We start from the raw sequence: 72,089 nt of genomic DNA on the forward strand, positions 1-72,089 counted from the left end.
GGGTGACTTATATTCGAAGGATATTTATTTGGAAATGTTATGTTCGAAAGATATTCATCTTTAGTGAACTATTTCGGAAAAATATTTACTTAAAGGAAGTATAATTCGAAATGTTTTTTTCAGCTGAAAGACTTGACTAATTGATTGAAGTTGTTGGCTATGACCTAATGTGAAAGCTGCCGTAGTTGCTGAGTTATAACTTGTCCTTACTGTATTTGTGATTTCGAACTTGGGGTCGTATTTCTTGTTCAGTTTTTATGAGCTTTATTATGGTTTTCCACTGTTACTTGTTGTTTCCTTTTCTTATTGTAGTTACTACATTGTTTGCAATATCTCTTAGTTTTTATACAGATATCATGTTCGGTTGTTTCTATACTTATACTTGTTTTGCTTATTAGACCAGTGGGTGTCTTGACTGTTCCACGTCACTACCCCACCGAGGTTAGTCTTGATACTTACTGGGCACCACTGTGATGTGCTCATACTACACTTCTGCACATTTTTTTTATGTAGATCCGGGTATTGTTCGCTAGTAGCTGTGCGGATTCTTCCCGAGGAAACTCAAGGTAGCCCTGCTACTGCGTTCGCGGGCTTCAGAGTCACCTTCCTATTTTATATTCTCACTGCTGTACTTATTTCCATACGCTTGTATTTAGAAATGGTAGCGAAAACTCTGTAGAGCTTATGACTTGTACTACCGGGTTTTGGGAAGATGTTCATTGAATAAAGGATTTATTTCAGAAGAAATTTTAGATGTTATTATTTATTGTTATTATTCTGCAATTATTAGGCTTACCTAGTCCTTAAGACTAGGTGCCATCACGAAACCCAACGGAGGGGAAATTGGGTCGTGACAGGTTGGTATCAGAGCTCTAGGTTCATAGGTCCTACGAGTCATAAGCGAGTTTAGTAGAGTCTTTAGGATCAGTGCGGAGACGTCTGTACTTATCTTCGAGAGGCTACGGAACTATTAGGACAATCTCACTTCCTTCGTTCTTATCGTGCGAGCTTATTGATCTTGGAGTTTGAACTTTTATCCTTCCATTCTCTCACTAACGGTGAGGACACGAGCTGCGGTTAATGATGACGCTACTTCCGGAGCAGGTATCGCTAGAGGTAGAGGCCGACAAGGAGTACGTGTCGCAGCTAGACCACACTCAGAGCAGCAAGTTTCCGTTGGTCAGGTTCCAGGCGTCATGGCGACACAATTTGTGGTTCCAGTTCAACCCATGGTCAGGGCAGCAGCATCCGAGAGAGAACAACTTAGATTTGCAAGGGTCAAGAAAAATGTGACCCTCCTACATTCAGTGGGTTAGCTTAAGAGAGCACAATGGGTTTCATATAGGAGTGCCATCGCATTATCAGCACTATGGGTAATGCAGAGACGAGTGGGGTTGCTTTTACTACGTTCCAGCTGGCGGAGCGGCTTATCAGTGGTGGTGGACATATGAATTGGGTAATCGCCCGATGCGATTTCACTTACATGGGTTCAGTTTTTAGAGATGTTTTCAGAGAGATTGTACCTCAGTCACTTCGGTTCAGCATGGCTCGAGAGTTGGAGTCAGATGTTTCATTTCAGCAGATGATAGGGATCGCTCGCCGGTTAGAGGGCATATGGGACCGGGAGCGAGAGGATAGACGAGATCTGGAGAGAGAGAGTACAGGGAGGCGAGGAGGCCTCGTGGACTGGAGAGACCTGTTGGCCCTTATTCTGGAGGCAAGGTGTGACATGGTGGAGGTTTCATGGGTCAGCCAGTTCAGTTTGCGCTTCAGGATTTACACAGTGATTCAGGTGTTCATGGGTCTTAGAGTACCCGTACCGCACAGTTCCCACAGCCACGTCAGTAGAGGGGTTGCTTTGAGTGTGGAGATGCTAGCCACATGGTGAGAGATTTCCCCAGATTTCGGGCAGATGTGTCACAGCAAGGTATTCAGGTGAGTAGAGGGCACCCAAGAGGGGAGGCCTGGCCCGTTGATGTGCTTCATATGGTAGGCTTAAGGCCGTTGCGCCAGATGATGTCATTCAGGTATGATTTTGATTTGTTATGGAGGAACACCATCCGTAGTTCATTACAACTCTGCTTATCGGGGTGGGTTCCCCTATTTGTTGCTCCACGTATAGGTGCGTTTCATGATTTACACTTTGTTTATGTGTAACCCAGTTGGAAGGTTCTATGAGTGATAGCCGTGTCTATCATATATTTTTGTTTATTATCGAGAGTTATGAGACTAGTAGTAAATTTCTGTTGTCCTTCTCGGTAGGCTTGATGTGATTTATGAGTATTTTTGGCTACGAGCCGTGACTTTATGCTCCACCGGTGTGGGAGCCAGTAGTTGTTATAAATTGTGACAGAATTAATCTAGTGAGAGTTTCCAACTAATTTGATATGTACCCTACTTGAGATTCAGAGTTGAGGGCAGGACCCTCGTTGTTTCATGTGACTTGATGTGTTAAGACCGGGCTGTGTACCGCGGTGGGAGTTATATCAGTATGAGATCCTTGTGATTATTTTGTATGCTTTTAGTTCTTTCTTGTAGATTGTTTTGTAAATTAGTTTTGATAGAAAAATTTGTGCTTGACGGACTTGTTTGATAGTTCCTTTATGTGTTTCCTTTCCATATTCCATCATTTTCGTTCTATGCTTCTTGAGTTCTAGCTTGTGGGGTGTGTGCCCGTTGGTATTAGTTGTGAATTGGTGATTCGGGTGTTAGCTGTATGGTTTTCGTGGTTATTGTATCATCGTCAGTTTTGTGGAGGTTTGAAACGGGTTCCTATCGAATTTGAGGCTTATGGCCGATGCAGGATTTGATTCGGGCATGTATTGTGATCAGGAATGTTATTATAGGCCTATGCGTGGTGTGTATGTTATGTGGTTGTACTCTGTGGGTGTACGCATAACTGGTTGCAGCTAGTTGAAACTGATACCGGATATGGATTTAGAATCGAGTCTCTTGGAAATGAATGGGAGATGGGGATTTTGGCTCTAAGGCTTATTGGTATTGCTAGAAAGGATAAATTTCAGTCGAGAGGGTGTCGTTAGATTTATGAGGAGTGGGGTGATGTGGGATCACCCGCGGGTGTATGCTGGAAGTGTGCATTCAATGATTTGAGAACTTCGATGCGAATCTTGGCACGTTCGAGGACGAACGTTGGTTTTAAGAGGGGGAGGATGTAACGACCCGGCCGGTCATTTTAAGAATTTAAGCTCTGTTCAGCGGAGTAAGGTCTGGAACAGCTTCATAATATGTGCATCGACTTGCATGCATGGTTGAATTCAGTTAACGGATGATTCAGAATCAAATTGGAAGAAGGAAACTAGTTTTGGAAGTTTAAACAGTGAGAATTTGACCGGAATTGGACTTTTTAGTAAACGGCCGCGGAATGGGTTTTGGGTGATCTCACAACTTCATATGGTGATTTTGGACTTAGGCCTGCTTCCGGATTCGGATTTGGAGGTCCGTAGGGTAAATTGAGGCGTTGGCGAAAGTTGGAAAAGTTGAAGTTTGGAAAATGGAGAAGTTTGACCCATAGTTCACTTTTGCAATATCGGGGTCGGAATGCAATTCCGAGAGTTGGAAAAGCTCCGTTATGTCATTTTTTACTTGTCTGCAAAATTTGGCGTCCTTTCGGATCGATTTGATAGGTTTCAGCACGAGTTTAGAAATTTGAAGATTTGAAAGTTCATAAATTCGATTTATGGTTTGATTCGTTGTTTCGGCTTTGTTTAATGTGATTCGTAACCTCGAACGAGTCCGTGTTAGGTTATATGACTTGTTTGTGTGCTTAGACGGGGTCCCGGGGGCCTTCGGTGTGTTCCGGGTGGGCTACCGGTCATTTTTCCCATTTTTTGGACTGCTGTATTCTGCTTCTGGTGTTCCTTCTCTGCGGTCGCGAACAGCCTTACGCGTTCGCGATGTGTTGTTGCTGGTTGCCTCTTTTTCCTTCAACGCGTTCGCGTAGAAACTCCCGCGATCGCGAAGGTCTGCTTTCCTCTGCTTCGCGTTCGCATCCATTGCCCCGCGTTTGCCTAAGCTCCTGCCATTGTTCATCGCGTTCGCGTCCCGTCCCTTATTCTGCAATCGCCAAGGGTGTTTCTTGACAGCTTTGATTCTCTCCTCCGCGATCGCGACCCAATCTCCGCGATCGCGATGTATAAATCCCTGGGCAGAATAAATAGTACTCTATTCTGAGGGTTAGCCATTTTTAACATTTTTGGAGTTCTATAGCTCGATTTTGGGCGATTCCTTGTGGGGTTTTCAAGAAAAACGATTGGGTAAGGGTTCCTCACCAAGAATTTATTATATTCCACGAATTTGTCTTCATTTATATCATTTAATTTGTGATTCGGGTTGAAGAAAATGTTGGTTTTTGAAGAAAATTTTCAAAATGAAATTTCATGATTTGAGGGATGAAATGGTATCGAAATTTGGTAATTTTTGTATGGTTGAACTGTGATGACCCGACCCGTCGTCTCATGAGTTACTACCCTGTTCTTCCCATTTTCTGCTTTCTTATGTTTCATTATCGGTATTGGGTGCGTTAGAATTTATTTGGAATGATTTTGATAAGAAATGAGACACTTAGTCTCTTTTAAGAAGGCTTAAGTTGAAAAAGTCAACCGGATGTTGACTTGTGAGTTAGAAGGCTCGGAATTGAATTCTGATGATTCGGTTAGCTCCGAGTGATGATTTAAGGCTTAAGAGCGCAATTGGGAGTAATTTTGGAGGTCCGGTGAAGAAGTTAGCCTATTTTGGCGAAGGTAGTATTTTGGCGATTTCCGGTTGATAGGTGAAATTTTGATCCGGGAGTCGGAATGGAATTCCGAGATTTGCTATAGCTTCGTTATGTCATTTTGGACTTGTGTGCAAAATTTGAAGTCAATCGGACGTGATTTGATAGGTTTCGGAATCGGAAATAGAAGTTGGAAGTTCTAAAGTTCATAAAGCTTGGATTGGAGGTTGATTCATGATTTTAGCGTTGTTTGATGTGATTTGAGGCCTCGAGCAAGTCCGTAATATATTATGGGACTTGTTAGTATACTTTGTTGGGATCCCATGAGGCTCGGATAAATTTTGGAAGAGTTTTTGAAAGATTTTTGCCGTTTTGAGCATAAATGTAATGATCTAAAGGTTCATTTTTAGTTCTAGAGATCCAAATTTGATTCCGAGACTTCCGGAATTTTGATAATGAATTATAGGACTGATATGGAAATTTTTGTCTGATTTCATCAAGTTGCGATTGGGTTTTTGATGCGAAACATGAGTAATTGTTTAACGAGCGAAATGGATATCGCACTGGGCAAATGAGCTCCGAATTGAGTTTCGATTGAAGGGTTGTGTTCGTATTATTATTTGTGACTCATAGGAACAAGATCGTCTAATTCCGAGTTCGTACGAAGGAGTTAGAGCCTTTTTAGTGAAATTAAAGAGTGCTGGTGCATCAGGTCTGGTGTGGCACTTTTATCGACCAGATTAGCACCTTTAGCGACCAGATTTGGGTCTTTAGCGACCAGATTTGCTTATTAAAAGCTGCTGCGTTTCTGCTAGTTTTTTTTTACCTATTTTATTGCGAAATAACACGGCTTGGGGCGATTTTGAGCAAGAAATCATGGAAAATCTTGAGTTAAGTCACTTGTGATTATTTCTACTCCATAATATTGAATTATCATCGAATAATCCGACTAGATTACATGTTTTTGAGGTGTAAATTGGGGATTTTGGACCTAGGGTTTTGAAATAAGATTTGAAGATTTGAGAGGTCATTTGAGTTCCGATTTTGGTAAACTTTATATGTACGGACTCGTGGCGAGACGAGGAATCCGTTGGTGTGATTTTCGGAATTTTTCGAGAAGTGGGCCCGGAGCTCGGGTTTTACCAACTTCGTGAATTTTAGTACTTTTCGAGTATTTTTTATTGGGTTATGTTTCTTTAACCCATATTTATGTATTCGCTGTGATTTTGACTAGATTCGACGCGCGAGGAGGTCGATACAAAGGGAAAAGGCATTGCGGACCAGTCTACGGCCGGTTAGAGGTGAGTAGTTGGTGTATATGATGGCCTGAGGGTTTGAAACCCCGGCTTAGCACATTGTGACGCTATTGTAGGGCGTGACTCACACCCCGATGGCAGGTGCTGGATTAGTNAAGCTCTACAGAGTTACGCTACAACTTCTAAACACAACTGTATGGAAATAAGTGTAACAATGTGAATATAAAATAGGAAGGTGATTACGAAGCCTGCGAACGCAGTAGCAGGACTACCTTGAGTCTCCTCGTCAAGAATCCGCACAGCAACTAACGAACAATACCTGAATCTGCACAAAAAAATGTGCAGAAGTGTAGTATCAGCACACTACAGTGGTGCCCAGTAAGTATCAAGACTAACCTCGGTAGAGTAGTGACGAGGAACAGTCAAGACACCTACTGGTCTAATATCCAGAACATGATATATATAGAGAGAGAGATTATGTGATACGACTAACAACACAGTAATTGCGATAAGAAGAGAAAAATAGCAAGTATCGGCAGAACACCATAAGGAAAACACGGAAAGGTAAACGAGGAGACAGTCTGTAACGACCCGGCCGGTCGTTTTAAGAATTTAAGCTACGTTAAGCGGAGTAAGGTCTGGAACAGCTTCGTAATATGTGCATCGACTTGCGTGCATGGTTGAATTCAGTTAACGGATGATTTAGAATCAAATTGGAAGAAAGAAACTAGTTTTGGAAGTTTAAAGGGTGAGAATTTGACCGGAATTGGACTTTTGAGTAAGCGGCCCCGGAATAGGTTTTGGGTGATCTCAACAGCTTTGTATGGTGATTTTGGACTTAGGCGTGCGTCCGGATTTGGATTTGGAGGTCCGTAGGGTAATTTGAGGCGTTTTGGCGAAAGTTGGAAAAGTTGAAGTTTGGATAATGGAGAAGTTTGACCCATAGTTGACTATTGCGATATCGGGGTCGGAATGCAATTTCGAGAATTAGAACAGCTCTGTTATGTCATTTTGGACTTGTCTGCAAAATTTGGCGTCCTTTCGGATTGATTTGATAGGTTTCGGCACGAGTTTAGAAATTTGAAGATTTGAAAGTTCATAAATTCGATTTATGGTTTGATTCATTGTTTCGGCGTTGTTTAATGTGTTTTGTAACCTCTAACGAGTCCGTGTTAGGATATATAACTTGTTTGTGTGTTTAGATGAGGTCTCGGGGGCCTCGGGTGTGTTCCGGGTGGGCTACGGGTCATTTTTCCCATAATTTGGACTGCTGTATTCTGCTTCTGGTGTTTCTTCTCCGCGATCGCGAACAGCCTTACGCGTTTGCGATTTGTTGTTGCTGGTTGCCTCTTTTTCCTTCAACGCGTTCGCGTAGAAACTCCCACGATCGCGAAGGTCTGCTTTCCTCTGCTTCGCGTTCGCATACATTGCCCCGCGTTCGCGTAAGCTCCTGCCATTGTTCATCGCATTAAAGGTTGAGACTTTATGATCTGGAATAGCTTCTTATTTGTTTTGTTTGTGCTTTGAAGTTAATTTGGTTAGATTTGAGCCGTCCGAAGGACTTTTCACCCGAGAAGTGCATTTTTGAGTATCGGTTTGTCGTCTTTGAGGTAAGTATCTTGCCTAATCTTGTGTGGGCGACTTCCCCTTAGGATTTGAGTCTTCCATGCTAATAATAGTCCGTGCACGCGAGGTGACGAGTGTGCGCTCGGACTTATTTGTGAGAAAGTTGCCTTTAGGGTTCTTAGTTCCTTATGTTCATCATATGGGAAGTATTCTGTTATCATTGAGTTATCTAATTGCATAATTTACCCCTATATGCTCCATACGATGTTGTTAGTTTTCCTCTAACTCTTACCTGCTACTTGGCCTTAATTGCCTTAATTGAATTAGCTGTTTTTTTGTTCTTTTGTTAAGGTTATTGTGCTTCTTAGTTTCTCCGTAATTCTCTTGTTGCTATATAATCATACTCTCGGTGGTGGAACTTCCTTGTGATTGGATTGTTGGATTGTTCTTGATTCCCTTGCTGGGATGCATTGTTTACATTGTTGATTCCCTTGCCGGGATGTATTGTTTATATTGTTGATTCCCTTGTCGGGATGTATTGTTTATATTGCTGATTCCCTTACCGGGATGTATTATTTATATTGTTGATTCCCTTGCCGGGATGTATTGTTTATGTTGTTGATTCCCTTGCCGGGATGTTATTTGTTCATATTGTTGATTCCCTTGCCGGAATGTTATTGCTCATATTGTTGGCTCGGGATACCAAGAGATCCCCAGCACATATATTGAGGATACCATGAGATCCTCGCGATACCAAGAGATCCCTAGCACATATATTGAGGATACCAAGAGATCCTCGGGATACCAAGAGATCCCCAGCAAAGAGATCCTCGGGATACCAAGAGATCCCTATCTCATATACTGAGGATACTGAGAGATCCCCCAAGTACTTACGTTTGGGACTACGGGATGTAATCCCGGGAGATCCCCTGTCGATATTCTGTGAGTGTAAAAGCACGAAGGGTGATGCCGTGCATTTTCTGTTTGCAGTATTTATTTGTTGTTATCAATTCAAGTGTTTTAATGGGTTAGATTTCCTTACTGTTGTGACTCTTTGTGTTGGAACCCATAGTGTTGTCAACACCTCGCCGTATATATATATATATATATATATATATANATATATATATATATATATATATATATATATATATATATATATATATATATATATATATATATATGTCAAACTTCAATAACTTCTACATTTTTGACTCAATTAGTTTCTCAATTAAATTTTTCCTTAAATCGTCTGAGGTTGTATTCTACTTAAAAGGAATTTCTACTAAGTTATAAATTATTTAATCCCGTGGTAAAGGTAATAATTCATTCGATGTTGTATTCTAATAGAAAATGGTACTTTCTTTATTCAAATGAATTTCTAAAAATAACATCATCTTTTCTCGCTGGCTTTCCTAATTAGTTTAGAATTTGTAATTTACTTATATTAGGTAAACGCGACTTCTTGAACATCTTGAGTGCATTTGTACGGACATTATGTATTGTATAGCATGTGGATTTCTTTTGTTAAGAGTGAGATGAAAAATATGGGAGCACAAGGTGCCATGTGTGCTAAAGGTTCGGAAGTTGAGAATATGATATGAGAAATCGAGGATTGAGATGGTCGGGATTGTGTATTAGACATGATGTGAGTGATTGAGTTGGCATTGCCTTCTTTATTTGAATACATTCTTACTTGTCTCTGTTCCTGTTATGTTAGTGTTGATTTACTTGGTTATCTAATGTGCTCGGTTACCTGATTTACTTGTTTATCTGATTTACTTGGTATCGTTTGTTACTACCCGTGTTCTCCCTTTATTGTTCCCACTGTTTGCACTTTTATTTCTCCCCGCTGTTGATATTACCTCGTTATATTTATCTCAGTATTTTATTATCATATCCTATTCGTTTCATTTGACCAGTAGGTGTCTCGACTGTTCCTCGTCACTACTCCACCGAGGTTAGTCTTGATACTTACTGGGCACCGCTGTGGTGTGCTCATACTACACTTCTGCACATTTTTTTTGTGCAGATCCAGGTATTGTTCGCTAGTAGCTGTGCGGATTCTTTCCGAGGAGACTCAAGGTAGCCCTGCTACTGCGTTCGCAGGCTTCGGAGTCACTTCCTATTCTATATATTCTCACTGCTATACTTATTTCCATACGGTTGTGATTAGAAATGGTAGAGAAAACTCTATAGAGCTTATTACTTGTACTATCGGGTTTTAGGAAGATGTTATTGTATAAGGGATTTATTTCAGAAGAATTGTAGATGTTATTATTCATTGTTGTTATTCCGCAATTATTAGGCTTACCTAGTCCTTAAGACTAGGTGCCATCACGAAACCGAACGGAGGGGAAATTGGGTCGTGACACAGTTGAAATCTGAAATCATAAATACGATAAAGACAAGTCATAACCCAACCACTTTGATAATTCTCACCTTAAGTCTTAACCCGCAAGCATCAATCAAATAATCAACTCTTTTCAAGTGATAAAAATGGTTTGAAAAATACCGCCTTCAAATAAATGTTCTTTTCAAAAGAGTTCCTTTCAATATAATGCTTTCAAATATAATCTTTTCAAACAAATTGATAACCTTCGAGTATAAGTCACCCTGTGACACCTCATCTCATAATCTTACAATACGGGCCTCAATACCGGAACCCTAGCACTTGGCATCCTGTGCCCTCATCACACCTCATAAACATACTGACAACTCACGTGCCCAAAGAGTCATTCTCACATGGAAGGAAAATAAACGAGGGGTGCGTCTATACTCAAAAATCTTAAAGAGCCTCCTACCCGATAAGGGTGATTATCCACGTGTATGCTTGTGCAAGTGTCCTAACATAGTTCACGCCAACTAGTAAGTATAAGGAAGGTAACGGACAACACCTAAAATGTTTACACAAGGACAGGAAATGAAAACATAAGCTCAGAACACAATAATTTTAACAGGGGATCTCCCAGGCTATCATCCCGTAGCCCCCAACGTAAATATGTGTACTAGGGATCTCTTGGTATCCCGAGGATCTCTTGGTATCCTCAATACATGAGCTAGGGATCTCTTGGTATCCTTAATATATGTACTAAGGGATCTCTTGGTATCCCGAGGATCTCTTGGTATCCTCAATATATGTGCTAGGGATCTCTTGGTATCCCGATGATCTCTTGGTATCCTCAATATATGTGCTAGGGATCTCTTGGTATCCCGAGGATCTCTTGGTATCCTCAATATATGTGCTAGGGATCTCTTGGTATCCCGAGGATCTCTTGGTATCCTCAATATATGTGCAGGGGAACCTCCCGGGTGCAGTCCCGTAGTTCCAAAAGTAAATACGCAGCACAACCAACAGAAACAACAGTTACAGCACAACAGAGAACTCGTACATCACCAGAATACATATAACCACAACATGACAATAATACAAGGTAAGACAAGTAAATCAACTCAAGGACTATAAATTACGAGGAAACGGTAGAACCAGCTCACAAAGAATAACGACAGACAAGAATGCTGGCATAAAGGGAACAGTTTAACAACGGGAAAACTAACATGTAGCAACGATCCCACAATATACAAGTCAATAACAAGGAAATCAACACGAGCCCAGTAGTCCCAAATAAAGGCAAGTCAACAAGATATAAATTATCTAAACTCCTTTTTAGGTTGGACAATTTTGAGGATATTCGAAAATTCAATTAAGGGAAAATGATCTTAGCTTCACTTAAGATTAAACAATTTCAGGAGGGGTAATAAAAATTCTCAAATAAAATAAGCAACTATGAAAAGATAGCATGACAATAGGAGAGGCGAAATTCTTCAGTTAAATCAATTAGGAGTCAATTAGGCAATAAGAGTGAATTATGAAGCAATTAATTCCAATTAAGCATGTAGAGGTGAAACAAATAAATAGGAAACTCAGTCATGTCAAGAACACATTTCTACACAGTGAATATAAAGACCTAAGAACCCTAAGAGGCCAATTTTCCCACAAATAAGTCCGAGCACGCACTCGTCACCTCGTGTACACAAACTACAATCAACCTAGAAGACTCAATCCTAAGGGGAAGTCCCCCACACAAGGTTAGGAAAGATACTTACCTCAAAGATAACACACCGATACTCTAAAATGCACTTCTCGGGTGAAAAGATCTCCGGACGGCTCAAATCTAACCAAATTAACTTCAAAGCACAAATAAAACACATAAGAAGCTATTCCGAATCATAAAGTCTCAATCTTTAATAAAATCCAAAAATTGGTCCAAAAGTCGACCCCCGGGCCCGCACCTCGGATACCAACAAATTTTACAAAAACCGAATACCCATTCCGATACGAGTTCAACCATACAAAATTTATCAAATTCCGATACCATGTGGTCCCTCAAATCACAATTTTTCATTTTAGAAATTTTCTTCAAAAACCAACTCCTTCCCCAACCCAAAACACAATTTAAATGATAAAAATGAAGATAAAATCATGGAATACGTTAGATTCTAGGTGAAGAACACTTACCCAGTCGATTTGCTTGAAAAACCCCAAAAGAAGCTCCCAAATCCGAAGTTCAAAACTCAAAATATGAAGAAAACGGCTAACCCTCGACTTATATGATTCTGCCAGAACTTTCGCACCTGCGACCAACTAAACCGCTTCTGCGCAACCGCAGGTGCGCCTGACCAACCGCACCTGCGCTCATATTCGCCTCTGCGCCCAGGGATCCGCTTCTACGGCATCGCACGTGCGTTCCTAATCCTCCGCATCTGCGGAGACTGCCCAGACCAGCTCTTCTCGCACCTACACTTCATCCTTCGCACCTGCAGCGATCGCACCTGCGCCCAGGGCCCGCAGGTGAGTTTACACCAGAACTCAGCCTCCCCAAAACCATGGAAAATCACCCGCGACTCGTCTGAAACACACCCGGGGCCCTCGAGACCCCGTCCAAGCATACCAACAAGTCATATAACCTAACGCGGACTCGCTCAAGGTCTCAAATCACATCAAATAACGCTGAAACAACGAATCACACCATGAATCGAACTTAGGAATTTTCAAATCTTCCAACTTTGAAAACTCGAGCCGAAACCGATCAAATCAACTTGGAATGACGCCAAATTTTGTAGACAAGTCCAAAATGACATAACGGAGCTGTTCCAACTCTTGGAATCACATTCCGACCCCGATATCACAAAACTCAACTATGGGTCAAACTTCTCCATTTTCCAAACTTCAACTTTTCCATCTTTCGCCGAAATGACTCAATTTACCCTACGGACCTCCAAATATGAATCCGGACGTGTGCCTAAGTCCAAAGTCACCATACGAAGCTGTTGAGATCACCCAAAGCTCATTCCGGGGCCGTTTACTCAAAAGTCCAATTTCGATCAAATTCTCATTGTTCAAGCTTCCAAACTAGAACCCTTCTTCCAATTTGACTCTGAATCATCCGTTAATTGAATTCAACCATGCATGCAAGTCAATACTCATATTATGAAGCTGTTTCAGACCTTACGCTGCCAAACAGAGCTTAATTTCCCAAAACGACCAGCCAGGTCGTTACAATATTTAACTCGTTAAAGTGATTTACTTTTGCTAAAGTGTTGTGCTTTAGATTCTTGTTGGTTATTGTGGTACCTCCTTGCTGGAGTGTGAGTAACTAATTTATGAGTTGTGTATGGTGCCTATGAATGGCCTGTTATGGTATATTTGGTTGTTGTTGGTGTAGTTGTGGTATTTGTGATAGGGATATTTTTTTGGATAGTCCAATTTACAAGGGAAACTCTGCCGAAATTTTTGAAAATTTAGGAAGTTAGCCAAAATTTTGAGTCCCTTGGAAGAGTGAGTAGTGCTAAGAAAACGTAAGATGTTCAAGGACCTAAGGTTTGATTGTTAGCTTAAGACTAAGGCCCTAGCAATATTCGAGGACGAATGTTTTTAAGGAGGGAAGATTGTAACACTCCTCAAATCTATAAAAGTTTCAAGACACGCTAAATATAGAATTTATTTTTTTTTATCTTATATTATACTTCTATTACGGATTTAAACCCGCGTGATCAATTTTGAGTTACTTCTCTATTTATAAATAATTGGATATACAAATAGGGGAATATTAACAATTTTAATGTTATTAATTATTAAAGTAGATATAATTAAATATTAGTTAAGTCAAAAAAAACAAAAAAAAACAAAAGGAAAAAGGGCACGTGAGAGCCTTAAGCCCATAAAAGGCTTTTGGCAGACAAAGGCGTGAAAGCATAGAAGTCGACATTCTACTCAAGAAACAGAAACCTTTCCAGCGAAATACTCACGCAGGCAACGGAAATTTCTAGGGTTCTTTATAAATCACTAATTCTTGAACTCAGGTATATAAAATTCTCTATGGTCAATTACCCTACAGTAGTAATAAGTAAGGATTGAATAGTTGATTCCCTTCTATCTCTATATCAACAATAAATTCCATGTTTAGGTGTGAAACTCTAAAATTAATTAAAATGCACTGGTTGTTGTAGGATCGATTGTTTGACTGGTGTCAATTGGACTGGGGCCTACGTATTGGCTCGAGAAGTTTTGAGGTGATTTGATATAACCCTTTTCTAAAATGGTTTAACTCACAAAAGCACGCATACAAGGTGTTCGATGAATTGCTTAATAGAGTTTATATTTACTTAATTGGAGCGAGTGAGTACCTATTAACTTAAAATTGTTCTAGCAAAAGTTTAGATGATTTATTATGATATATGTGCATAAATTATCAGATTTTTGTATTATTCTTATATGCTATTTTCATGTTGAAAATTTATGAAGAAGCAAGAATCTTTAGAAATACTATTAGATGTTTATTTCATTTTTATGCCATGCTTTACATTTAAGGATACTAGTATGAGTATGTATTGGATGTTCAAGAAAAAATTTAGACCTGAAAAGTCACAAGAAGAAGTTTTAGAAAGAAAAGATTTTTGGGAGTATCCTTTATTCTGAGAAGGGGTCATCGTCCAGGCCGAGGGCCCTGACCAAGGCGTTGACTTCCTGAAACTACTTGTGCCAAAGTAGGGAGCACACGAGCCAAGGGTCTCATTGCTGAGAATTTACTTAGCTAAGCTAAGGTATGATACATGAGCGCTGAGAACCATGAAGCGAGTGGCACCTCGTGGATTGGGCCTATTCGATCAGGTTGGGATCGAACCCGTGCCGATCACACGGTGGCTAAGATAGAAACAGGTCAGGATAGTTGGAACTCCCAAAGTATAAAGTGAAGTATTTTTTTTAAAAGAAAAGAATTTCTTTTAGAATATCTGTAAAGTGCTATTAAGCAATTATTTTAGAATTCTTCTTAGAAGCTTTATGTTTCCCATGCATTTAGAATCTTTACTCGTAATGTATATTTTTTTTAAAGCTTCATCCCCAGTTGTTGAGACTCACTGAGTACAATGGATGGTACTGACGTTCTCTTTTGGGAACCTACATTGGTCTGTGGTACAATGTAGGAACCGGATTTTCAAGCTAACAGGCTACGGGTTAGGACTTCCCTCTCTTCCAGTGCTATTGGTGAGCTCCGCTTTTGTTCGTGGAGTATTCCTTAGAGTCTTCTTTGTCTAGTTATTTCTTTGTTTACTTGGAGAACTAGCCAGGCAATTTCATGTCCTGAGCAGTGCGTCAGTTTATCAGTAGAGGCTTCATAGACATAGTCGTTGGGTTAAGATTCAGATGTTTTTCATAACAACTTAGCAGTATTTCAGTGATTACTACGAATAAAGTTTTGGAGTTGGTTTATTTTAGATATTTAAATTAGTTAAAAGTATTTGGTTACAGTATTGCCTTATGGCATATAAAGTTTGAAGTTATAATAGATTTTATTAGCGCGGATGGTTCGCTCGGTCATGTTTAGTGATCGTGTGCCGGTCTCGACTTGTTTAGGTAAATGGGTCGTGACAAAATCCCTCTATCCCCGTAAATCTAAGCATAACCGAAACCCTGGGCGGCGCTCACCACCCCAAACTCCAAAACTTTTACACCACCGGTCTCCTCTCACTCTCCTCTTCTCTGTTCCATGCCCCAAAACTTTCAAAACCCCTCCAAATTCCGGCCAAAGTTCGGCTGAATTCTGGCCAACTACCTCCTGCCGCTACTGAGCCTCTTTCTATCATGAACACGACCTCGTGGCCTCTCTTTCTCTTTGCCACAGTGCTGGAATCAACTTTGTATTGCCAAAGTTTGTATTTTTCGGCATTTGACATCGAGAAAAGAGGCGTGGAGATCGATTCGCCGTCTAGTCGTGTTGTACTACTGGTTTGAAACCCGAGCGTTTAGCTAAAATCCTAATCCCTTGTTCATCAATTTTATGTCTTTCTTTGTTTTCCTTGTTCGTCTCTCGCTATTTATTCTGTCAACTACAAGTAGTCGCTTTATTGATTTACACTCGAATATATTAGTTTGAATTATTATTAGTTCAGGTTATTCAGATTGTGTTTTAGATTCAATTAGTTGATTAACATGTTATTTATATTGTCGTGGTCTTTGATAAGAATCCTCTGGTTCGTTTAGTGTTAGTAACTGTTAGTTATTTGATTCAATTAACTGCTAGATTGTGCTTTAGATTCAATTAGTTTATTAACATGTTGCTTATATTGTTATTGACATAAGAATTATCTGCTTGTTTATTGGCATAAGAATTATCTGCTTGTTTTCTTTTGTGGTGGCTCATGCCTTCTTCTATGAGCTCTTGTCCATTTACCCTTAGTCTAGAAAATAAGTATGTAGTTTCTATTTTGTGCAAAGATTACTCTGATAACTGCGACAAGGCTTTGTTTCAGTTAGTCTATATCATGGGTAAAATATTTTTGAAACTTGTAGTGTAAAACGAGTCATTGACATCTGTGTGATATTTGGTAAAAGGTGAAGTCTAACGTTAAATTGTTTCTAAGTAGAAAAATGTGTATTTATAAACTAAACAGGAAAGCATACCTCATAAATGGAATGGAACGCGGATATGGTTTTCACATGCTCTTTATATGTAGGACAAATTACTTTTAGTGTGTTGGAAATGTTTTGAATGTCAAATGTGAACTGTTTATCCAAAAGTTTAATCTGTTAAAGAGAACATATTTTTCTGTGCTGAATTATGTTTTTCCTCAAATCTCCTCGTACCTGTTATTTTTGCTCTTATTTAGCCAAGTTTGGGGCATTTATATGATGGAATAATCATTTCTTTCTTCTTTTTTTCTTGCTATTTGTTAGTGCTGCTATAAATTCAGAGACGCGTGAGGGAATTGCGATTAAGAAAATAGGAAATGCGTTTGATAATAGGATCGATGCAAAGAGGACATTGAGAGAAATTATGCTACTTAGGCACATGGATCACGAAAATGTAAGTGGATTGTGCTCGTATCTGGTGATTAGTATGTGAAAGAGTTTGATTTATTGCTTCATTAAGTTTGGTAAAAAAATGTCAGGTTATCGCGATCAAAGATATCATAAGACCGCCAAAGGAAGAGGCTTTCAACGATATGTACATAATTTATGAATTGATGGATATTGATCTTCATCAGATTATTCGGTCTGAACAGCCTTTGACGAATGATCATTGCCAGGTTTTTCTCTTCCTTGAAAATTCTTGTGTTGATCCAAAGGGTCATCTTTTGTTTTAGAATTCGATTCTGTATTCGAGGTCTTGATAACCTCATTTTATCTTTCCTCGATTTGTGTGTGCAGTCCGGGCGTGTATCCGAAAAGCCCTTAAGTGAAAAACTTAAGAATAGATGATTTTTGGCTTAAGAAGATGATTTTAGTTGACGTCGGTCAACATTCTGGGTAAACGAACCCGGACCCGTGTTCCAACAGTCCCGGAAGGTCCGTAGTAAAATATGGGACCTGGGCGTATGCCCGAAATCGAATTCCGAGGTCCCTAGTCCGAGAAATAAATTTTTGAAGAAAATTGATATGACTGAAAATGCAATAATTTAAGTACTTGATCTGTTGGTATCGGGCCCGTATTTGGTTCCGGAGCCCGGTACAGGTCTGTTATAATATTTAAACCTTATTTGTGAAATTTGGTGAAAAACGGAAGTGATTTGACATGAATCAGACCTTTGGTTGAGAAAATAGGAAGTTTGAAACTATCTTGAAAATTTCACGTGTTTTGGTGTTTAAGTCATAGTTCTAGATGTTATTTTGGCGATTTGATCGCGCGAGCAAGTTCGTATGATGTTTTAAGACTCGTGTGCATGTTTGGTTTGGAGCCCCGAAGGCTCGGGAGAGTTTTGGATAGGCTACGGAGTGATTTTGGAACTTAGAGAATTGCTGGTGTAACTGGAATCTGTTGCAGGCCCCTAATCTCGCAATTGCGAGATCAGGCTTCGCAATTGCGAGCAAAACATGCATGGCAATTGCGAGGTCTTCATCGCAATTGCGAAGAAGGCCTGGGCCAGCATGGTTCGCAAATGCAAACATATCTTCGCAATTGCGTAGAGAGTCTGGGAAGAGGTGTGATCGCAAATGCAATCTTCTTGTCGCATTTGCGGAGGTCCCTGATCGCAATTGCAATCATTACCTTCGCAATTGCAAAGGCAGCGGAGGTGTGGGGAACTTTGCATTTGCGATAGTTCTTCGCATTTGCGAGGTTCGCATTTGGAAAGCTCTGGTCGCAAATGTGACATCTGCAGCTGTTCAAAACATAACTTAGATGGGATTTTTGATTCATTTCTCAAATTTTCAAACCCTAAACTTCAAGAGGCGATTTTCCAAAGACCATTTCTTTCCCAAATCATAGGTAAATGATTCTTAACTCATTTCTTTCAATCTATTTCATCTTTTTACAATATTTCATCTTAGAATTTAGGGTTTTTCATGGTGGAATTGGTTGTTTTTGGGTAGAACTTAGGAATTTCGAAATTTGGGGATTTAGACCTCAAATTGAGGTCGGATTCCAAAACCAATTGTATATCCGGGCTCGGAGGTGAATGGGTAATCGGGTTTTGGTCCGAATTTCGAGTTTTGACCAAGCGGGCCCGGGTCAATTTTTGACTTTTTGGGGAAAATGTGTGGAAATCTATAATTATGCATTGGAATTGGTTTCTTTAGCATTAATTGATGTTAATAAGTTAATTATAAATAGATACGAGTGGATTGGAAGTGGAAACTAAGGGAAAGGCGGTATTTGAGGCTTGATTTTGGCCGTGGAATCGAGGTAAGTGTTGTCGCTAACCTTAGCTTGAGGGATTAGGTATTGTTGCCTTATTTGCTACATGTTTAGTTGTTAAGTACGACGTATAGGTGAGGTGACGAGTATCTATACGTTATTGTCGGGTCGTAGCATGCGAGTGAGTCTTATACTTGTGACCGTTGTGTTTCTTTATACGTACTATTCCTGCTTAAACTGGTTATTACTCATGTTAAACAAGTCTTATTATGCCTTCCTTGTTTTGGATATTGGTTGAGTATTGGCTCAAGTTGAGATTTGTGTTGTGAAGTTAAATGATGAAACAAAGTTGTTTAATTTTGATGCCCTTGCCGGGTTGTTATTGTTTCTGTTGTTTCTTATAGTGAGGAAGAGTGATAAAGCACGAAGGGTGATGCCGTGCACGTTTTTATTACTTATGTGGTGAGGAAGAGTGATAAAGCACGAAGGGTGATGCCGTGCACATTTCTATTATTCATATGGTGAGGGTGAGTGGTAAAGCACAAAGGGTGATGTCGTGCACGTTTCTATTATTGATTATCTGGTGAGGTTGAGTGGTAAAGTACGAAGAGTGATGTCGTGCACGTTTCTATTATTGATTACCTGGTGAGGTTGAGAGTAAAAGCACGAAGGGTGATACCGTGCATTTTCCGTTTGCTGTGTTTACTTGTTATTACCGGTTCAGAGTGTACTAGCTGTTTAAATTCCTCTACTGCTGTGATTCTTTATTTTGATACCCCCATAGCATGTTGCCCCCTTCCTGTTAATTTATGCTTAGCTTTTATTAATTATTATTCTGTTAGCATATTATTTAACTGCATAGGTTTATGTTATTTGTCGTGTCCTAGCCTCGTCTCTACTTCGTCGAGGTTAGGCTCGGCACTTACCAGTACATGGGGTCGGTTGTACTGATACTGCACTCTGCACTGTCTGTGCAGATCCCGGTACTAGACCATACTAATCAGAGTTTGGGTTGCTGTCTTCAGTCCACAGGAGACCCAAGGTAGATCTGCCGGCGTTCGCAGACCCTGGAGTCCCCGTCCCTCTATCTTAGTTTCCTGTTTTCTTTCATTCCCAAAAACAGATGTATTTCCTTGAAACCAGTATTTGTAAAAATTTTTAGACGTTCGTGGATTGTGACACCAGATCTTTGGGGTAGTTGTGTATTAGTGTTTTAAACTGTTATAAAATTTTCGCACTTCATATCTGTTTAGTTTTAATTATTACTAATTTCTGTTTTGGTTAATGTTTAATGTGTTAGAACTGTATTTATTGGCTGCCTAGCATTCTAAGAGTTAGGCGCCATCACGATCCCGACGGTGAGAAATCCGGGTCGTGACAATTCTGTTCCTAGATATTTATGATTTGTCAAGATATGATTTGCTATTAGTTTCTAATATGAAGTTGAGGCAAAGTTGATTTGTCTGATGCGAGTTGTAGGATTTAGAAACCAACTATGCATATATTGCTTCTGCAAGTTTTGGTGCTGCTTTAACATCATTTCTAGTTAATCAACTTGGATGAGATCAACGAAATGATGGAGAAAGGAAACCTTATGATCGTATATGGCTATAGTTCTGTTTAGGAACTAGATTAATAAGTTTTATTTTGCTAAAAAAATTATCTAAGTATTGGGTGAGCATTCTTTGTCATTCTTTAATGTGACATGTAAGTTGAAGAAGAATTCCCTTCTCTTTTTTCTTGGTTCTCTTACTGCTTACTAGTATAATCTACTCTTTTGCCCATTCATACTTATACTATGACTTTGAGACAGGTGTACAACTAAAGATGGAGGGGTTTATTAGTCAGACACTTAGTGATGGCGGTTGATAATGATTTTTAGGAAGTATTTAAATGTCTATATCTTCCTGTTATAGATACAGAAGGCACACCAATGACTAGGTTGCTCTGTCATAAGAATTTATTCCCTTCTCCCAATGATGTTATCAATCCTGCTATTGTAGTTCTGGCATGCTAAGCTAGATTATTAGGAGTATTGATGTTTAGCTTAAAGTATATATATTTATATGTATATCGCCTTATGTTTTACTTTTGTTTCATGGATTTAGGATGTAAAATATGTTGATTTATATTAACTTGAGGTATTTTTATGTGTAGGAATGATACGGAAGCAATTGGGGGTGAAATATGCGAAATTAGAGCCAAAACGAACGAAAACAGGAAAATTTGGAATTTGCAGCGCCACAGGCAGCGCCTAGCCCTACCTGTGGCGCCAGAAATAGAAACTCCAAATTGGCAGCGCCATGGAGGGCGTCTGGCACTAGGCAGGGCGCCAGTGGCGTGAAACTTGTCCAAATTCGTCAGGGACAAGGTTATTTCGGCTCAAGACCCCTCTAACTCGTATAAAAGGAGTTCTAAGCCTATTTTGGGAGATATCTAACATATTTTGAAGGGGATATAACATACTTGAAGGAGAATTCACATGGGGGAACACACACCACGCTTAGAGGAGGCTTCTAACTAGTTTTTCTTCTCTTCTCTTCCTTTAATTTCACAGTTTATTAGTTCTAGAGTTTTGGGTGCTACATGAACGTTGTAGTTTGAAGCTTGAATTGTTCTTATAATTTTATCATATAGGTTTATTTATTCAATCTTGCGCTTAATTATTTGATTGCTTGATCACCAATTGAATACTATCTATGAATCTAGGATTGAACTCGGGAGAGGGAATTCTAGATTGCATATAAGATTGAGTAGAGCAAAATCCTAATCGCCTTGCTTGGTTACTATACAGGAACTATTAATGCGTTCTTGTTAACTCTAATTCCATAGGAATATAGGCGTTAGGTTAGCTTGAATAGGTGAGTTGTACTTCAGGAGAAGGCTACGAGCAATATTAACCCTGTCAACCAATAAACCAAATAAATTAATTAGACAATTTAAGTGAAAAACTCAACGGGATTGTTAGCCAACCCATAGCTCTAGAATTCTCTCCCATTGAATCCGTCTTTAAGCTTGACGTTGTTTTCTTTAATCTCTTAATTTGTTACTCTAGATTAAATTTTAGTTAAATATTCATACTTTAGAATTCGCTTGAATAGATTAATTTTTTGGTTTATTTTAGTTGATAGTTAATTACAAGTCCATGTGGGTACGATATCTGGACTTACAATCCTATATTACTTGTCGACCACGTATACTTGCGTGTGCGTTTGGGAGCAACAAGTTTTTGAAGGAGAATTCACGTGGGGGAACACACACCACGCTTGGATGAGGCTTCTAACTAGTTTTTCTTCTCTTCTCTTCCTTTAATTTCATAGTTAATTAGTTCTAGAGTTTTGGGTGCTGCATGAACGTTGTAGTTTGAAGCTTGAATTGTTCTTATTATTTCATCATATTGGATTATTTATTCAATCTTGCGCTTAATTATTTGATTGCTTGATCACCAATTGAATACTATCTACGAATCTAGGATTGAACTCGGGAGAGGGAATTCTATATTGCATATAAGATNAGATTGAGTAGAGCAAGATCTGACTCGGGGGGGGGGGGGGAGGACGAATTTTCGGTTAGGATAGGAATATACTAATCGCCTTGCTTGGTTACTATACAGGAACTATTAATGCCTTCTTTTTAATTCTAATTCCACAAGAATGTAGGCGCTAGGTTAGCTTGAATAGGCGAGTTGTACTTCAGGAGAAGGCTACGAGCAATATTAACCCTATCAACCAATAAACCAGATAAATTAATTAAACAATATAAGTAAAAAACTCAACGGAATTGTTAGCCAACCCATAGCTCTAGAATATTCTCTCCCATTGAATCCGTCTTTAAGCTTGTCATTGTTTTCTTTAATCTCTTAATTTGTTACTCTAGATTAAATTTTAGTTAAATATTCATACTTTAGGATTCGCTTGAATAGATTAATTGTTTGGTTTAATTTAGTTGACAGTTAATCACAAGTCCTTGTGGGTACGATATTTGGACTTACAATCCTGTATTACTTATCGACCACGTATACTTGCGTGTGCGTTTGGGAGCAACATGTGTTTTGGCGCTATTTGTTGGGGACTTAGAAATTAGCTATTTTTGTAGATTATACATTTTTTTTATCTATTAATTTTTCTAGTTTAGTTAGTATTTCTTATATATTTGAACATGGCATCTTGGAATTAAAATTACTCGAATGATGGTTATTGTTATTTTGATGATCCTTGTCCATATTGTGGAGGACCCCACTGGTGGAAAAATTGTCAGAATGTAGGAGCGAGTTGTGCGCACAATCTCAATCCTTTGAGTGAAATATTTGTAATATATGTGGTAGTCAAGATGGCCATTGGGATGGTTGTCCTAATTCTTTTCATCCTTCTCTGTGCCCTTATTATGATCTTTCTAACAGTGTTTGTGAGTTTGATAGGGGCAACGAAGCGCAGGATATGGAACCTGATGCATATATTAGATATATTTTGAGGCAAGTAGCAGAGCAACATGATGAACTCAAAAAAGATATGAAAAGAATAAGGGCAACAATCACAAGAATGAAGGCCAATATGGAAAAATTAAATGAAGAGAGCGAGTACCAGCAAGAGAAAAATTTTGAAAAGGAGGAGATTTTGAGTCAAACTTGGCTGGTAGAACAAGCTGAAAGACTGGAAATATATGAGGCTCAACGTGAGGAAATTACAGATGGGATTAGAGACTTAATAGAAGGAAAAGCTGAACTGGGACAAGAAATCGAAAAATTTGGCACTGTTATTCACGACTTGGGAGCTAAATTGATTGCAAAGGTTGATGCGTCTAACGCCCAACAAAATAGTAATGACTTGTGTGAAGCTGGAAAGGAGGTTATACGCCAAATTGAGGAGCTAAAAGTGGAGAGCCAATCATTCGAGCATATATTTGTTGATGATGCCCATGTTAAGAAAGTTACACTAGAGCCATACGAGGAAATGGATAATGTTATATTTGAAGAGTCTAGTGCATGTAAATATGAGGATGTAAATAGTAATACAATTCTAGAGTTAGGGTGTATTGGTCCTCATTCCATACATTTTTCAACATTGTGTACAGATGATGACATGGAAATCGAGTCATCTGAGCTTTTGGAGGAGCCAATGGACGAGGAACGGGGTGCCTATATTCTTGAATTTATTGTTCCAAAAAGTAAAAATTACATTCCTCATCTAAAGTCCAAGAAGTGTAAAACGCGTTATTGGTTGATTGGCCCAACTAAATTTGCCTCACCGCCCAGGGAGCATAACAGAAAGCGTGAAGCCAAATTAGGAGCTCAATTCATAAGTTCGAGGTGGAGGCAAAAAGTTGTTCATGTCGTGCCGTGACATTAAATTAGGCGCTTGGTTGGAGGCAACCCAACTTTATTGCTTTCTTTTAGTTTTTTTCTTTTTCTTATTATATTATTTTTTTAGTGTTTGTTTTTATTTTGTAGGATTATAAGCATACGAAGCAAAGCTATTGGAAGAGTGCAAAAGCGAGCTAGATGGTGAGGAATAAGTGTGTGGTGTCCACACAAAAGACCACGCTTGGGAAAAGTCTGAGTATCTCGTGAGCTGCTATTGCTTCGGCCTTTGGCCGTTCAGGGAGTTTCATGTCCACCCCAGTTATTGTTTTGATTTATTTGTGCATTGGGGACACTGCACTCTTTTAAGTGTGGGGTGGGAGAATTTCTCTATATAATTAGTAGTAGTATGTTAGAAAAATGCTAACTTCTTATTTTTATTTTTGTAGTTGTGTAGTATTTTAGTAGCTATGAGAAAAAAATCAAAAAAAAAAAAGTAGAAAAATTGACTTGTTCCCGACGATGGATTTCCTAGACAGTTTTCTTGAGGGATTAAAGTCCAAACAAAAATCTAAAAATATGTCTTTTAGCTTTCTTTAGGTAGTAATAATTCCCTGTGGTTTTTCTTTGTGCATCGGTTCTTTTTCATGGGATGTAGTTTGAACCGGGTAGTAGTTTTTTTTGTTTTTTTAGAGTAGATTAGGACTTTAGGAAATAAAAGGAGGAAGGGTGATGAACTTAGGCTCCTTTAACTTGTTTGATAGTAGAATATTTAAACTTTGGCATGTGGAGTATCTTCCCAATGTTTTGATATTGTTCATGATGCTTTGATGAAATTGGATAGCATGTTTTGTGACGCCTATGTCTCTTTTGCTTGACTTATATTTACTTTGTGCTTAATGCTTAATATCTTGTGGCTCCGTGAATACTTGCATTGTTTGAGAGTCGGAATGAGACTGTGCTTAGTGAGTCATGTGCCATGTGTGAAGTGAGGTTTGTGTAGTCGATGTTATTGTGATTGAGTCTAGAACTTGCCCGGTATGTGAGTTGAAGCGAAATTTTAGACGATGCTCGGTTTAAAAAATGATTTTAGGCCTTCTTTGATCTTTTTGAGCTTAATTGCTTATCACAAACAAAAATTAAACCCTAGTAAAACCTTTTGAGCCTATAGACTTTCAATTGGCGCCCACATTACGAGCCTATACCCCTTTTATTCTTAATTGATATTATTTTGATCATATTACCTCTTATGGCACTTTAATTGTGAAATGAGCGCTAGAAGATATATGGACTAAGTGTGGGATGGCTTTTGAGTGGAACCAATGGAATAAGAAAGGTGCACTTATTTTGTAAAAGAATACACCACTAGCGAAAAATTGAAAAAGCAAAAAGAATAGTTGAAAGAAGAAAAAAAAAGAAGAAAAAGAAAGAAAAATTCGAAAAAAAAAGTGAAGGAAAAATTGAAAGGATTAAATTGTTGTCTTGTCCTTGCTAGTGGGGTATAAATTAAAGTAGTGCTTAAAGAAAGAGGAAATAATTCTGAGGAATGATCTTGTTTGTAAAATTGAAGTGGATTGAAGAAATTGCGCTTAAAGTTTATTATGTGATGTGTTAAAGTGTTTAGGAGGGTGAACCACTAATCCTAAATATATCCTACCCGTCCCTTAGCCCACATTACAACCATATAGAGTCCTAATTGATTTTAGATCGAGTGAGCCTACATTAGTGGAGATTTATATTATGGGCAAGCATATGGAACTTTTTGCATGCATGTGACTTCTCTGTGAGAGTGAGAGATTTTCTTTGATATATGTGAGTCCTTGAACTATATTTGATCATGAGATTCAGATGTGTGGATTCAACTTACTCTCTTGTTCTTGTTGTGAGGGCACATGGTTCACAAGGAATAGGTAACATTATTAGACTTCTTATGTTGGGTGTTCAAGCCATGGGTGCATTGTGATATATATTGAGTCGACTGTTGAGGCTAGGATTGTTATGAGCATGTTGTTGTGAATATGTGAAGAATGATATAAGTAAAGGAAAGTGTATGTGATTGCATATGCTATAGTTTAATTGTTGCTACCGTTCATCAGGGTATAGTGTGTCGTTAAAAGTTGAATTGCACCTCTATAGTTGAGACTTGTACGTAGTTGGGGGTTTATCAGATAGCCCCATTGCCCGAGGACGAGCTAGAGTCTAAGTGTGGGATGTTCATGTTTAGCTTAAAGTATATATATTTATATGTATATCGCCTCATGTTTTATTTTGTTTCGTGGATTTAGGATGTAAAATGTGTTGATTTATATTAATTTGAGGTGTTTTTATGTGTAGGAATGATACGGGAGCAATTGGGGGTGAAATATGCGAAATTAGAGCCAAAACTGACGAAAACAGGAAAATTGGAATTTGCAGCGCCACAGGCAGCGCCTAGCTCTACCTGTGGCGCCAGAAACAGAAACTCCAAATTGGCAGCGCCATGGAGGGCGCCTGGCGCTAGGTAGGCACCGGTGGCGTGAAACATGTCCAAATTCGTCCTGGACAAGGTTATTTCAGCCGAAGTCCCCTCTAACTCGTATAAAAGGAGTTCTAAACCTATTTGGGAGATATCTAACATATTTTGAAGGGGATCAAACATACTTTGAAGGAGAATTCACGTGGGGGGGAAACACACCATGCTTGGAGGAGTCTTCTAAGTAGTTTTTCTTTTCTTCTCTTCTCTTCCTTTAGTTTCATAGTTTATTAGTTCTAGAGTTTTGGGTGTTACATGAACGTTGTAGTTTGAAGCTTGAATTGTTCTTATTATTTTATCATATTGGTTTATTTATTCAATCTTGCGCTTAATTAATTGATTGCTTGATCACCAATTGAGTACTATCTACGAATCTAGGATTGAACTCGGGAGAGGGAATTCTATATTGCATATAAGATTGAGTAGAGCAAGATCTTGACTCTGAGGGTGGCGGATTTGCAGTTAGGATAGGAATATACCCAATCGCCTTGCTTGATTACTATACAGGAACTATTAATGCGTTCTTGTTAATTCGAATTCCATAGGAATATAGGCGTTAGGTTAGCTTGAATAGGCGAGTTGTACTTCGGGAGAAGGCTACGAGCAATATTAACCATGTCAACCAATAAACCAGATAAATTAATTAGACAATTTAAGTGGAAAACTCAATAGGATTGTTAGCCAACTCATAGCTCTAGAATATTCTCTCCCATTGAACCCGTCTTTAAGCTTGTCGTTGTTTTTATTAATCTCTTAATTTGTTACTCTAGATTAAATTTTAGTTAAATATTCATACCTTAGGATTTGCTTGAATAGATTAATTGTTTGGTTTAATTTAGTTGATAGTTAATCACAAGTCCCGGTGGCATATTTAAACTTACAATCCTATATTACTTGTCGACCACGTATACTTTCGTGTGCATTTGGGAGCAACAAGTATACATTATTTTCTTTTAATAATGTTAAGGAAAGCCTGGAAGTTGGTCCAGCTTTCACTGAGAACATTCAGAATACCTCTTTCTTTCCTAAAGTTACTCTGGCACATTGTTGTTACCTTGCCTGCATCTGAATAGTTGGATAACACGTGATTTAATTTTGCAGTACTTCATGTATCAGCTATTATGTGGACTGAAATATGTACACTCAGCAAATGTCTTACATCGTGATCTTAAGCCAAGCAATTTGCTCCTAAATGCAAATTGCGACCTCAAGATTGGAGACTTCGGATTGGCGAGGACAACTTCTGAGACAGATTACATGACTCAGTATGTTTTCACTCGCTGGTATTGGGCACCTGAATTGCTCCTTAACTGTTCAAAATACACTGCAGCAATTGATGTTTAGCCTCTTGGTTGTATTCTTGGTGAAATAATGATGAGAGAACCTTTGTTTCCTGGAAAAGATTATGTACATCAGCTGAGACTCATTACTGAGGTAAAAGTCACTTCAAATTCTTTTATGGTTTGCAATACATTTTCAAAGACCTTTAGCAGGAACCTAATTAAGAAAAAAAGTTTATTTGGAAGAGTAAAGTAAGTTGATCCAGTGACAATCTACCTGCATGTTTTGAAGTGGAAAAGTTATTAGGAGATTGAGACCTGAAAGAACCTCCTCTTTTCTTTTTCATTTCCCCTCCTTTTTAAATTGAAACTAGTCCTAAGCATTCCCATCCTCTGAAGCTGGGAGTTGAGAGTGCTTCCCAGTGCTATAACCAGCGACATGGTGTAATTCCATGCAGACAACGCTTTCAAATGTTCATTGACTAAGTAAATCATTTCATATTTTCACTACGGGTTCAAGAAACGAAGGTCTGACTTCAAAGCAACCTCTCGATAATGTAACGACCCGGCCGGTCGTTTTGAGAATTTACGCCTCGATCCCCTATTAACTGCTTCCCCCGTGTTTATTTCTGCTATTGTGATTTGTCGGGATGATTTATTTTGAGTTTCAGAGTGTTTTGGGACACTTAGCCCCTAAATGAGAGCTTAAGCTTTAGAATTTGGACCGTAGTCGGAGCAGTGTGAAGACGGCTCCGGAATGGAATTCTGTTGATTCTGTTAGCTCCATTGGGTGATTTCGGGCTTAGGGGCGTGTCCGGATTGTGTTTTAGAGGTCCGTAGTGAAATGTTGATATCGGGGTTCGAAATCCGATTCCGAAAGTTGGGATAGTTCCGTAGTGTTGAATGTGACTTGTGTGCAAAATTTGGGGTCAAACGAACGTGATTTGGTTGGTTTCAGCATCGGTTGTAGAATTCTTGAGATTTCAAGTTCAGTAGGCTTGGATTGGAGAGTGATTCGTGGTTTTAGCGTTGTTTGATGTGATTTGAGGGTTCGACTGAGTCCATATGATGTTTTAGGATTGGTTGGTATGTTTGGTTGAGGTACCGGGGGCCTCGGGTGAGTTTTGGATGCTTAATGGATTGGAATTTGGACTTAGGCAACTTTTTAAATTTGCTGAACTTGTTGTTTTTGCACCTGCAGATGTTGGATCGCAGGTGCGGCGCTGCAGAAGCGATTTGGTAACCGCAGATGCGGTCTGAGGCATGGAAATCATTGGTCGCAGATGCGGCTCAAGGACCGCTGAAGCGGAACCGCATCAACTAGGAAAGGAGCGCAGGTGTGGTGCCTGGAGGTTTAGAGACTTTTCGCAGGTGCGGTCCCATAGTTGCAGAAGCGGAACCGCAGGTGCGCCCTCATGACCGCAGATGCAGTAATCGCTGGGCAGAAATATGAAATTTCGAGGGTTTGAGTTCATAACTTCAAAAATTGATTTTGAGCTCGGTAGAAGGCGATTCCTTGAGAGATTTTGAAGGGGAACTATTGGGTAATGATTTCTAGCTCTAAGTTGGTTCAAATACATTAATCTATTGTTATTTTTCTCATCTAATTAAGGAATTTGAGGGTAGAAATTTGGAAGTAGGGGAAAAAGTTCCCCAATGGGAAATCTGAGTTTTGAGCAAGAATTTGACGTCGGATTGGGATGATTTTTGTACGAGTGAACTCGTGAGTGAATGGGTTTTCATAATTTGTGACTTTTACCCGATTCCGAGACGTGGGCCCGAGGAGGATTTTTGGGCGTTTTCTATTTTCCTGCTTTAGCTTCGATTTCATTAGTTAAATTAGTTGTTGTAGTTATATTTACGTTATGAAATTGATTTGATTAGATTTGGGCCACACGGAGTTGGATACTCGTGGCAAAATCATGATTTCGGATTGATTTTGAGTTGGTTCGAGGTAAGTGGCTTGCCTAACCTTGCATGGGGAAAACTACCCTTAGGATTTCGGTACTGTTGTTATATGAATGCCTTGTACGTGATGTGACGAGTGCGTACATGTGTTAATTATTAAAAATCCCCGTTTTCATTAAGTAAATATCTGGTTTTTTCCTTTAATTGAGCAATATTAGTATTTGAAATCTCCTGTTTAGCTTAGGAAAGCATACTTACGTGACTTAACTGTCTTAACTGTTTTTAAATGTTTTACTTGAATTCTGTGTGGCATGTTAGGGTTGAATTACCTGTTTTCCTGATACGAGCTTGTACAGAACTGTAAATTCCTTGTTGATACCGTTGTGTATTTATTTTGGGACTACAGAACCGATTTCCGGGAGATCCCCTGGCATGTTTACTTTGGGACTACGGGACAGTATCCCGAGAGATCCCACTGTACTGGATATTTATTTTGGGACTACGGATCGGTATTCCGGGAGACCCCCCGCACATTTACGATTTGGACTATGGGACGGTATCCTGGGAGATCCTCTGTACTTTTACGTTTGGGACTACAGGACGTTAACCTGGGAGATCCCCTGTTGCTTTTCTCTGTGTACTGAGTTATTTCTTTCTGTGATTTCATCTTTATTAATTGTTTGTAGTTCAATTCTGCTGTCACATTTCTTTCTGTTTTTACCCTGTTATATATATATATGACCGGTAGGGCCCTGACCTTCCTCGTCACTACTCGACCGAGGTTAGGCTTGGCACTTACTGGGTACCGCCGTGGTGTACTCATGCCCTTTCCTGCACATGTTTTTCGTGTGCAGATCCAGGTTCTTCTGCTTAGCCATACTATCCGTGAGGCGAGGCGATCAAGAGACTTCAAGGTACATCTGCCGCGTCCGCAGACCTAGAAGTCCCTCTCTATTCCCCCTTTTAGTTGTAGACTTCTTGTATTTACTTTTGCTTAGACTTCTGGAGTTAGAAAGCTATGTATTTCTTTAGCTTGTGATTCATGAGATTCCGTGTTTTGGGAGTGTTATTATTGGTCGAGAGTGTTATTATTGTATATGCCGAGCGGCATTCTAAACACTTTACTTATATTTACCTGTTAGTTGGCTAGTTTTGTACTTTTAAATTCATTTTCTGCTAATTGTTAGGCTTACCTAGTCGTATAGACTAGGTGCCATCACGACTGTTCGTGGAGGGAGAACATGGGTCGTGACAAGTTGGTATCAGAGCTCTAGGTTCATAGGAGTCATAAATCACAAGCCAGTTTATTAGAGTCTCGCGGATCGGTACGGAGACGTCTGTACTTATCTTCGAGAGGTTATGTAACTTTTCGGAAAAATTCCACTTCACTTGATTTCCTTGTCGTGCGAGATTTTTTGATATCAAAATTCTAAAACTCTGTCTTCTATTTTCACATGGATGGTGAGGACACGTGCTACCTGAGATGATCAGACACCTACGCCCCCTGCTAGAGCCGCTAGAGGTCGGGGCTGGGGTAGAGGTCGAGGACGCGCACGTGGTGCATCTAAAGCACCCGCGCGAGCTGCCATAGAGGAGCCACTAGCAGCTCCAGCCGGAGCCCAAACTCCTGATACGCCTACTGCTACTACTACTCCAGCTCTCCAGGAGACCCTTGCATAGTTCATGAGCATGTACACCACTCTAGCTCAGGCAAGGTTGATTCATCTTGCTACCGCTACATCTCAGGCCGGGGGAGGAGCACAGACTCCTGCCTCCTGCACCCCAGAGCAGCGGGTTCAAGTTGATCAGATCCCAGAGGGTATACCGGTACCGCCTGTAGCCCCAGTTCAGCCTGAGATAGGGTAGTAGCTTCAGAGGAGGAGCAGCGCAGGCTTGAGAGGTTCAAAAAGTACCAGCCTCCTACATCCAGTGGTCTGGCATCAGAGGATGCTCAGGGATTTCTAGAGGAATGCCACCGTATCCTCCGCACTATGGGTATATCCGGATCGAGTGGTGTTTCTTTCACTGCCTTCCAGCTTCGAGGAGCAGCCTATCAGTGGTGGCGTACTTTTGAGTTGGACAGTCCAGCTGAGGCTGCCTCCCTTTCATGGTCCCAGTTTTCAGATATGTTTTTGAAGGAGTATGTTCCCCAGAGCCTCAGGGACGCATGGTGCGGGGAGTTTGAGCATTTGCGCCAGGGTTCTATGACTGTTTCGGAGTATGCTGTCTGTTTCAGTGACTTAGCTAGGCATGCACCGGCCTTGGTTTCTACGGTTTGCGAGAGAGTTCGCCGGTTTATTGAGGGGCTTATTCCCAGCATCAGATCTAGCATGGCCCGGGAGTTGGAGATGGATTTTTCTTATCAGTAGGTGGTGAGCATTGCTAGGAGAGTATAGGGCATGCATGCTCGGGATAGAGAGGAGAGAGAGACCAAGAGGTCTCGAGAGTCTGGCCATTATTCTGGTTCCCGTGCCCCAGCTGCAGTTCGTCACGGTAGGGGTTATATGAGTCACCCCGTTCATTCAGCTCTTCTAGCAGCCAGTGGTATTCCAGCCCCTTCTAGACCTCAAGAGCCTTATTATGCACCTCCAGTATCTAGTGCGCCTCCTGCACGGGGTGCTTTCAGTGGTCAGTCCAGCAGACCTGGCCCGAGCCAGTCACAGCCGCCACGTCCTCCTAGAGCTTGTTTTTAGTGTGGTGACACACGTAATATGGTGAGGGATTGCCCTAGACTTAGGAGGGGTGCACTTCCACAGACTTCTCAGCCACAATGTTCTCCACAGAGTTCCCAGGCTACGATTACAGCACCAGTTGCTACCCCACTGCCCAGCCAGCTAGAGGTGGAGGTCGGGGAGGTAGAGGTCGCCCTAGAGGAGGAGGCCAGTCCAGATACTATGCCATTCCTGCCTGTATCGAGGTTGTTGCCTCCGATTCTGTCATCACAGGTGTTGTTCCGGTCTGTCATAGAGATGCATCGGTTCTGTTCGATCTAGGCTCCACTATTCTTATGTGTCCTCTTATTTTGCCCCGCATTTGGGCGTATCTCGTGATTCTTTGAGTTCCCTAGTTTATGTTTCTACTCCTGTGGGAGATTCTCTTGTTGTGGACTGCAGTTATCGGTCGTGTTTGATTGCTCTTAGTGGTTTTGAGACCAGAGTAGACTGTTATTGCTCAGTATGGTATATTTTGATGTTATCTTGGCATGGACTAGTTGTCGCCCCATTATGCTATCCTTGATTGTCACGCCAAAACCGTGACGCTGGCTATACCAGGTGTACCGCGACTAGAGTGGAGGGGTACCTTAGATCACACTTCCAGTAGAGTTATTTCATTTCTTAAAGCTTAGCGAATGGTTGAGAAGGGGCGTGACGCGTATCTAGCTTATGTGAGAGATGTCAGTATTAATACCCCTACAGTTGATTCAGTCCCAGTAGTACGGGATTTCTCTGATGTATTTCCAGCTGATCTTTCGGATATGCCGCCCGACAGAGATATTGATTTTGGCATTGATTTGTTGCCGGGCACTCAGCCCATTTCTATTCCTCCTTACCGTATGGCTCCTCCTGTGTTGAAAGAGTTGAAGTAATAGTTACAGGAATTGCTTGATAAGGGCTTTATTCAGCCTAGTGTGTCACCTTGGGGTGCTCCTGTCTAGTTTGTGAAGAAGAAGGATGGTTCTATGCATATGTGCATTGATTATCGCCAGTTGAACAAATTTACAGTGAAGAACCGGCATCATTTGCCTCGTACTGATGACCTTTTGATCAGTTACATGGTGCTCGAGTGTTTTCTAAGATTGACTTGCGTTTAGGTTATCATCAGTTAAAGATTCAGGAGTCAGATATCCCGAAGACTGCTTTCAAGACTCGATATGGTCATTACGAGTTCCTTGTTATGTCATTTGGGCTGACCAATGCCCCAGAAGCATTTATGCATTTGATGCACAGTGTATTTCAGCCATATCTTGACTCGTTCGTCATTGACTTTATTGATGACATTCTGGTGTACTCCCGGAGTTGGGAAGATCATGAGCAGCACCTGAGGACAGTGCTCCAGCTTTGAGAGAGAAGAAAGTATATGCTAAGTTCTCGAAATGTGAGTTTTGACTGGATTCCGTGGCATTCTTGGGTCACGTGGTTTTGAGTGAGGGCATTCAAGTGGATCCAAAGAAAGTCGAGGCAGTGCAGAGTTGGCCTAGACCATCCTCAGCTACAGAGATCCGTAGTTTTCTTGGCTTGGAAGGTTATTACCGTCCATTTGTTGAGGGATTTTCATCTATTGTAGCACCTATGACCAGGTTGACTCAATGCTCCGTTCAGGTGGACGGAGGAGTGTGAGGAGAGCTTTCAGAAGCTCAAGACAGCTTTGACTACAACCCCAGTATTGATATTGCCTACAGGTTCGAGGTCTTATACTATCTATTGTGATGCCTCGAGGATTGTCCTTGGAGCGGCATTGATGCAGAACAGTAGGATGATTGCCTACGCGTCCAGACAGCTGAAGGTGCATAAGAAGAATTATCCTGTCCATGATCTCGAGTTAGCTGCTATTGTTCACGCCTTGAAGATCTGATGTCACTATTTGTACAATGTTCCTTGTGAGATCTATACTGATCACCGGACTTTACGGCATCTGTTCAAGCAGAAGGACCTTAATTTGCGTTAGAGGAGGTTGTCAGAGCTGCTGAAGGACTATGATATCACTATCTTGTATCACCTGGGCAAGGCCAATGTGGTGGCCGATGCTTTGAGTCGTTGGGCAGAGTTTGGGGAGTTTGGCTTATCTACCAGCAGCGGAGAGACCCATGGCGATGGATGTTCAGGCCTTAGCTAGCTAGTTTGTGAGGCTGGATCTGTCGGAGCCCAGTCGGGTCCTTGCTTGTGTGGTTTCTCGATCTTCCTTGTATGATCGTATCAGAGAGCGTCAGTATGCTGACCCTCATTTGATTGTCCTCATGGACAAGGTCCTGCATGGTGATGCCAGAGATGTGACCATTGGTGATGATGGGGTATTGAGGATGCAGGGTCAGATATGTGTACCCAATGTTGATAGGCTTCGGGAGTTGATCTTGGAGGAGGCCCGTTGTTCTCGGTATTCCATCCATCCGGGCACCGCGAAGATGTATCAGGATTTGAGGCAGCACTATTGGTGGAGGAGAATGAAGAAAGATACAGTTGGGTTTGTAGCTCGGTGCCTCAATTGTCAGCAGGTGAAGTGTGAGCATCAGAGACCGGGTGGCTTGCTTCAGCAGATAGAGATTCCGGAGTGTAAGTGGGAGCGAATCACCATGGACTTCGTAGTTGGACTCCCACGGGCTTTGAGGAAGTTCGATGCCATTTGGGTGATTGTCGATCGGCTGACCAAGTTCGCACACTTCATTCCTGTGTGTACTACTTATTCTTCAGAGCGGTTGGCTGAGATTTATATCCGGGAGATTGTTCGTCTGCATGGAATTCCAGTTTCCATCATTTCAGATAGAGGTACTCAGTTCACATCACGGTTCTGGTGGGCCGTACAACATGAGTTAGGTACTCGGGTGGAGTTGAGCACAACATTTCACCCCCAGACGGACGGATAGTCCGAGCGCACTATTCAGATTCTTGAGGATATGCTCCATGCGTGTGTGATCGAGCTTGGAGGTTCTTGGGATCAGTTCTTGCCGGCGGAGGTTGCCTACAACAACAGTTACCAGTCCAGCATTCAGATGGCACCGTGCGAGGCTCTGTATGGTAGGCGATGTAGATCTCCAGTGGGTTGGTTTGAGCCGGACGAAGCTAGATTATTGGGCACGGACTTGGTTCAGGACGCTTTGGAGAAGGTTAAGGTGATTCAGGATAGACTTCGCATAGCCCAGTCCAGACAAAAGAGTTATGCGTACCGGAAGGTTCGAGATGTTTCATTTATGGTTAGAGAGAGGGTCTTGCTTCGGGTTTCGCCTATGAAGGGCGTTATGAGATTTGGGAAGAAGGGGAAATTGAGTCGGAGGTTTATTAGTCCCTTTGAGGTATTGCGACGTGTTGGGAAGGTTGCTTATGAGCTTGCCTTACCTCCCAGCATGACAGGAGTTCATCCGGTATTTCATGTTTCGATGCTCCAGAGGTATCACGGTGATCCATCGCATGAGCTGGATTTCAGTTCAGTCCAGCTAGACAAGGATCTATCTTATGTTGAGGAGCCAGTAGCTATATTGGACAAGCAAGTTCAAAAGCTGAGGTCAAAGAATATTGCATCAGTAAAGGTTCAGTAGGAGGGTCAGCCGGTCAAGGATGCGGCTTGGGAGACCGAGCAAATATGCGCAGCCGTTACACTCATCTTTTCACCACTTCAGGTATGTCTCTATGCTCGTTCGAGGACGAACGAATGTTTTAAGAGGGGGAGGATATAACGACCCGGCCGGTCGTTTTGAAAATTTACGCCCCGATCCCCTATTAACTGCGCCCCTCATGTTTATTTCTGCTATTGTGATTTGCCGGGGTGATTTGTTTTGAGTTTCGGAGTGTTTTGGGACACTTAGCCCTTAAATGAGAGCTTAAGCTTTAGAATTTAGACCATAGTCAGAGCAGTGTGAAGACGGCACCAAAATAGAATTCCGTCGATTCCGTTAGCTCCGTTGGGTGATTTCGGGCTTAGGGGCATGTCCGGATTGTGTTTTGGAGGTCCGTAGTTTATTTAGGCCTGAGATGCCAAAAGTTGAGTTTTTGAAGTTTCCGATTCGATAGTGAAATTTTGATATCGGGGTCGAAATCCGATTTCGAAAGTTGGGATAGTTCCATAGTGTTAAATGTGACTTGTGTGCAAAATTTGGGGTGAATCAGACGTGATTTGGTTGGTTTCGGCATCGGTTGTAGAATTTTTGAGATTTCAAGTTCATTAGGCTTGGATTGGAGGGTGATTCGTGGTTTTAGCATCGTTTGATGTGATTTGCGGGACGACTGAGTCCATATGATGTTTTAGGATTGGTTGGTATGTTTGGTTGAGGTCCCGGTGGCCTCGGGTGAGTTTCGGATGCATAACGGATTGGAATTTGGACTTAGGCAACTTCTGAAATTCGCTGAACCTGTTATTTTTGCACCTGCGGATTTTGGACCGCAGGTGCGGCGCCGCAGAAGAGGTTTGGTAACCGCAGATGCGGTCTGAGGCATGGAAATCATTGGTCGCAGATGCGGCTCAAGGACCGCAGAAGCGGAATCGCATCTACGAGGAAGGGAGCGTAGGTGCGGTGCCTGGAGGTTTTGTGACTTTTCACTGGTGCGGTCCCATAGTCGTAGAAGCGAGACCGTAGGTGCGCCCTCATGAACGCAGATGCGGTAATCGCTAGGCAGAAATATGAAATTTCGAGGGTTTGAGTTCATAACTTCTAAAATTTATTTTGAGCTCGGTAGAAGGCGATTTCTTGGGAGATTTTTAAGGGGAACTATTGGGTAATGAATTATAACTCTAACTTGGTTCTAATACATTAATCTATTGTTATTTTTCTCATCTAATTAAGGAATTTGAGGGTAGAAATTTGGAAATAGGGAAAAATGTTCCCCAATGGGAAATCTGAGTTTTGAGTAAGAATTTGACGTCGAATTGGGATGATTTTTGTACGAGTGAACTCGTGAGTGAATGAGTGTTGATAATTGTGACTTTTACCAGATTCCGAGACGTGGGCCCAGGGAGGATTTTTGGGCGTTCTCTATTTTCCTGCTTTATCTTCGATTTCATTAGTTAAATTAGTTGTTGTAGTTATATTTACGTTATGAAATTGATTTGATTAGCTTTGGGTCACTCGGAGTTGGATACTTGTGGCAAGAGCGTGATGTCGGATTGATTTTGAGTTGGTTCGAGGTAAGTGGCTTGCCTAACCTTGCGTGGGGGAAACTCCCCTTAAGATTTTGGTACTGTTGTTATATGAATGCCTTGTACGTGAGGTGACGAATGCGTACATGTGATAATTGTTGAAAATCCCCATTTTTATTAAGTAAATATCTATGTTTTTCCTTTAATTGAGCAATACTAGTATTTGAAATCTCCTGTTTAGCTTAGAAAATCATGCTTACGTGACTTAACTGTCTTAACTATTTTACTTGAATTCTGTATGGCATGTTAGGGTAGAATTACCTATTTTCATGATACGAGCTTGTATAAAATTGTAAATTCCTTGTTGATACCGGTGTGTATTTATTTTGGGACTACAGAACGGATTTCTGGGAGATTCCCTTGCATGTTTACTTTGGGACTACAGGATGGTATTCCGGGAGATCCCCCTGTACTGGATATTTATTTTGGGACTACGGATCGGTATTTCGGGAGATCCCCCGCACATTTACGATTTGGACTACGGGACAGTGTCCCGGAATATCCTCTGTACTTTTACGTTTGGGACTACGGGACGTTATCCTAGGAGATTCCCTATTGCTTTTCTCTATGTACTGAGTTATTTCTTTCTGTGATTTCATCTTTATTAACTGTTTGTAGTTCAATTCTGCTTTCACATTTCTTACTGTTTTTACCATGTTATATATATGACCGGTAGGGCCCTAACCTTCCTCGTCACTACTCGGCCGAGGTTTGGCTTGGTACTTACTGGGTACCGCTGTGGTGTACTCATGCCCTTTCCTGCACATGTTTTTCATGCGCAGATCCAGGTTCTTCTGCTCAGCCATACTATCCGTGAGGCGAGGCGGTCCAGAGACTTCGAGGTATATATGCTGCGTCCGCAGACCTAGAAGTCCCTCTCTATTCCCCCTTTTAGTTATAGACTTCTTGTATTTACTTTTTCTTAGACTTCTGGAGTTAGAACACTATGTATTTATTTAGCTGCTGATTCATGAGATTCCGGATTTTGGGAGTGTTATTATTGGTCGAGAGTGTTATTACTGTATATGCTGAGCAGCATTCTAAACACTTATATTTGCCTGTTAGTTTGCTAATTTTGTACTTTTAAATTCATTTTTCGCTAATTGTTAGGCTTACCTGGCCGTAGAGACTAGGTGCCATCACGACAGTTCGTGGAGGGAGAACTTGGGTCGTGACAGATATATATGGGACATTTTCTCTAGTTATGAAGCTGTTTGATCTGCTTATCGTTCCCAGCTTCAATTTTGTTTCTTCTGTCTTGAAACTACTAGGTTCTCCTGATGATGCCAGCCTTCGATTTCTGAGAAGTGATAATGCCCGAAGATATGTCCAACTGCTTCCTCAATATCCTAAGCAATAATTCTCTGCAAGATTTCTCAACATGTCACCTTTGGCTATTGATTTACTTGAAAAGATGCTTGTCCTTGACCCAACCTGACGTATTACAGGTGAAGCACCCAAAATTTTGACCTCAACCTTTGCATGATTTATTTTCCATTTTAGTCCATCCTGTTTACCTCGTGTATGTTCGATTTTCTTTCTCTATGTGCAGTTGATGAGGCTCTTTGTCACCCATTTTTGTTTCAGTTAATTTGTGAGTCAGTCCCATATCATGGGTTCGAAGCTTTCTGCCACACACAAAGCCTGGTGTGGCAAAGAAGAATGTCGGGTCTGTACTCTACTGGAGTTATAGTCTTGCTATAATTCCAAAGAAAAAAGAAAAGGAGGTTGACAACTAACTTTTGGTTGTGGTGCACACCCTTATTGACATTTACCATATTAATCTACTCCCTTTGTTGGTTGTTGATGCATTTGTTTAATTCCGGGGCTATCTTAATTCCTCTGATTCAAGGTCAAAAGTTATAGTTTGTTTCTGCTTTTTGTGAAGGGTTAACATCAAGCTGAATAGAACATTACATTTTGTCACATTGTCCATTTTAAGAATTTAAGTTGATGAATTACTTGCAGTTAATTCACAGTTCATTCTCTTTTGTTCATTACTCATGGTTGTGATCTTTGGATCAGTAGTATCATACCAGTCTTCTGTAATTATATGCTCATATCTCTTTAACTAAAGTTTCAGCTTTTCGGCATAATCACTTGTCAATTTGATTACTCGTTTGTTTGAGTTAGCAGTATTAGTTACTCGTTTGTTAATTGTGAATCAGTGATGTTAGTCTTCTCTCGGTGATTCTTAGTTTAGTCGTCTATATGTTCCAACATTTGTATAGTTGTTGTTGTGGTTGGCGTTGTTGTTATTAGCGTTGTTGTTGTGGTTGTTATTAGCATTGTTGTTGGTTAATTGTTGTTGTTGGTTGGTTTTTTTTTTTGGTAAATAAAGACATTTATTTAGAACATAAAACTTAGTAGTCATTACAACATGAGATTTGTCTAGGCCACACAGTGCCTATCCCATCTCTATCAAAAACTGAAATAGCAAATACAGGCAGATAATAGTACAGCATTAAGTTAGAAAAAGAGTCCAAGCTGCATCCATTCTTGGCAAAGGTGTCCGCTACTCCATTAGCTTCTCTGAATGCATGCTTCAAGGGTGGCGTGCCCGCCTCAGATAATAGGAACCTGCAATCATCAATAATATTCTGATAAAGGCAATTATCATTGTTTATCGGGTTGACTAGTTCCTGGCAGTCCGTTTCAATGACTAAAAGGGTTAGTCTCTTTTGGATGGCTAGTTTTAGGCGTTGTAAAAGGGACATGGCTTCCATTTGGATATTCGTAGCGTAGGCAAATCCCATATTGAATCCTAGTATCCAGTTTCCATTGCTATCCCTGAGAATCCCTCCTATACTCCCCTACCTGGATTACCTAGGCATGATCCATCTATGTTTAGTTTGAAGGTTCCTATGTCAGGTGGTTGCCATTTAATGAGGATGGTTCTTTTTGGTGTCCAGATAGGGCTCCAATTGCTTAAAAAAAGAAATTCTTGGGTACTATTGATTACTTTGCTAATGTTGGGATATGGGCTGCTTTTGTGAAATATCTTTTCGTTTCTAGTGGTCCATAAGAACCAGAGGAGGAAAGGTATGAAGACAGGCCAAGTGATGTATTGATTATAGTGCTTATTTGAGTTTAGTTGATGCTTTAGCCAGTAAAAGGTAGAGAGTTCATTGTCCGAATGTGGGTAGTTGTGTTTTATGTGGCATTGCCTCCGGATTTCCTTTGAGTGGGTACAGTAGAAGAGCATGTGTTTTTTGTCCTCCTTTTCTGTTCCACATATGGTGCAGATGTCAAATGTGCAGATATTACATTTTGCTAGAAAGGTCGCTGTTGGGAGTCTATTGAGGGTGAGTAGCCACATGAAGTATTTTAGTTTGTTCAGAGTGTTGCTTTTCCAGATCCACTTAAAGTCGAGGTTGTTATCTTCAATCTGAGTATCCTGGTGTGTAATAAGATCATAGGCTGCCTTGATGGAGAAGGAGCTATAACCTGGGAAGTTCCAGGAGATCTTATCCCTACCCGACTGAGTTTGTTGGATATAGGTGCTATGGATTTTTAGGGTAATATCTTCAGGTAGTTCGAAGGATAATTTTGAGAGATTGAAGTAACCATCCTGAATGATGGATTTTACCCTCATATCCTCTTCCCCTCTTTGGAAAGTCCCATGGATACTATCCCTTAGTGTGTCCCCGTGGTTTATCCATCGGTTGTACCAGAGGTTTATGTTCTCCCCATTACCTATAATCCATTTGTTCCCTTTTTGGCAAAACTTGTTCCCTTTACAGATATTTTTCCAGATGTGCGAGGACGAGGGATTGGGAGTGGGTCTGTTGTTATGGTTGGTTTTTCTATCATATTTTTTGCGCAGAACTTGGACCCATAAGGCTTCCTTGTTGTTAGAGTATCTCCAGGCTAGGCTGGTGCTGAAGGTATCATTTTTGCAATTGGTTTTAAAAAGCCCTAGCCCTCCCTGTCTTTTTGGAGTAGTGACTTTGTTCCACCTAAGCAGGTGGCATTTTCTTTTTTCCTCCGTACTTTCCCATAGGAAATTACGTTGGATGGAATCTATCTTATTTTGGGTAGCTCTTGGTAGGTTGAAAATTTGCATGTTGTGGTTAGGAATGGCTGCAAGGGTTGCTTTGATGAGGGTGGTTCTTCCTGCTAGGTTTAGGAAGTGGGTTTTCCATCCTTTTAGTCTATTGTTTAGATTGTCGATAATGAATTGGAAGTCTTTTTTGGATATCCTCTGGTTTGTCATGGGGAAGCCTAGGTACTTACCTACTGAATTTGATATTTTCATGTTTAGGCACCTGCTGAAGAGAGATTGTTTGTCCGGGTGGGTGTTCTTAGAAAAGATTATTCTAGATTTGCTGAAGTTGATGGATTGGCCGGAGAACTTACAGAATTTATTCAGAGTGTCTATGAGGGAGTCACAGCTTTTTTGGTTGGCTTCCATCATAAGAATGAGGTCGTCAGCAAAGAACAGGTGAGATAATTGGGGTCCCTTTTTTGACAGGGTTATGGGATCCCATCTACAACAGTCTACTTCGTGGTCAATGAGTCTAGAGAGCATTTCCATGCATATTATGAATAGGTACGGGGAAAAGGGGTCCCCTTGCCTAATGCCTCTAGTAGGAGTAAAAGAGTTTGTGCTTGAACCATTTATGAGTATGGAGGTGGATGTGGAGGATACACAGGACATTATTAGCTCAATTAGGTCATCCGGGAAGTTAAGGGATTTCAGGGAGAATCTAATGAAGGACTATTCTAGTTTGTCAAAAGCTTTTTCTAGATCAATTTTAATCATGATTTTCCCTTTTTTCCCTTTGGAATATTTGAAGAAATTTTGGACTTCATGCACTATTATGGCATTTTCTGAGGCTCTCCTTCCTTTTATAAAACTTGTTTGAGTAGGATGGATAATTTTGTTGAGTAAGGGTTTTATTCTATTAACAATAATTTTTGTGACGACCTTATAGGTAGTATTACAAAGGCTAATGGGTCTATATTGCCTTAAAGTTTCAGCATTCTGATGTTTAGGTATTAAACAAACGAAGGTTCTATTCATGTCCTCAGTCATTTTTTTCTTTGTGAAGGATTCTTTACAGAAGTTGACCAGAAGGTTGCTAGTTATCCCCCAGAATTTTTGGTAGAAAAAAGTGTGGATACCGTCCGGTCCAGGTGCCTTCAGTGGTTTAAAAGAGAAAAGGGCATTCTTCACCTCCTCCTCATCAAGCTCTCTGGTGAGGGGGGAATGGTCAGCTGGGGTAATTGAGGATAGGGCAGGCATGTATAGCAGTGTTTTTTGGGAGGAAGTATGATTAGTGGTATATAGATTTTTATAGAAGTTTGTTATGATGTGGACAAGTTCCTTTGGGTTGTGGAACCAATTACCTGCTTCATCTCTAATGCTAAAAATCGTATTTTTTCCTTCTTCTTTGCAGGGTTGTGAGATGCAACAATTTTGTATTGGCACCACCATCTTGGATCCACTGGATTCTAGATTTCAGTTTCCAGAATTCCTCCTCCAGTTTGAGGATTTTTTGGAATTCTTCTAGTAGTTCATTTTCTAGGATAGATAGGAAGGTGCTAGTTGTGTAGTTTGGGGATTTTTGAATACCTTCTAGTCTATCTTGGATTTCGTTCTTTTTTTTAAAGATATTTCCAATAGTATCCTTATTCCAGGCAGTGGCCTTGTTAGTGAAGTTGTTAATAGCAGTTGATATATTAAACTGAGTGGTCCAACAGTCCATTACTAAACCCTTAAAAGTGGGATGGGATAACCACATGGTTTCTAGTCGAAAATATTATTGCTACGGCTGGGTCTTTTGATAAGGTCGAGATGTATGGGACAGTGGTCAGAATGGGTTCTAATAAGATGTTTTACACAAGCTTCAGGAAACATACTGATCCATTCACTGTTGGCTACAAATCTGTCAAGTCTCTCCATAATGAAAGCATTTTTTTCTTTTTCCTCTTATTTAGCCAGGTAAACTTCGGGCCTTTAAATCCTTGGTCTATTAATTTACAAGTATTGAGGCAATTAATTAACTTAGAGACTCTATTGTTATCAACAGGAAGGCCTCCAAATTTCTCGCTTGCTCTAGTGACCTCATTGAAGTCTCCTAATACTAACCAGGGTCCTTTATAGTTGTTAGCAACTGTCTTTAGGTTATTCCAAAGCGTAATTCTTTCCTCTAATAATCTACTAGCATAAATAATTGAGCATAACCAAGTTTTAGGAAGAATTTTCACCTTAACCATAACATGGATTTCTTGATCAGTTCCCCCTATTTGGTCCATATTGACTTCATCACTGTTCCACATTAGTGCCATTCTTCCCGAGTTTCCTTGTGCCGCAACCTGTGCTAAACCTAAAAAACCAAAATCTTCTATGATGACATAGTGATCAAATAACCGTGTTTCTAGTAGTGCAACCACGCTAGGTTTGTGATAATCAAGCATGGATCTAAAGGCTCTTCGAAAGTCAGCATTTCCTGCTCCACGACAATTTCAAGAGATAAAATTCATACTTATGTTTCTATTATTTGAACTCATCTCCCGGTTGGGAAGGGAGTTTCCCCTACTCGATGTTCCTTCTTGGCTCATCCAAAAGTTGACGAACATTGTCGGGACCAACACCATTGCATATTGGTAGATCCCCGGAGTCCTCAATTTCTTTATAGTTATTGAGTATTTCCTCAAATCCAGCGGGCAACTTAAGATGAACCTTTTTTCTTTTCTTGCTTTGAACACTAGTGTTTTTGGTGACCTTAGTACTCCGTGCTCTACCACCCTTTCCGTTGGATTGTCTTCCTCTTTTTCCTCCTCTTCTCTCTCCACGTTGGGTGTGTAATTCTGGTGTATGAGTGAGGGGGGTGTTGCTGAGGTGTTGTGGGCAGCTTGGTGGCTCGATATTGGACCACGCACGCTTGAAGTCGTGCCATGCATGGTCTGGAATAGGGGGGCTGGGTTTGGGGGAGGTTGGATGTTTGGGAAGAGGGGTGAGTGTGTATTGAGAAGATTTAATGGTTGGAGAGGGTTCCATGGCTGTTGGTTCTGCCATGCAAGATGGAGCCATGGTGATGGCATTCCTTGATGAAAGGTTAGTACATGGTTTATCCAAGGATTGTTTATTATGTTCCCCATGGCTATTCTCATCCCTTCCGCTACTATTTGAGCCATGTAGCATGGGTCCTCTATTTGTATGATTATATCCTCCCCATTGATCCTTAGACTCGTGCTTAATCTGTGTCCCATTAGTCCGTGTTCCAGCCAACTCTGGGGAATGTGGTTTGGTTGAATTGGTAGGGTTGTGAACAGTGTTGGAGGTTGGGGTGGTTGTGGAGTCGTTTGTGGTGGGTTGAAAGCATGGTTGTGTCTTTGTTGTTGCTCCCGTATCCAAACATTCCTTCTTGTTCTTACATTTCTCCTGTGATGGTTGCTTGGAAGTCTTGGCATTTTTGGTGGAAATGTTGTTTGAGCTTGAGCTTGTGTTTGGATCACTCTTACTGGTCGAGGGAAGGTCGTGTATGGGTTTTAAATTGTTAATGTGGTTTATTGAAGTAACCACCGAAGAATTTTAGAGGCTTGGCTCATTAATTTGCTCATTAATTCCTATGGCTGGGGTTATGTCAAGGGGATTGATTTGGTTTGAATCCAAGGACATTGGGGAGGGAGATTGATGTGAGGGACGAGTAGGTTCTATTGAAGAAAAATGATTGCTTGTAGTTATGCAACCGTTGTTTGATGTGCTAGAGATGGTGTAACCTAGGTGTTGACCTAAGGGTTGTAGCTTAGTTGATGGGACTTCATAGTCCATAGAGGAAAGGTGGGACGAATGTTTTTTTTCCGAGATTTTTGTGACATATTTGTTGGTCTCATTTGACGGGTTAGTTTCGTTACTGGGTAGGGTAGCAAGGGTTGATTGGTATTCTTTTGTGGGGCAAGGTCTTTGTCCAAGGGTTTATTCATGTAAAAGAGAGGGTCTTTGTCACTTATAGGGGGTATCATATTTAGAGGGGTAGATGTAGTAGCAGACCTAAGATGTACTAGGGATTTTTGGGGCAGAGAGGTTTTACCATTGTGTTGAGACAAGGTACCTGTGGAGGGGGTCCTTTGTCCCATAGGTAAACGCCCTAAGACTTTGTGAGTGTCCATTTCCATCTGAGGATCGTTCAAGTCTTGTTGGATATGTTCTTCGATAGTAGGATGCATGGGAGGGTTGGGTTTCAAGGAATTATGTTTTCCCAAGTCCAGCTTCGTTTTCCTTCTGATGAGAGACTATGGTCCAATTTTCTACCTTTGTAGTGATGGACTCAATATCCTGTGATGTTTCTTGGTGTTACTGGGCATGGTATTATTATTTTGAGTCTCTATTTTTTTGTTGGGCAGGATATTAAGTTGTGTCCTAGTCGTACGCAGTTGGTGCATAAGACATTGAAGCCTTCATACGTTATTTTCTGGTAGTGTTTACCCAGTATTATATGGGTCTTTAAAGGTTTTTCGATTGGTACTAGGATGCATAGACGAGCGTATTTCCCCCTAAGGGCTGAGGAGGTGCATGCGTCAATACGTATGAGTTCTCCTAGTTTGTTCCCTATCTTTTGTAGGATTTCGTAGTCATAGAATTCCGTTGGAAGTTCAGGTATTCTAGCCCAAATAGCCGAGTATGTTAGTGAGGCTTCCGATGCTACAAATCTAGGCTCCCATTTCCTTATGGTGAGAAACTGGTTTCCTATGAACCAAGGTCCCTCGTGAAGAGATTTATTGTAATTTTCTTGTTTGTTAAATTTTATGAGATAGTAGTCGTATCCCAGGTCAATAAGGGAAATAGTTTCGTTTGGCTTCCAAATCGCTTGAAGCTTGCGTTGAAGGAATTGGTACCCAACCCTTTTACCAAAGACCTTTACTATAAGGGCTTGTTCCCAGTTCCTATATAGTCTTTCTTTATCTTCAGAGGTTATGGGAATGAAGATATCCGCCTCTTCTTCAAGGAAAGGATTTTCAGTTTCATCTGTGGTTAACAAGTCCATGTTTATGTCATTTTGGACGCATATATTGTTTGAAAGGTTACTGGCAGTAGGGCTGTTTTTTAGAATGCTTAGGAAAGATGGTTTCTCTTTGTGGTATTGCCCAGTTTCAATGGTTGAGACGGTTGGGTGGTATGAGGGTTCATGTTTGTTTGAGACGTATTTGGAAGGGAAGAGTTGAGGATCATGTTAGTTGGAGAAGTAGTAACTTCGCTCATGCTGTTTGATGATATTTCCATGTTGTTTTGGTCGTTGAGTGGGTGGGCATGGGGAGTATTGAGGAGCATTTCTTTAGATTCTGGGGAAGAAGGGGATGGGATCTATTTTTTTTTTTTAGAGAGAGAGGCTAGAGTTTCTCACTCTAACCCATGGTTCACATTGTTGGTTGGTTTGGTTGTTGTTGTTGTTGGTCAACTATGGTTGAATGGCAGCAATATAATGTTGTCATTATAGGATGGATATTGGTTGTAATTGGCATATGGTGTCGGAAATCTTATTCTTTTTCCAGAAATTCGAAATTTCTGATAGAGCTCGGTCGGAAATTTCAAATGAAATCTCCAGATTCTTGAAATTTTCGACCGAAGTCGGTCGGAAATTTTGAATTTAAATTTATTTATTTTTTAGTATACTGACTGATTTCAGGAGGTTTATTACAATTTAAAAGTAATTATAAAAGTAATATATATTTAAAATTCGGACCGAAGTTGGACGGTATTTGAAAAATAAATAAATAAATAAAAATTTTAATTAATACCGACTGATTTCAGTCGGTATATTTAGTTTGGTTGTCAGTCAAGGCGTTGAAATAAACAACCGTTTTTAGTCGGAAAATTGCGACCGATTTCGGTCGCAACACCTCAGCGACCAATATTTTTCCGACTAATTAAAAGCGGTTGGAAATCGGTTTGCTTTTTCTAAAATTCCGACCAATATGGGTCGATTTTCCTCGACGAAATTAGCCAGTTTTTCAGTAGTGTAACCTGGAAAAGCTGGTAGCAACCTGCTTAAATCTAACTTAAATCCTTCATAGAATAATATCAGACTTGATCAATAAGTTGTAGTCATCTTCTTTCCAAGAAACGAGGGGACTTATATATATATATATATATATATATATACACGGTCAAAACCAAGCTTGCCTTTGTATAACTAATCTAGATTGGAACATGATAGGCCAAGGTTCAACCTCGTGTTATATCGAACCATGGTGCGAAGTTAGATTGTTGAGCTCGTGACCCAGAGACCGATCAAGATCGAGATCGGCCAAAATCGAGATCGAACAAGAGAGAGATCGAGCGAGACTCGAGGAAATTTTACCGATTCAAATAACGAAAAGCCGAAATATTCATAACAGAGCAAGGATCACGGCGAAAATCCCCGCAGGTATCAAGAAGAGGCCGATTAATTAGCCAATCATGAGATTTCTTACTGTATTTAGGATTGTATGTAGAGTGGGACTCCCCTACTATATAAAGGGGGTCCGATCATTTGTAAAACACATTACATTTATGTAATACAAAGCAATATATTGTCTTCTTTTAGTTATCAATATCTTGTTATTCTGTTCATATATCAGTGGAATCTTCACTTGGTTCGAGGGTGACCGAACTCGAGGGACAAGCCTATACGATATGTTTGGTTTTCATTTATTTCTTTTACAGTCAATTCCAATATTAATTTATATATTTTCTCCGTTTGTGACAGTTATATCACGTGTCCTTAAAACCATTATAAATTCAATTGTTATCCGTTTTCAGGGTAAACACTACTATCAGGATCTCCAAGCAAAGTGCTCTGATGATGCAGTTCTCTTTCAATGATTGGTTGAAAAGGAAAGGGTCTATGATTTTCTAGCCGGTTTGAACCAAGAATATGATCAGATCTGGGTTCAAGTTCTCAATAAAGTTCCTTTTTCTTCTCTTGAGGATGCATACTCTTATGTTCAACAGGAAGAGAGCCGACAAGGGGTCATGCTTTATTCAGCACCAATGGAGAAGTCACGGTTAGCTATGTCTTATGAACAACCAAAGGCGTTCACTTCTTATAAAGATCACCTGCACTGTGATTACTGTGGAAACCCAAGGGCTGGAAACTACATGGTAGAACAACTAGAGGTCGTGGAGGAAAACGTGTAGGTCCATTAAGGATTCAGGCTAATATTGCAAAAAATGCAGAGCATCTTCGTCGTCTCCTGAATAAACTTGACTCTTCTAATGTTGCTACTTCCAATTACGTGCAGTCACATATTGCGTTTAATGCTCACTTTAATTCTTGGATTATTGATTCTGGTGCAAATAGGCACATGACAGGCTCCTCTATAGACTTTAAAAACTACTCTCTACCAGTTCCATAGTGGATTATGTCAAAATATCCAATGGCTCCCCAACTCTTGTCTCTGGAATAGGTTCGGTTATTTGTACACCTGATATTACATTATCATTTGTTCTCCATGTACCTGAGTTTCCTGTTAACCTGTTATCTGTTAGCGTCATCACCAAAAAACTATATTGTAGTGTCGAGTTCTTTCCTGATCATTGTGTTTTTCAGGATCTTCAAACAAGGAAGAGGATTGGCAATGGTAGATTGCATGATGATTTATATTGGATTGACGAAACTCGAGACTCTAGTCAGGCATTTTTTGGAGGAAATAAGGATGTCAACCAAGAAATAATACAGTGGCATAAACAATTGGGACACCCATCATTTTTTGCTTTAAAGAAGTTATATCCTAGTTTGTTTTCTAAAATTGAGTTTGAATCTTTGTTTTTTGATGCGTGTGAATTTTCCAAGCATACTCGAAACTCTTATCCTTTGAGTGATAATAAAATTACATCTCTTTTTTTAACTATTCATTCTGATGAGCGGGGTCCTACTCAAACAGTTTCTTTATCTTGTAGTAGATGGATTAGTACTTCTATTAATTGTTGCACTAGAATGACTTGGATGTATTTGTTAAAGGACGAAAGTGAAGTTTTCTCCTACTTTCATAGGCTAAGATAAAAATCTTGCGTACTTATAATGGCACAAAATACACGGATAAAATTTTGGTGCTTATTTGGAATTTTATGGGATAATCCATCAAACTAGTTGTCTTTATACTAGTGCACATTGTTAGAAGTGGCAAGATCTCTTTTGTTTACCATAAATCTACCAAAACCTACTGGGGGATGCCATTTTAGTATCTACCTATCTCATCAATAGAATGCAACTGAAAACCCTCAATTTTCAAGTTCCTGTGGAAGTATTAAAGGGTAAGAATGATTATACTATTCCTCCGAAGGTATTTGGGTGTGTCTGCTTTGTTCACACTAGGAACTCTGGGAAACTTGATCCTAGAGACCTTAGGTATGTTTTTATTGTGTATTCTCCAACACATAAAGGGTACAAATGCTATCATTCTCCCTCGAGGAGAATCTTTGTCAGCATGGATGTTACCTTTCAAGAATATGAGTCCTATTCCAGTATTACATCATCACCTCTTTAGGGGAAGAGCTATAAAAGGCAAAAGCTGATTCTCCTGAGTTCTATTGTTTAAACCACTGCCAATACCACAGTGGAAAGTAAAATTGAAGACAGAATACAGGGGGAGGTGGGTGTTTGGATAGACCTGATTTGAAAACTTACTCAAGGAGAAATACAGCAGAAGAAGTCATCATGGAATCTGCCGAAGCTGGACCTTCTTCTATTGGTGAGTTACTTACATTTCCTAATGAGTTAGATGCACCTATTGCTCACAGAAAAGGAGTCGGATCTTACACTACCAAACATCATTTATCTAATTTTTCTCTTATCATTCTCTGTCTTTATCTAATAAAGCCTTTGCCTTGTCTATTTCTTGCGTGTCTATTCACCAAACTGGAGTGAAGCTTTTGCTGATCCTAAATGGAAGCAAGCTATAATTGAATAAATGAAGGCCTTGTCAAAAAATGAAACTTTACCCTCACCTCAATAGTGATCTTACTAGCCCACGGAACTAATCATATCAGAGTAAGCAAGTTACCTCAAAAGAGAGTAATGCTTATAGGGTACTTGTCACTTTACCACCAGACAAAAAGTTGGTTGGCTATAAATGGGTCTTCACTGTGAAGCACAAAGTTGATGGCTCAATTGAAAGATTCAAAGCAAGATTGGTAGCTAAGGGATTCACTCAGACTTATGGAGTATATTATCAAGAGACATTCGCCCCTGTTGCCAAAAATGAACATTATCATAATCATTTTGTCTTATGCAACTAATCTTGATTTAAACTTACAACAGTTTGATGTGAATAACGCAATTTTTCATGGAGACTAGAAGAAGAGGTGTATATGGAGATCCTGCCTGAATTTGATAACGAACAAAGTCAAAGAAAACTGTTGATATTGAAGAAAGCCTTGTATGGACAGAAGCAATCTCCTACAGCTTGGTTTGACATATTTTGCAAAGCAATGTTCTTCTCGGCTACCAACAACGCAATGTTGATCACACCCTATTCATAAGATATCAAAAGGGTAAACTCACTTTTCTCATAGTTTATGTTGATGACATAGTAATAACAGGAGATGACTATAAGGAGATCACCGAATTGAAGAAGCTGTTGGCACAGGAATTTGAAATCAAAGATCTAGGAAAGTTGTAATACTTCTCGAGAATTAAGGTTGCTAGATCAAAAAGAGGAATCTTTATTTCTCAAAGAAAGTATATTTTGGATCTCTTGAAAAAAAACTAGTATGACAGATTGCAAACCAATAGAATCACACATTGAAAGTAATCAAAATTTACAAAGCGGAACTGGAAAGTCAGTTGATAAGATATCAAAGACTGGTTGAAAGGCTTATTTATCTCTCCCACACTGGACCAGATACAGCCTATTCAATCAGCCTGGGGAGTCAGTTCATGCATGATCCCCGAGATCCTCATATGCAAGTTGTCTTTCATATTTTGCGGTATTTGAAGTCTACTCCTGGAAAAGGTCTATTGTTCTCCAAACATAGTCACCTCTAGATAGAAGCCTTACATATGCAGATTGGGTTGGATCTCTAGATGACAGAAGATCTACATCCAGTTATTGTACACTCGTAGGAGGAAACTTGTCACGACCCCAATCTCCATCCGCAGGATGTCGTGATGGTACCTAGTCTCTAAGACTAGGTAAGGCTAACATACATGAAGAAATACCAAAAATAATAAAAGAACTTCAGTCTAAACCAACTAGCTATCATAAAATCAATCCATAACACAACTCACAATCACTCCCAAAATCTGGTGAGACCGAGTCATAAGCTCTACACGAGTATACTAAAACATCCCTAATACATCAATATCTATAATAAGAGTATGCAATAGAAACTTAGAAAGATGGGGACTCCGAGGCCTGTGAACGCCGGCAGATATACCGTGAAGTCTCTGATCCAAAGCTCAACTCACGGATGCCTAGCCTGGTAAGAAGTACCTGGATCTACATATAAAGATGTGCAGAAGCGTAGTATGAGTACACCACAATGGTACCCAGTAAGTATCAAGACTAACCTCGGTAGAAAAGTGACGAGGTAAGGTCAAAACACCTACTGGAATAAATAAAGAAGTTGAACTGGTATGGTACAATATAATAATGGAAACAAGAAAATGATACAATGAAGAAATACAACAAGAATAGCTACACTGAAATTAAGGCAATAAAGGCATCACAGGAGGAACACATAATAAGAATACCAAGGAAACGATGTAGATAGAACACAAGTGAGGTAAATGAAAGACAACAACAAGAATCACTACCGAGGTACCGCCTCGTAGTCTCATTTCATAATCAAAATCACAATCTTTCCTTATATCACTATGGGAGACTTGCATTTAGTTTTGAAAATCAGTTTTCCCAAAATAGCTACCTTCGTTTAGCCCACCTTATCCGACCGCGTGGATTCAAGTTGTTCCCCTACTAGAAACACGCGTATCAAGCCCACCTTATCACACCGCATGCATATCAACCCCTATCCTTATACCACTACATGCGTATCAATATCACAACTAGCACCTCAAGTGCCCAAATGCCACAACTTGCCAAAAGAACCAACAATAACAATGTTTCCACAACAATTAGTTCATGGCTCAATCGCAATGTGAACAAGAGTCTCAACAATAGAAACTGAAAGTGAATAACTCAAAAAAATGGTATTTCAACAATTTACAACTTTGCCTCAACGTGATCACGGCATTTACAACTTCAACACCAAAACTCAACAATAAGATATTCCAAAAATAACAATTTCGAGTAAGGTAACTCAACAGTTAAACATTTAACAAGGTAATAAGGAAACACTAACTTCAACTAAGCATGTAAGGAAAAATAACAAGTAAGAGATAGGACAAGTATTAAACAATGTCAGATAAAGCATGTAAGGATAAATTAATGATGGAAGATATAACAAGTTATGACACTATCATTAAAGGCATGAAAAGAAGCTAAATAGCCTAAAGTGGTCAATTACCACATATAGCCCGTGTACCCCACTCCTCACCTTGCGTACACGGCTCCCACGTACCACAATTAACATAAAACAATACCAATCCTAAGGGGTAATCCCCCCGACCCCGACCCCTACCCCTCCCCCCCCCACCCTCAAAGTTAGGTAAGATACTTACCTCCAACAAGCTAACTCAATCCACTTGTAAGCCTTTTCCGCGAATATCCATTCAATAACGAGTCCAACCATACTAAAATTACTCAAGTCCGACTTCGAATCCTCAAAATACAGTTTATGAAGTTTTCACAAATTTTCCCAATTTTTCCAACTCAAAACACTAATTAAATGATAAAAGCAATGATAGATTCATGTATAATAGCCAAATCCGAGTTTAAATCACTCACCGTGATCAACTCCTTGAAAATCTCTCTCAAAATTGCCCAAAACCAAGCTCTCTAAGTCAAAATATGGATGATGAAATAAAACTCTCGATCTGCCCAATGATTTCGCTTTTGCGGACCTACAACCACATCTGTGGCTCTGCACTTGAGGAAATCCCATCGCAGGTGCGGTTTTTCATTAAGCGCAGGGAATATTGCATCTGCGGACTCTAAAGCGCATATGCGCTTGCGCTTCTGCAGAAAACCAGCCACTTCTACACATCCGCTTCTGCGAAGAAATGACCGCACTTACGGTCACAGCTTGACAGCCCAATTCTCGCTTCTGTGGCTCACAGGCTGCTTCTGCGGTGCCGCATCTACGACCCAAAAGGCGCAGGTGCGATTGCACCAGAACTTCAGCAGCTTCAGCAATCAACTAAGTCCCAGAATGATCCAATTTCAATCTGATTCACACCCGAGGCCTCCAGGACCCTGTCCGAATATACCAAACAAGTTTCAAAACATGTAACAAACCTACTCGAGGCCTAAAAATACATCAAACAACATCGATTCTACAAATTGCAACCCTAAATCAAACCTATGGAAACCATGAACATCCAACTTGCAAAACTAACACCGATTCATACCAAACCAACCCTAATTTACCTCAAATTTTGCACACAAGTCATAAATGACACAACAGACCTATTCCAACTTCTGAAACAGAATCCGACCCCGATATCAATAAAGTCAACTCCCGGTCAAACTTCCACTTTCCAATTTTCGCCAATTCAAGCCAAAACGACCTACAGATCTCTAAATCAATATCTGAACATGCTTCTAAGTCCAAAATCACCATACGAAGCTATCGGAACCGGCAAAATTCCATTATGGAGTCTCCTACACAAAATCCAAACCCCGGAGGGGGTAGAGAGGTTGTTTCCGAGTATGATATTAAAGTTATATTGACCTGAAAAGATGAGTTTTTCTTCTTAAAAATTATTCAAGCTTAAAATAGGAACTTGTTTCCAGTTTCTGTAATAGCTTGAATTTATTCTCATGGGATGAGTACATTCTCGTAGAGCAGCCTGAATCGGAGCCCCCGCTTGACTGGCCAAAAGGGAAGCGTATTGCACTTGGGTCGGCAAGAGGCCTTGCTTACTTGCATGATCATTGTAATCCTAAGATTATTCATCGTGATGTCGAAGCCACAAATATCTTATTGGATGAGGAGTTTGAAGCAATTGTTGGGGATTTCAGGTTAGCTAAACTCATGGACTACAAGGATACTCATGTGACCACTGTTGTACGTGGTACGATTGGGCTTATTGCCCCTGAATATTTATCCATTAGTAAATCTTCTGAGAAGACGGATGTGTTTGGCTATGGAGTTATGCTTCTACAGCTCATAAATTCCCAAAGGGCTTTTGATCTCGCTCGACTTGAGAATAATGATGATGTCATGTTGCTTGATTGGGTAAGCCATTTATATTGTCCTATATTCTTTAGTTGTTTTGCTTGATCGACATTTTTGATTTGTTCCGAAAATCTCAAGTCAACTGTCTCTTCTCTTTTATAAGTCAAAGCTTGATATTGTAGCGTTAGTTGTTCAACACTGCTGGGCTCCCTGAAGATATAGTTAGTTTCAGGAACTACATCAATGCTTATTATTTGTGTTGTGGTTTTATATTGTGCAAGTAACCTCTGTATTTCTATACACTGTAACTTCATTTTCGTTTTAGAAATTTCAAAAGAAAACCTGTTATTTCTAAAATCACACAAGCATGTAGATTATGATTAGAGCGGACTACTTTCATCATCTTATACTTGCAGGTTCTTCAATAGTTTAGACTGCCAAATCATTCCCTCATGTTGTATATCAATTTTTGCCCATGGGAGCGCACTTTTCAGTTCTGAGTGCTCTCTGAAGGTAATTACAATGAAGAAGAGGTGGAACATCTTATTCAGGTAGCTCTACTCTGCACGCAGAGTGTTATGAACCAGGATTCACAACACAAAGTAAACGAGGGAAATGATAGATTTAATTCATAAACTCAATGAGTCAATCTTTACATAACAGACACTAGAACTAAGAAGGATATTCAAAGAAGAGGGATAGAGATAACAGAGGGAGAACAGAAAGAGATAGTCAGAGACGAAGAAGCCAGAAGAACGAGAGACGAGGGGAACAGAGTTCTCAACAATACGCACAACCTCCAACACACAGCCACTGCCCTTTTTAAGGGAAGTATCCTACATCTACAAAGTATACTCAACCCGGCCCTATTGCTTGTACTCAGCCCAATAGTTCTTGTTAGCCTAATAGCTACTTGTGTGAGATTGGGCTGGTGCTGGTTCATAACAATACTCCCGTCCTCAATAAGAACCTTGTCCTCAAGGTTCGAGTCAAGAATAGTGATGCTCGCGAGATCCCAACCAATTATCTCAAAACCAAGGCATGCTCAATGAATTAAGGAAAATATATGATATGATACACCTGTCATGAACTAATCAAAACTTAGGTAATTGTGGCTCTTAATAGATAGTACCAGATGTATTAACTGGAGTGCCATCATAACCTGCCATGTATATTTCTTTGCTTGCCATCTGGAAGAAGCAGTTAGCCGTAACCTAAATGAGAGAACCAAGGCAAACATTCCAGTAGCAAACCTCCACAAAAGCATGAACTCGATTAAATGGAAACTGATTTTTTGCGTCACTTGAAACTCTTCCCACCAAGTTGTTGTAAATTTTCCAATCAACCCAAGCATTCAACAGTAATGAGTTATAAGAAGAGGATAAGCATGAAATTTCACCCAATGCAATGTATACATAAGCAAACATCCTCAAATAGCTTATCAAAATGGTGATAATATCTGCAATGCCCTTTGCTGTCCATTCTTCTTCTACATAAGTTCCGGATGAAAAGGAAAGAGTAACTGTGTTAGCTTGGACTAGTGGAAATGAGTACACAATGAAATCAATCATGGTCGCAGTAGAGTCATTTCCTTCTCTGCCAAGAACAATATTCACATGATACACCACAATGTAAGGAATAGCGTCGGATAACTGGATGCTAAAAACTCCATCAAGAGCGTTGTTAGGAACAAAAGGAATTTTGAAATCTCTACAATACAGACAACACCCCTTAATATGTTCAGACCCGTAGACGCTAGAATTATCCAACTTAATGTTCTGATAAACAGTATTAAAAGCTCGCTCTCCACCAAATCTGTCGATTGTACCTGCGACATGATGCGTCTTCATATGATGTTAGGTGGCGTCATAATATTCTATAGTGAAGTCTTGCACTAATCTAACTAGCACAATAGTGGAAACAACCAGTCCACTTGAAAGTTGTAAAACATCACTCATTGCACAACATGGAACCTTCAAATCGATGTTTATGATAGTCATTCCACCTCCTTCCTTCTGTCATAGAAGATTATGATAGAATAAATAAAAGGCACCTTGATAATAGTCTTAAAGAGATGCTGCACACATGCATCTGTCCAAGTCTCCTAAGAGTTCCATCATTACTAGCATAATTAGCCTCTAGGCCACCCTTAACAACTTCTATTAGAATATATTTGCACACATTGTTTGTTGTTACACCTTCGTATGCATCACAAAATACACAATTTCTAGTGACTCTAAGAGATGAGAAAAACAAACTAGTTCCAGGATCAATTGGAAACTCTAATGTGAATTGATCAAGGAAAAATTGATGCAGAGATATAAGAAGTGCAGCATGACCAAGTGAACGGCATGAGCCGAATGTACTTCTGTTTATAAACTGGTCATAAGTACAAGCGGAAAAAGTACAAGGCAACTCCTCCAAGCGTTGAGCAAGCTCGAGTCCATGTTGAGGGTAGAGTTTTCCGAAGTGTCCAGCCAATGATTGATTCCAATGATCATCTAACTCTTTATAAATATCAGATAGGACAAGATCACATGGAATAAATGTAGAATTAGTCCACAATGAAGGCTTTTCTAGCTTAAAATCCTCATGCATACCACTCATGAAATGGCAACTATGGACTACAGGTAGAAGCTGTCCAAAAATATCAGCAGGTGCTTTGTCTAACTAATATCATCGGGAAATGGTTCCATCAAACAGCTCCCCTCCTGCACAAAGTTCCATCACAAGGTGCACAAAAATATGTCCTCATAAGATGATGGTCCACTATGATGTTCAAGGTTTCCACATCGTACTAGTAAACCAATTGCATCACATGAATAGCTGAAATTTGAAATTCCTACAACCTCGACAATCTGCCATGCAAGCCACTCTAATAGCAGTACTAGACAACTCAAAACTACAAACTGAAAATCATGTAGTGGTGGTTGCTTAATAATTAATGCAAACTCTTCAACCCAAGCCGGATTTTCAGATTCACTAAGGGAATTTTCAACAGGGATAAAATTCTTAGTATTTGAAACCTCATTAAGCATAGTGGACTTCCTATCATGCTACAGTACATACTCACAACCAGGAAAAATATCAGCCATGATTCCTCATGTAAAATGTGAGTTGGACCTTCAGATTCAACAAATAGAACCATATATGAATCAACCTTAAATTCTTGCCCTGTGTCAAACCAATTGTCCACACAACTACAAAATGGGATAGTCACTATTGTTGATTCAGGCACATAGTGGAGACATGTGCAGGCCCTCACATGAAAGCAATAAGAAGTATCAAGCATATGGACATCGTCCAAATTGACACGAAAAGGCAAAGCGAGCATTTGATAAATAGGAAAATTACCACTTGGGACCAAATAACTAGAAGGATCCATAAGCATAGTGGCAAATTGACTAAGTTGTCTAGTGGTATCTCGCTTAGGACTTTTAGCAAAAACCTGGTTCACATAGCTTGTGGTGTCTTCCTTTAAAGGAGGTTCAATCTGAGGGAACAAGACTTGTGCATTTAGTTGTTCAACATTGGATGGAAGCAAGGGTGAGACAGCAAAAAGAATTGGAAACGGAACATGATCTGCAGATTGGTTCCCCAAACCAGTGCCAATTCCTTGTGAAATTTGGTCAAACTTTGTCTTCATTATTTGATAAAGTAGTAGTGGCACTATCAGCATAGTCTATGGGGTCAATTTCAATAGAGCCCGCACCAAACTGGATTTTAATAGCAGGAACTGACAATGTGGAGGCAAGAGAATCACATTCGGCTGCTTTGGTGAAAATTCCAGGAGACATTTCATTGAGCACAGGCTTGGCCTCTGAGTTACCAGCTTTGGATGCATATTCTAACTCATAGAAGTTGGAATTACGGCGCAAATCAGCTAAGGGTGATAGCCGTAGACGAATTCAAAGTAGAGTAACTAATGTAGCTATGATAAGCCATGGAAGAATCAGCCAGACTCCTCTTTGAATTTGAGATAGGCCATTTCCGAAATTGCAAAAATAATTTCTCCTTGAAATGGTTCCAATCATAGAATTGTTTGTTGCGAAATAGCCAATCAAACCAAGCGAGAGCATCACCTTCAAGGTAGAAATAAGGAAGAGGTAACTAGTCTTCCTCAGAAAAACCAAGGAAGTTGAAGTACCGCTCTGCCCGATAAACCCAGCCCTCTAGGTTGCCATTGCTGAATTTATCCAGTATCACTGCTGCCACTGGAGTCCGAATCGATGAAAGCACTAATGTTATGAACCAGGATTCACAACACAAAGTAAACAAGGGAAATGATAGATTAATTCATTAACTCAATGAGTCAATCATTACAATAATAGAAACTAGAACTAAGAAGGATATTCAGAGAATAAGGATAGAGAGAACCGAGGGAGAACAGAAAGGGATAGTCGAGACGAAGAAGCAAGAAGAACGAGACACGAGGGGAAAAGAGTTCTCAACAATAAGCATAACCTCCAACCAGTAGCCACTACCTTTTTTAAGGGAAGTATCCTACGTCTATAAACTATACTCAACCCGCATCACAAATTAACCTGGCCCTATTGCTTGTACTCGGCCCAATAGTTCTTGTTAGCCCAATAGCTTCTTGTGTGAGATTGGGCTGGTGCTGGTTCATAACACAAAGTACGCCTAAAGAACGTCCAAAGATGTCAGAAGTTGTCAGAATGCTTGAAGGCGATGTCCTTTTTGAGAGGTGGAAGGAATGGCAAAAGGAGGAGATGTTCAGGCAAGATTACAACCATATCCATTGATGTTCGTCAAAAAATGCATATATTTAACAATTATTGCCTCATATTGTAGCACCTTAAATCATCTTTTGAGTATTTTTAGTATTACTTTGTGCTAAATATTATGTTTTAACTGTGTAGGAATAAAGCAGTGTGAAGATAAAGAGATTTGGAGCAAAAATTGAATAAAATACGGAAGAAAAAGAAAGAAAAATAAAACAATTAAATACAAAAGGACAAAGGCGAGACACCCTTTGGGATATGTCCCCCCCAAGTAGAAGACAATAAAAGAGATGAGTAATTACAATTCTTGAATTGAAAGTGCAAAAACATTCTGCCTCCAGCGCCAGGTCCGGTGGTCTGGACGCTGCGGTTGCGGACATTTCCTTTGCTGCGTGCTGCTCCTTGTACACTGTTTTTACACCGTCTGATGTCGGGAATTTCATCATTTGGTGGAGAGTCGAAGGGGCTTCCCTCATATTGTTGATACAAGGCCACCCAAGTAGGGCATTGTACCTCATGTCCCCTCGATCACGTGGAACTTGGTATCCTGAATGGTTCCAACCTCATTCACCGGTAGAGTATCTCCCTTTTAGTTGTTTCACTTGCCATATTAAAGTCGTTTAAGACCCGAGCTGCGGGACCGATTTGATCTTGCAGGCCGAGCTGCTCCACGACCCTTGATCGGATGATATTCGCCGAGCTACCTGGATCCACTAAAACACGCTTAACTTGAACTTTATTTAATATGATAGAAATTACCAGGGTGTCGTTATGGGGTTGAGAAATGCCTTCTGCTTCTTCATTGTTGAATGATAAGTAGCCTTCGGGTACATAATCCCGAGTAATTGATACCTTAGTGCGTTTGAATACGGGCCCTTGTGGAATATCGACCCTGCCGAAGATCATATGTATGACATGTTGAGATTCCTCCTGTTCATTATTCATGTTGGCATCTCTGTCTCTGAAATGATTCTTGGCTCGATCGCTGAGGAACTCTCGAAAGTGACCCTCGTTGAATAGACGGTCTACCTCCTCCCTTAATTGCCTGCAATCCTGGGTCTTGTGACCATGCGTTCCATGATACTTGCACATCAAATTTGGGTTTCTTTGGGAAGGATCGGCCTGTATGGGTCTAGGCCACCTAGTATCTTTGATCCTCTCGACTGCCAATACAATGCCCGATGCATCGATGCTAAAATTATATTCCTATAACCGAGGTGCCTCTATGGGATCGGCATGCTTATCAAAACCATTTTTGCTTATAAGTCCCCCAGAATTCTGTCCTCGATCATTTCGGGCTGAATTACGTCCTGAATCATTGTTCCTTCGATCTGCAATATATGGTTGATATCGTCCCTGTTCGACCTTAGATCCCTGTTGATGTCCCTCTAGGTCTTAACTGCCGGCATGTTTGGATGTACTGACCCGGAAGGAGCTACTAATTGGTCGTCATCGACCCTGATCTTCGATTGATATCGATTGTGTACATCTGCCCAAGTTACAGCTGGATACTCGATCAATTTTTGTTTCAACTAGCGTGATGCTATCAAACTCCGCTCGTTTAACCCTTGGGTGAAAGCTTGAACGGCCCAATCACTAGTGACCGGTGGTAACTCCATGCGTTCCATTTTAAATCGGGATACGAACTCCCTTAGCATTTCGTTATCCCTTTGTCTTACCTTGAAGAGGTTTTATTTTCTTGTTGTGACCTTTATGGCCCCGGCGTGTGCCTTTACGAAAGAGTCTGCTAACATGGCAAATGAGTCAATTGAATTTGGCAGCAGGTTGTGATACCAAATTATTGCTCCCTTTGAAAGGGTCTCTCCGAACTTTTTCAACAACACAGATTCGATCTCATCATCTTCCAAATCGTTACCCTTGATGGCGCATGTATATGAAGTAACATGTTCGTTGGGATCGGTGGTCCCATTATATTTGGGTATGTCTGGCATACAAAATTTCATTGGAATAGGATTCGGGGTCGCACTTTGGGGAAACGGCTTTTGTACAAACTTCTTCGAATCCATCCCTTTCAAGATTGGTGGTGCCCTCGGTATCTGATCAATTCAAGAGTTATACGTCTCCACTTTTTTATCATTAGCTTCGATCTTCTTCTCTCCTGAGTCGATTCTTTCGGTGAGCTCCTCGAGCATTTTTATTACTGCTGGATCAGTCCTTGATCCGTTACCATTCGACCTCTCTGGCACTGGCTCGGTACGGCGAGTGATTTCTGGCTCGACCATGACCGCGGCCTACTCCGCACTACTAATTAAGTAGCGAGAGAGGGTCGGAGCAGCTTTTACCCGATTTAGGGTCGGGATCGATATCCACAGAGAGCTAGAATTTGGAATCGGGTATCTATCTAGTGTAGAATTGCGTATGTGTTCTTAATTACACTTCTATTCATTTTTGGGGTTTTTGTTTACTTCTACTATTATCAAACTACAAGTGGAAATTGCAACTAAATTATGCTAAGAGTTATAATGCTACGAGTTGTTCAAATAGGTTTAAAAGGCACTAGGGTAGTGACTTCCACCTAGGTGGTCAATTGACAGGTACTTGAATCTAAAGCACGTTTGACATATTTGGGGAGTATGAAATAACTGTTGCACGACTTTACCCACTCTACACCTCTCGGTGGTTCGAGTGATTTTGCCCGAATTGGCTTTCTCAAGACCAATTGGGTATGCAAATTTGCACAAGCAACTAGGGTTCAATTCGGGTGTTACTCTCTCGAGGTTTGACCCTTTAATTGGGGCTATCAATCTCTTGAGTACGCCCCAATTTATTGTTGGACCAATTTCGGAAACTTGGGCTCTCTTTCTCAAGAAGGGCTCAAATTAACTCAACACAAACTAGTGTTTGCAACCACTAATTCAGCAATTTACCATGAAATTGGCCCAATTGACAAACACCCATAGTCAATTTAGCCCTAAATTACAAGACCGATCAATTACCCACACAGGGTTGAGCCATAACCCTAGCTTATGGGTCTAGCTGCTCATAATTAAAGAAGAAAAATAAGAAATAGATGAAGATAAACTCATATTAATTAATCACTAAGTTAAATAACAAGATTCAATGATGAAAAGTAGATAAAATTGCCCAAAATGGCTTAGAAAGTCGAACCCACGAGCGCAGCTGCTTAATTACAATATCTGATACCCTAAAAATGGAAAAAGAAGCTATTTATACTAGGCTGAAAAATCTGGACAAAAATGCCCCTGCGGGGTTAGTGTGGATCGCACAAAATGGACTGTGGTCCGCACTAGGGCTTTGGACTTGAAAAATTGCTCTCTGAACCTTGGCATCGCGGACCGGAGAGAATGGACTGCGTCCGCGGAGGCTTCTAGTGTGGTCCGCACAAAAAGGACCGCGGCCTGCATTGGCTTGACATCCTGTAATTGCAGCTCTCTGATTCTCCTCACTGCGGACTGCAGAGAATGGACTGCGGCCGCATTGATCTCAGTGCGGACCGCACAAAATGGTAGTGCAGCCGCACTGCCTCTTGGCCTGAAAATTCACCTCTCTGAATCTCCCAGTGCGGACTGCACAGAATGTAGTGCAGCCGCACTGGCCTTATTTATCCTGAGCTTTGTTTTGTCTTTGGCGCTTGTGCATGTTTTACTCCTTTTGAGCTGATTTTTGACATCTTGTCACTTTGTTGATCAAACCTGCAATCAAGAACCACTTGTGAGCCTTTTGGGACTATTTTGTATGAATTTCTAATCAAATCATAAGCAAGAAGGAGTATAAAATGCATCAAAATCCCTAGTTATCAACTCCCCCAAACATAAGCGTTTGCTTGTCCTCAAGCAAACAAAATAAGACCCACCCCTTAAGAGAATGTCCAAGAAAATTTCTGTTGTCCTAAAGTGACCTCAACTAGCCTCAATTGGGACTAACAATTGCCCTCAATACACATGAATCATTAACAACATTTACTCTTTGAAAACACCATGGATCAAGTGTGACACAAGAGCATCAAGGGTTGATTCAACACATCAAAGGACTCTTTCTATTAATTTAGTCATTGTGGAACCCAAACTCACTCATCCTCAACTCTCCCTAAGCTAACCTCACCTTTAGAATAATGGCACTCAGAACGAGGATAATGGGAATTCACTCATCTCTCTCAAGAAAAAGCCACAAGTCCGGCTCTAGGTACCATATGCTTGCCCCTTATGTGAGTATCCACTAATGTAAGCTTCATTCAACTCAAGATCATATAGGGCTTTTGTGGAGACATTGTGAAGGCTTTTGGTTCAGGGTAGGGAATGTTTTGGTCTAAGTAGGTTCCATCTTCCCTTAAGGACTTCTTTTGATTCATGTGGCATCCATTCACTTGACTCTTTGAGTCATTTCACTTCTTTCTAAGGGGTTAGAAAGACACACTGTCACTCTTTCTTATGCATTTCAAACCTTTTCTCCTTTTTCAACTTTCCACACCTTTCATTCTTTGCTTTTCTTTGAATCCCTTTTTATTCTTTTTCACATTGAACTTTCTTTTTGTCTTTTTGCTTTTCTTCCTTTCATTGCCTTTCCTTTTCTTCATTTTTGTGCCTTTTTACCATTTTGTTGCAATCCTCGTCTCTCCCCCCAAACTTATATTTTTGCCATGTGCTAAAGGAAAGATCGAGTGCCAAGAGAGAGTATCTTTTAGAAGGGGTATAGGCTTGTATCATGGTTCTTGAAGGAAAAAGGTCTAATGCTCAAAAGGGTCGACTAGGGATCTTGTCATTGGTAGGTTATGGAAGGGTTCAAGCTATCAATTGGACCAAGGAGAACCTATAATAATGTCTCAAGTCAAAATTCACTTAGGATTTTGCTTCAACAAACATTCAGGGCAAGTTCTAGACCAATGGCTCGGAATATAGACTTGCAATACGATTACTCACCACACAAGCTATGGGATTGCTAAAGACACAGAGTCGGGGGCCCACAACAACCTTAGATAAGATTTGAGCTCACAATGGTCCCGAAAAACCACTTGATGATTATCGGTCAACACAAGAGTCTCAAGGTCACTACTTTCACCATCCTAAACACAACAAGTTGTTTTTGACCATAAGATCAAAGGCAAATGTGCTAGGCCCAAGTGAAGCTTTGCTTGAGGCACCCTTAACTACTAACTACTAAAAACAAAAAGAAAAACGGACTCAAACCCTTAAGAAGGTTGTCACGCCATCCATCATTGGGAAGAGCCACCCGGTTCACACAACACTCCACCTTTGGAAAGAACCGTGACATTAAGAAAACCAAAGGCTTATTTCAAACATTGAAAACAAGAAGCTACGAATTTCAAATAAGAAGCTAAGAATGAAAAACTTGCGGAAAGTAGAATGAATATATACAAGAGGGGATTTGAATATACAATAGATGGGATGAATATATACAATGTAACATAACTTTATATACAGACCCAAAGTAAAATAAAAGTGCGATAAATGTACGAAATGTTAAAAATATATACAAACCAAGTCATCCGAATGAATCCATGAAACAAAAAGTAGGGCCTACCCCCTCAAATGAAAGCTGGCATTGTCCCCAATGCCAACTAAACAAAATAAAGCACCAAAAAGATAAGGGAAAAAGGATATAGGGACTCCCTATGGCCTGTCTGTCTACATGGGCTCCTGAGTGGCCCCAGGGTCCTCACTGTGCTTGGGAACCTCAGACTGGTTCCCGGTAGTCTACTGTTGTGCTGCTTGGACCTGGGCTTGGACCTGGACAGGCTCCTGAAGTGCATCCTGTAGCTGACTGGAAGAAGCCTCTGGTGGGTCGGCCAACTGGATGACTGCATCATCCGATCTGGGAATCACCTCCTCCTCTTGGAAGGCCTCTGAGAGTGCTCCGGCTGGGGATCAGCTGCTGGTACTGGGTCCTGGAGCAGTAAATCTAAAGGCAACTGATTTGCCTTCAGTCTGTCAACATCCGCTCTCAACTCCTTCACGGACTCCTTGGAGGCCCGTGTCTTCCTCAGCTTCTTGTTCTCCCTCGCAAGCTACTTGAGAGCCTTACTGTGTGAATCAACTGCCTCAGCAAGCTTCTTCTGGTTGTCGAGGATTTTCTTCTGGTTGTCTAACATATCCTTAAGAGCATCCTCTACGGACTGTGGAACCTGTGGGGGTGGAGGAGCGGACTGAGCCTCTACCGTAGTAGTCAAGATGGACAACTTGGATGACGCAGTTTGCATCCAGTTGTTGATGCTAAGGAGTGCCTGACTCAGCCGGTGGGCAGTGATAGGATGGGCCTGGGAAGATGGGATCTCCAGGGCAGCTGAGGTGGATGGACCAGGAGGCATAGCAGTGAAAGTAGAGGCACGCTCAGCTGGAGTCACTACTACATGGCTGTTCAGACTGGCCAGTTGGAGCAGTAACTGTACTCTTGAAACTCTTGCTCTTGGGGTTATCATCCCCCTGCATGCTATACCACGAAAATGGGGCCTTCGCTTTCACCTTGATGTAGAAGGGCCTCTTTCCACCTTCAAATCCCGGAAGTACATCGTGAGGAAACTGGGGAATTGATAGTTTCTGTCATGCTCCGCACCCACAAGTGAAATTATTCTTGACATCACATTCCCCACATTGATTGGGTACCCCGCCATGATCGAAGCCACCAACACTGCCCGGTGAAGAGGTAGGGTGTTTTCATGAGTGGTAGGGTCCAACCTGCTACATACAAATGTCTCCCACCCTTTCGCTTCAAAGTTCAAACTACGCCTCAGAACTTTGACTCCAGCAGTCAACCAGTCGGGGGCGGTACCTGGGATTGACAGGTATTGTGCTAGCCAAGGATGGACCTCTTCACCCATTTCCATCTTTTCCATGTATAGGGACTCATCTTCCTCATCGAAGCCAAGGTAATCATTTATTGTCTTCCCATCAAATAACACCTTTAAGTTCCGCACCTTATTCACCTTTGTACCCTTTTTGATGTGGGCCACATTGGCGTAGAATTCCTTGACCAAGTGCTCGTTGCATCTACACAGTCAGACAAAAAGTGCGCCCAGCCAACTCTCTCCCTAAACTGCCTCCTCACATTGGGGTTGTGAGGTAGCAAGTCTCTATCTATGAAACTCCTCTCCGGGATCAACTTCCTTACCGGCCACCATTCCCGAAATTTGTGGTACGCCACCTCACTAACAAATCTATCTTGTCACACCTCCGGGTTTCTCATTCTAGCAATGCCCCCCACCTGTGGTTCACCTCCTTCTCCTAATTCTTCTTCTCCCCCTACTTCCTCTTCCAGCACCTACTGCACCCTCTCCGGCTAATGAAGCTGTGGGAGAGGTGGAGCATTCCCCACTACCTTCACTTGAGCCATCAGACGACCCAGAAGAGATGTTCACCGATGCTTGGGCAGTGGGGGATGATGGAGGTGTGTCTCTCAGTCTAAACCTCTCCGGCCAGTCAGGGATGTGTGTTGGGACTGAGTCGGAGGAAATCTCCCGGGAAGGCTCGTACTCACTCCCCAAGGAGTGGGAAGCAGCTCTATCCGCAGCTTTTATCAGCTTTCTTGTCTTCTTAATATTCTCCCAGACTTGGGGAGTGAGTTTTATCATTTTCTGCTTCCCTCCCCGGGAGGATTCTCCTCTGCCCGGTTGTTTACCTCTTTGTTTCACCATTGTCTGCAAACAAAATTCAATTGACTTGTTAGTATCAGTTGCAGCAGTTAAGAACAGAGTTGCAGAAGCAGGAAAGGAAAATTGCAGAAACGCTGCAGAAGTCACAAAGTGCGGACCGCACAAAATGGTGTGCGGCCGCACTGGGTCACCGCAGACCGCACAAAATGAACCGCGGTCCGCACAGAGGTGGGGTTCAGACTACCCACTCTCTGTATCTAGGTAGTGCGGACCGCACAAAATGTAGTGCAGCCGCACTGGGCCACTGCGGTCCGCATAAAATTAGTGCGGCCACAGTGCCTGAGTTTCAGCTTTCAGTAGTTCATCAATGCGGTCCGCACAAAATGGTACTGCGGACCGCACAAGGGCACCGCGGACCGCACAAAAATGATAGCGGTCCGCACTGAGTGCCCAGTTGTGACACTAAATTAGGGTTCCATGTATTTTTTATTTTAAGTCCAAATTTACACCTAATTAGTGTCCTTACATATTTACCCATTGATTTTAACTATCTATGTCTATTTTAATCTAAAAATTAACAACCCTAACCTACTCAATTGAAGAAAAATACAGGAAGCATAGAAAGGGGTAAGGAGAAACAAAAATTAGAAGAAATTAACAAAAATTGAACAATTTAAAGGCAAGTAATGGTACCAGATGTGAGATGAAATGAAGAGTGACAAGTCCACAAAGTTAATTACAAGCAAAGGAATGGATGAATAGTGTTCTAGGGCTCTGAGATTCAAGAGTTCGAAAAGGGTAAAAGGAGGGCCTCAGGCCCTATTTATAGAAAAAGCGCTGGGGCCCAGTCTCACCAACCAGTGCGGACCGCACAAAATGGACCGCGGTCCGCACTGCACACTTGATTCAAAGCTTGAGAAGGCAACGCTCTACGGTTCACACAGAATGGACTGCGACCGCAGAGGTCCACTGCGGACCGCACAAAATGTAGTGCGGCCGTAGTGGCAAACTTCAGAGAGTTGTATTTTTACTCTTTCTTCAGTGCGGTCCGCACAGATTGGATTGCGGCTGCACTGACAACTTCAGAGACCTGGTCATTTTTTCCACTATGTCCTGCACTGCATCAACACAATCCTGTAACATCTCACAACCAGTTAGCCCAAAAAGCAATCCTACACTACAGTGAAAATCAAATAAAAACAAGAAGGAAAACACATGGGTTGCCTCCCAAGAAGCGCCTGATTTAATGTTGCGGCACGACGCATGTTACCATCCAATCATTTGAAATTAACATGATCCACCACATGGCTATCATCAAACTTCCCCAAATAGTGCTTGACCCTATGCCCATTCACTCTAAAAACTTCCCCACTCTTGTTCTTTAAATCAAGGGCACCAAACGGGGTCACACACACTACTTCAAATTGTCCGCTCCACTTTGACTTTAGCTTTCCCGAAAACAACCGTAACCGAGAGCTGAACAAGAGCAACAAATCACCTACTCTAAACTCCTTGCCACGAGCATATTTTTCATGAAGGTATTTCATCTTGTCCTTGTACAAGGACGAACTGGAGTAGGCATGGAAACGGAATTCATCAAGTTCATTAAGTTGCTCCACCCGAAGATTTCCAGCTATATCCCAATCAAGATTCAACTTCTTTAAGGCCCACATGGCCTTATGCTCTAACTCCACTGGTAGATGACATGCTTTCCCAAACACCAACCGGTACAGCGACACACCAATTGGAGTCTTGTAAGCGGTTCGGTAAGCCCATAGAGCATCATCCAACTTTTTAGACCAATCGGTCCTATTGGCATTGAAGGTTTTGGACAAAATGCTCTTGATCTCCCTGTTGGACACTAAAACCTAGCCACTTGCTTGGGGATAATAAGGAGTAGACACTTTGTGGTTGACACCATACTTGGCAAGCAAGGTGTCAAAAGCTCTATTGCAAAAATGCATCCTCCATCACTAATAATTGCCCGAGGCGTGTCAAACCTTGTGAAAATGCTCTTCTTTAGAAATGCCACCGCACTCCTAGCTTCATTGTTGGGCAAGACCACCGCCTCAACCCATTTTGAGACATAATCAACCGCCACAAGAATGTAGGTGTTACCGCACGAGCTTACAAATGGGCCCATAAAATCGATACCCCATACATCAAAGATATCCACTTCGAGAATGGTGTTTAGAGGCATCTCATCTTTCTTAGAAATACCGCCCGCTCTTTGACATTGATCACACCTTTTTACTAGATCACTTGCATCTTTGAACAAGGTTGGCCAATAAAAACCACAACTCAGAACTTTAGAAGTTGTCCTCGCCCCTCCGTGATGGCCACCATAGGGGGAGGAATGACAAGCCTCTAGGATGCTAAATTGCTCCTCCTCAGGTACACACCTCCGGATCAATACGTCGGTGCAAATCTCGAACAAGTATGGCTCATCCCAATAGAAGTCTAGACTATCCCGTTTGAGCTTCTTCCTTTGGTTAGAAGAGAGCTCACACGGGATGACGCCAGTTACAAGGAAATTAGCAATGTCCGCAAACCATGGAATACCACTCGTTGACACAGAAAGTAGTTGCTCATCGGGAAATGCATCATTGATCTCTAGGCCATCACACTGCCTTCCTTCCTCCTCCAAGCGGGACAAATGGTCCGCAACTTGGTTTTCACTACCCTTTTGGTCCACAATTTCTAGATCAAACTCTTGAAGTAGTAATACCCATCGCATCAACCTTGCCTTGGAGTCTTTCTTTGTCGTCAAATACCTAAGAGCTGCATGATCGGTGTGCACTATGACTTTGGCTCCCATAAGATATGGCCGAAATTTTTCCATTGCAAACACAATAGCCAATAATTCTTTCTCAGTCACCATGTAGTTCCTTTGAGCCTTATTCATTGTCTTGCTCGCATAGTGCACCGGATGAAACATTTTGTTCACTCTTTAACCCAAAACTGCCCCAACCGCAACATCACTCGCGTCGCACATGAGCTCGAAAGGCAAGCTCCAATTGGATGCGGTAATAATCGGGGTGGTGGTCAACTTTTGCTTGACAAGTTCAAAGGCTTTCATACATCCCTCATCAAACACGAACTTTGCATCCTTTTCTAGCAGCTTGCATAAAGGATTCACTACCTTCGAAAAGTCCTTGATAAACCGCCGGTAGAACCCTGCATGCCCAAGAAAACTTCTAACCCCCTTGATATAAGTGGGGGGAGGAAGTCTTGAAATCACCTCAATTTTGCTTTGTCAACCTCAATACCATTCTTTGAAATTTTATGACCCAAAACGATGCCCTCCTCAACCATGAAGTTGCATTTTTCCCAATTTAGCACAAGATTGGTGTCTTCACACCGGGCCAACACTCTATCCAAATTGTTTAAACATTCATCAAATGAATCACCCAAAACACTGAAGTCGTCCATGAACACCTCCAAAATATCTTCCACCATATCGGTGAAAATGGCTATCATACACCGTTGGAATGTTGCCGGTGCATTGCACAACCCAAAGGGCATCCGAGAAAAAGCAAAGGTGTCATATGGACAAGTAAAGGTTGTCTTCTCCTGATCCTCTGGAGCTATCAAAATTTGATTGTACCCCCGAATAACCATCGATGAAACAATAGAAGGCACGCCCAGCAAGACGATCAAGCATCTGGTCCAGGAAAGGCAATGGGAAGTGATCCTTGCGGGTCACCTTGTTCAGCTTGCGGTAGTCCATGCACACCCTCCATCCGGTCACTGTCCGAGTTGGAATAAGTTCATTATTAGAATTGGTCACCACGTCATACCACCCTTTTTCGGCACACATTGCACCGGAGAAGTCCATGAGCTATCAGAGATAGGATATACCACACCGGCATCTACCCACTTGATCACCTCTTTTTTCACAACTTCTTGCATTGCCTTGTTCAACCTCCTTTGATGTTCCAAGGAGGGTTTTGCATCATCTTCCAGAATAATCTTGTGCATACAGAATGCGGGGCTTATTCCCCGAATATCAGCTAGAGTCCATCCAATTGCTTTTTTCCGCTTTTTGAGCACTGCCAATGTGGCATCTACCTGCATGTTAGTAAGACAAGAGGAAAGAATAACTGGTAAAGTTGAATTAGAGCGCAAGAATTCATACCTGAGGTGTGGAGGTAATGGCTTCAACTCCAACACCAGGGGTTCCTCAATAAAAGGCTTCGTTGGAGGGGTCTTTCTATTTTCAAGATCCAAAGAGAGTTTCCTAGGCTCATAAGAATAAGAGCCCATTCCATGTAAAGCATTCACGCATTCCACTCGGCCCGCATCATCATCGATATCAAGATTCAACAATACGGCCTCCAAAGGGTCCTCAACATTGATCATTGTGCTAGTATCATCAATTATCACAGCCGTGACAAGATCCACAAATGAGCATACTTCTATACAATTGGGCTGCTTCATTGACTTGCACACATGAAATACGACATGTTCATCACCTACCATGAAAGTGAGTTCCCCTGCTTCCACATCCACTAGAGCCTTCCCCGTAGCAAGGAAAGGTCTCCCTAATATGATCGGGACCTTGTAATCTACCTCACAATCCAAGATAACAAAATCAGCTGGCAAGATAAATTTGTCCACCCGGACGAGCACATCATCAACAATACCCAATGGTCACTTCATTGATCTGTCTGCCATTTGCAATCGCATGGAAGTTGGCCTCGGTAGCCCAATACCCAAAAGCTTGAAAACTGAGTAGGGCATTAAGTTGATGCTTGCCCCAAGATCACATAAAAGTAAAGTCTGCACTCCCTATAGTGCAGGGGATAGTGAAAGCACCGGGATCCTCTAACTTTGGAGCCATTGAATGTACTATAGCACTAACTTGGTGATTCATCTTGATAGTTTCACAGTCCATAGATCTTTTCTTTGTCACCAAATCTTTCATGAATTTAGCATAGCTAGGCATCTGCTCTAAAGCCTCTACCAAAGGAACATTAATGGATAAGCTCTTCATCATGTCAATGAA

General features: G+C 40.9%; 1 pseudogene; it reads left to right on the plus strand.

The window, feature by feature from the left end:
- Nucleotides 1-16,523: 16,523 nt before the first annotated feature.
- On the plus strand, nucleotides 16,524-43,043 carry LOC109239854 (annotated as a pseudogene).
- The last annotated feature ends 29,046 nt before the right edge of the window (nucleotides 43,044-72,089 follow it).

Source organism: Nicotiana attenuata, unplaced genomic scaffold, assembly GCF_001879085.1.
Source record: "Nicotiana attenuata strain UT unplaced genomic scaffold, NIATTr2, whole genome shotgun sequence".
Lineage (NCBI taxonomy): Eukaryota > Viridiplantae > Streptophyta > Magnoliopsida > Solanales > Solanaceae > Nicotiana > Nicotiana attenuata.